Source organism: Cryptomeria japonica, chromosome 3 (genome assembly GCF_030272615.1).
Source record: "Cryptomeria japonica chromosome 3, Sugi_1.0, whole genome shotgun sequence".
NCBI classification, from domain to species: Eukaryota; Viridiplantae; Streptophyta; class Pinopsida; order Cupressales; family Cupressaceae; genus Cryptomeria; species Cryptomeria japonica.
Window position 1 is genome coordinate 277,126,041 of NC_081407.1, and position 72,089 is coordinate 277,198,129.

A 72,089-nucleotide genomic window follows, 5' to 3' on the forward strand; every position below is an offset into this window, starting at 1 on the left:
GATCTAATCTTTCATATTGAAAAATGTACTTTAATTAAGGATTCTTTGAAAAAGTTTCAAGACTTGTATGGTCAAGTTGATGAGATTAGGGGATATTAAATTGATAGTAATCTCACCATGTTAGATCCCAAGAACTTTGATACTATAAAGTGGAAAATTGGATCCTAGTGGTTCACCACCTAGGAGACAAAAAGAAAACCACTGGGATGATTTTCACTTGGGAGATACTTTACATTCAAAAGAGGGGCTTGAATCCACTACATCCAAATCCAAGAGGAACAAGGATATGAATTCCAAGCGGATTGTAAGGGCTAGATTTGACTTGTTGACTATGTAGAAAAAAGAGATAAAATGAATGAAATGAGGAGATACTGATTTGGGATTGCACCTTAATTTTGGATATGAGATATTTAGAGTGATATGGATCTCCCTAGCAAATTTGGAGAAAACTCATTGGGACCGTGTTGAAAGTGCACATGGTCCTCCAAAAATTTTACATGCCAAAAAGAGTTTTTCTGTCCAAACCTAAAATTATAGTTGCAAACCTACAACCTACATACATAAAACAAGGGAAGAAGGGTTTTTGATAGGGGTTTTCCTCAGTCAAACCTCGGTGGAGGAATAAACCTTGAAAGAAAGTAATTGAAAATACTTAAATGTAAATAATGGAAATGTATACGTTGTAGATCTGCAATTTGATGATGATGATTTCTTTGCTTCTTGAATGTAATTGCAAATGTTGTATGAAATAGCATGTAACATGACAAAACCCTAACACATACACATCCTTGAAAATGAATGTTGTAATGTTGCTTCGATGGATGGATGAAAAAGACACATGAAGAAGAAGACTTGAATGCTTGATGAGACCTTTTGCTTGAATTTTGGCTATCGCGTATTTCATCTATTTTGTATATTTCACCCTTAATAAGACAATCAAATCTCCTTTTATACATGCCCAAGAGAATTAATTTTCATCCATCAAAGGCCGACAAAGAGAGATTCAAAACCCTGAAGAGAAAACTGAGCAACAAGGGTTGGATGGACCTATCTTAGGGCCTCCCTAAGAGGGAAGATAGGGGTGCCATGACCCTATCCTAGGGGGGACCAAGGGCACCACACCCCTCTCTTTCCCTATATTGGGGATCAAACAGGTTCTTAAGGCAGCATTGAGGCTAAAATGGGATGAGACTCGGGATGAAGGTATAGAAAGAGGTCTCTATTGAATAGTGAGATGTAGTCGCATAGGTGCGGGCTTAAGATGTGGTCAAAATTGTGGGGGTCACAATTTTAGGATGCTACATTTAGCCCCCACTTTAGCAGGAGTATGATCCTTCCCAATACTATCGATAAAGTAGAAGAAAGAGAGAGATGAAGATGATATATGTGGAGAAATACCACAAGGAGTATAAGATATCACTAATCTTGAGGAACAAATCCCCCAATCTCATGATCTTAACTCACTCAAACCTATGCAAGAGCACACAAAAAAAAAAGAACAAAACAAGTAAAAAAAGACAAGGTACAAAAGACACAAGACAAATAAAAGACACACAAGACCACACACCATGTAACTGAAGAGACCTAGACAAAAACATCTCAAACAACTGTTTGAAACACAAAGACAAATGCCAACACATAAACACCAATAATCAGATGAAAGAGAAAAGATGATATCATCCATAAACCATCAATAGTAAAACTATAGGTTCAAGAGAGGAAGGAGAGAAAGGAAATGAATATATATTTTGGTGATCCATGAGAAGAAAGGGGAACAAGGAGAAACCATGGACATCTCGCCCCTAGAATTAGGCGATCCATGGAGAAAAATCACATGCAAAACTAGCCCTTAGAGTCTGTCTAGGTGATCCATGTAAGGGAGGAAGTTGAGAACATCGTTAGTTCCACTTAACCTCATGCGCGTGTGTGCAAGTAAGGTTTGAAGCATCTCATAGGAGTCTATTCCCGAGTATGCTACAACCTATATAAGATACATACCACAAATGTCAAGAAATACATGACATCTCTCTCTAAGAGACCATGCTCTAGTTCCAAGAATAATCACCCTATATAAAAGAAAAGAGGAAACATCTCACTCTAAGAAGTTGTGCTCTAGTTCCAAGAATGACTCATTGTACAAGGAAAAAGCGGTGACATCTCCCTCTAAGAAGTTGTGCTCTGGTTTTGAGAATGATCCATTGTATAAGAGACATGAAGTGGCAACATCTCACTCTAAGAGGCTATACTCTAGTTCCTAGACTGACCCAATGTACAAGAGATAGGAAGTGGCGACATCTCGCTCTAAGAGGCTATGATTTGGTTTTGAGAATGACCCACTATATAAGGGAAACAATGCACAAGAGAAATATAATACAAAAGGAGTAGTGTGGGTGCTCCCCCTTAAGATGTCAATGTTGTTCAATATTGATATCTTAAGGAAAGTAGAACAAGGATACATTCCTTTGACATAAAGAAGATATCCATTATGCAACAATATCATAAATCTAAGCAAGAGAGAGAATACCCTTCAAGAAAGGATAAGATAGTTTGAAAATAGATATATTTCTATAATTGTAAAGGAGAAACTTAGAAGAGAAGAGATCTTTATTCAAAAGACATCTACCCCCTAAGACGAGTTGTCTTAGATAAATATAATATCTTCTAGAATAAATCAAATTAGAGAGAAAGAATGCAATCCTTCCTCCTATTTTACAGCGATATAACATCTTCTAATGGAGATCATTTTTGAGTGATATGCCTTCCTAATAAAACAAACCCTATCAAGGAAGGCTTATGTACTTCATAGGAGATCATTCCATACTAGTGGTATATCATACTTGTAAGCAAGAGAATAAGCGTATTACTCTTTAAAGATGCTCCTCTTCAACCAAAGAGGAAAAATAAAGAATAATCATATGCTCTCATAAGAATAAATCTATGCAAGGAAGGAGATATAATTATGAATAATGCACTAAGATAAATTAATTAGAAGAAGAAAAAAAAGCTAGCTTCATGTTGCTACCACAAAGTATTTAAAGTTGACACAATATCTCCACAAATGATAAAGATCCCCTAGTTAAGTTGGCTAATTATGTCATATGGTGAAGAGAAACATGAAGAGAAAAGAAGTACTAAGGTACTATGTTCATGTCAAGGAAGATACCTAGATCTATTGTAGGAGAAATCTGTGCATGATCATATTACTTTTCAAGAAAAAATTCTTTAATGAATGAAATTTCCCAAGAGAATGTGAATATGATTCATGAAAAATGCACTATTCCTTACCTTTTATTTGCTTAAGATTCTTGTTTTTTGTATTTGGGAGGAAAACAAATTGTCTTATTATATTTAAATCTCCAACAAAATCTTATAGCTAATGTTTCAGGATGACAAATATTTTTTAAGTCATTTGATTGACATGGAGAAGAAGAATTTGTAGAAGTAGAAGGATTAATATCCATGATTTTAATTTTGCCATTGTCGATGCCATCTTGAATACATTTTTTAAAATCAGTGCAATCATCAACATTATGATCATGGGTTTTATGAAATGAACAAAAAGTACGTTTTGAAGAAGAAGCATTTTTCTGAGCTCTTTTGATTTTTTGTCTTTGAAGATAGTTCTTAAAATTTTCAAGCCTAAGGAGTTCATCCTTAGAGAGATGAGTCTTGTTTCATAAGCCTTCTATAGTACCTTGTGTAGCAGGATTTATAGGGACACAAATTCCTTGTTCAAATTTCCAAATTCCATGTCCTCTAAAAACTTGGTTTTTAATTATACTAAAGCCACGACTATAAGAATGTTCCAAATGGGAAGTTGGAAGAATAGGATAATGATTTTCTTTGAAATGTGATGTGTAAGGGGGAATAAAAGGATTTGTAGATGAAGAGGGAATATCATGTGAAATGATAATCGTATTTCCTTTGTCATTCTTGTCTTGTTTGGGAGATTGGGAATGAACATATTTATCATATAGAGGTTAATCTTTACTCAATTCTATGTTAGGGGAAAGATCATGAATAAAATGCATAACATAATCCTATCTAAATATGTTTTGATATATAAGATAGGTTCTAGAAAAACAAATAGGGTGTAAAGAAGTAAGAATATTAATATTTTGATGTTGCCCCTCTTTCTCAATAGTATGTGTATGCGAAGAAGATGGATCTATATTATTGTCCAATGCTTTCTGTTTTCTAGAGACATTATTGATTATAATATTATCTCTCATCTTATTGGCACAAGATACACTAGCAGAGGTATGTGGATTAAGATCTCTAGGATTGGGATCTACAAAATCCTTAAGGTGATTAACATATGAAATGCATTTTGTTAATATCATCAACATAATGCAACAAAGATGATAGATGAAAGATTTAAGATCAATTTGGAAAGGAAATGACTTTTAAACCCTAGCAACACAATATGACCAAGTGCTATGAATGATAATAAGAAAAATTAAATGAAGTAAGTCATTATCTGACACATGATTGTAATAAATGTATATTAAAAACAATGTAATCATATGTGAAATAGAAAATAAATCCAATCCATTGATTGCCATTGAAAGTCACTTAATTAAAATCTTAATTTATTTGAAAAGAAGATCTAAAATTACGACCTTTTTATGAAAATTAATTTAAAAGTTAAAAGTGTGGAAATTTGTATTTGTGGTCAATTTTAAGGGGTGGAAAATTTGATAAAGTCCACCAAATTTCTGAATTTAAACAAAAAAATATTGTTACTTCCTGCTCCCGAAATTTTGAGAAAAACACTAGCGACCAAGTGCAAAGTGTACTCAGTCTAACCAACTTTTTAAAAAAATTTCAGGGATTATAGAAATTATGATTTTATTATAGAATCCAAAATAAAAACCGATTTAGAGATTAATAGATTGGTCAAATTGGCAATCAAAGGTCAAAATAGGAAATTCTTAAAAATTAGGGTTTTTCTTTTTAACTACTTAATTTTCAGAATAAAAAGAGATTTAAATTCCAATCTTGAAATAGAAATCAGATCTCAAACAAGCAATTAAAATGCTACAATTTTTGGCCATTTGGAGGAATTGATAATATATTGTATTGATGTTTTGTCATTGATGTCAACCCTCGCTACTTTGGCTTCTTTATCGGTATCCTTCTAGTCCTGATAGGTTGTTTAGTTTATGGTTGGTTAGATCATGATGATCTAGAATTGGCTTAGATTTGCTATTAGTGCTACTCAAATTCATGTTCGACTTGGTTTTGATTTGGTGATCAGATGCTATCTTGTATGTTGGTAAACTTGGTTTGTTGATCTCGTGAGGGTTTCACTGGTAGAGCTTTGTTCATGATCTTTTGATATTATGCATAAGTGGTGTTGGTACGGTTTCTAGTCAAGATTCAGGATGCTGATGGTGATTGTGTTCAATACTTGGCTTATTGGGATCATTGATTTAGCACGCGTGGACCTAAATTGGGTCCGATACTATCTAGGTTATGGGTCGACTTAATGTAATGTTTTGTTCATTCTTCTCGATGTGTTTCTGGGATGTTTTATGGGTTGGATATTATTTTTTTGGTCTCAGGTTGACATATTTTGTAATTATGTAATTGCTTCATTGTTTGGTGCCCGACCTTATTACTTGTGGTTAAGGGTATATATATATATAATGTAAGGATATATGGGAATGGGATGCAAGTGAATAATGTAATAATCATTCATGTGAAGGATTTGGTCAATCATTGGTAATCGAGTTGGGTTTATGTAATATGATTAAGTCTTCCAGTATTGAGCTTAACCAAAATTGTACTCAAGTATAGGAGATGTTATCATTGTAGTTCATTCCTCCTTCCAGATTGTAGTTTGGATTTTTATGTAGTCAGTGAGACTCTTTCTATAATGAGCAGTATGCTCTAGGTTGTTGGCCTTCCTGCAAGTGCAGGTCTCCCAATTTGTAATCCACTAGTAGAAATATGGCCAATAAATGACTACGCAACCAAAATTTTTAGTCACGAGACCAAATTTTAGTAATTTTTTACAAAAAAGAAATGAATGACTAAATAAATTACTAATTTGATACATCATGGACAAATTATAAATAAATGACTAAATAAATGACTATATAATTGTTTGGCTCTTATCTTAAATAAATTAGGTACTTGTGGAAATAATATATAAAATTGATCCTAATATTTTTGTTTGCAAATTATTTATTTTTTAAATATTATTTTTAATTATAAAAAATAAATTATTTTATTAGAAGATGTATTATATTATATTTTTTATTTATATTAAAAATATAATAATAATTATAGCATTTTCACTTGGATTTAAAACAATTTTTCAAGTTAAAATTAATTTTTAAATTATTCATTATATAGGGGAGAGGACCCAGTAGTTGTTCACCCTAACTTCATATTTCTCAAAATCCTACATGGAAATTTCAAATCACTGCCATTTTTTTATAGTAGCTTACTTGGTAAGTACCTTCTTATAACTAAGGTTTCAGGGCCACATCATCAAGTACAGTGCCACATCAGCATTCTTTTAGCCAAGGTGTCCAAACCAACCCAAAGAAAAAGTGAGACCAATAGGCATGCAAAAGAGGCCCCAATACTTGTGCAGCTGATGTGGCATCACGTGATTGGTTACTTTTCACAACTAATGGTACATTTCCTAACAATAAGAACTTTAAAGTTACAACTATTGGTGCATAAACACACAAAAATTAATACTTTATGTTTCAAACAATAGTTTTTATTTGTATTATTATTGGAGAAAAAAGTATCAACAACCCTCACAACAATTCATACTTGCTCAACTACTGGTGCTATTCCCTTGTATTATCTGAAATGAAAAATAAAAAATGTTCTAATCACCTTAAACAAAACATAAATACAAAAATACATTTTAGAAATATTTTTTAAGGCTAAGATGAATGGCGATAAATGAAAAAATTTCTTTGAGAGAAATTTCATGTTGGGCTCCATTTTTGGTCGGCACTCTACTGGCGGCATACATTAACCCAAGTGGCATTTTCACCATGTTTTGGTTCTGCAAAAACTGTACGTAGCCATATTACAAAAAATTTGCATGCAAACCTTTCTATAGTACAATTTTATCATCAGAAGCTTGTTAAAGAATAGCGATTTGTGGTGTGCAAGGCTTCATGCATAGAGGAAACTAAACAAAACTCCTAAAAGGGCACTTAAGAGTCTCTCAAAGTTCTATTTCAATAGTTTGATTCACACAAAAGTTGAGGTTTTAAGCATTTTAAAACGTTATTTCTTCATAGGAAAATATTTTATGGTGTTTTACCATGTAATAGTGAATATTTAAGATTTAGAGTTTTTGATATCATTGAAAGCTCTAACTTCAAGCTATTTAGAAATATGGAGGAGATTTTATTCTTGTTCTTTTTTAAAGATTTTCTCCCTAAAGCTTGTGCATTAAGATAGAAATGGGGGTTATTAGAATCTTAATGAAAAGTTCCCCCTAAGGCATAAAGCCCCAGTTACCAGATGAAGATCCTGCATCGCATTTCTAGGGTGTAGATCCATTTTCTTCTTTAGATTCATCTTTTCTAACCCACATCTTCTTGTTCTTTTCTCTGGTCTCTTCTACATTCACTTTTCCCTTCTCATCTAATTTTCTCTTATCTACAAAAACATTATTCTTACTTCTACAGTACTTTGCAATGTGATTGGTTTTATTACATGCACGACAAACAACATTATTTTGTATAGGTCTGAAGTTCATCTGAATTGGTCTCATCTTGCACTAGTTATAGATATCTCCAAACATCCCACATGCATAGCATCTCTTGTTTTGGAAGTTATTCACTACTGCTCTACACATGTTTGACTTGTGTTCATGTTGTTTATTCCATTATTCATCCTACTTCTGCATTGATTTTCCATATGACTAAACTTATTGCAAGTAAAGAATCTACCATTGAACTTATCAGCATTAGGTTGTTTTACCAGAGGATTATTTCCCCTTTTCTAATCAGGTTTTGCATTGCCTTGTCCATATCCAGAGGATTCACATTTCACAAATCCAAGTCCTCGCATATCCTTTCCATGTTCCTGACTTTCCAGCATCTCATCAAGCCTTGTTGAGCTAGCTTTGAATTTATATTTATATTGATTAACAGTAGCAAGTTCATCCCTTAAGGTAGCAATTTGTCTTTCAGTTTCTTAACCATTATTCCTTGAGTGTATCAATTCAAGCTTCAATTGATCATTATCATAGGTAATTCTGAAGCATTCATCAACTCTTTCCTTCAATGATTGTACCAGATTCTCTTCATTCCTCTTTTGGTCCTCAATATCCTTAGTCAACTTCATCACAATAGATTGTATCTCATTCTTCAAAGAAACATTTCCTCTTTCAAGCTTGTTAACTTCATCGGCTTTACCCGAATATTCCATGGTCTGATCTTCTTTCTCCTTCAACTTGTCCATGAATTCTTTCCTCTGTCTCTAGAAGTTTTTGCTTGATCCTTCAAGTCATTAATGAAATCATCACTAGCATTCAGGTTCTTCTTCAAGGTTCAGATCTCATTTCAAGTTGCATCAAGATCCTCAAGTCCCATACTGATTTGTCTTTGAAAACTGGAATCCATTGAATCAATCTCCTAGACCTTCCTTAAGTGGTTAAGCTTCTTGAGAGGAAATAGGATTTGATACCAATTGTTGGAATCAGGGATCACTAAGAGGGGGGTGAATCAATGATGTACCGGTTAGCAAATTTTCAAGCTTAACTTTACACAACCAGAAGAAAATACTTGAAACTGAAATGCAAAAACAGAGAACAAAGAACCACAAGATCATAATATCGGTATTTTTACATAGAGACCCAAATGGGAAAAACCACAGTAAGATTTGAATGGAGAATATTATTCCACTATGGCTAGTAGCAAAACAATATCACAAAATGAGATTGCATGGGCATTCAGGCACACTGCCTAGAGCTCAATGCTTAATTACAATAACCTAGATGGCTACAACCCTTAGAGAAGTCTCAGTGACTTATAAGATAGTTATAGTGATGAATTACAATTATTAAGCTCTGAAATAAAATCTACAATTCTTGGATTAGCTCTGGTTGAGTGTCAAATATACTAACTAATTCCTTTCTATTGATATTCTTTGTGTTGCCATATTCTTTGTCTCAATCAGCTACTGGATCAAGAATTTGCATGTGAAACTATGCCAAAATGGATTCTCGATCACCTCTTTCTCATATACAATCGCACCATTCACCAAAAAGATCATCCACACTAAACTTATATACCAACAACCACAAAATAGGTCATACATCATGTTGTCTTGCAAGTGTAATGTGTACTCACATGTCGACTTGACCGGATCACTAAAGATAAATGTGGATCACAAAATGATGTATCTAAGTCGGCCCAATCATCCCAAACATGATTCAATGCACCACAATCACCAGAAATCTTCTAGACCCAAAAATGCTCTGTTCTTCTTCAAATACTGGTTAATTAGCTACTGGTTCACACTCACACCCATTTCTAGATAAGCAGAATTATGATCATTGGATCAAATATCCATAAATATTTTCCATCAATGACAACCCTAAATGAATATTCAGCCATTAAAAACAACCATAAAACACCGGATGAGTGTCAATTGCCAACAACAGACACCATGTTCATAGCAAAAATCCATGAATATAACACCAATTTATATAATTCATCAAACTTTACTACAAGGTCGGCCAAACTCTCAACCCTTAATTATAAAATTACATCACATGATACATAGATCAACCACCAAACCAATACAAAGCCATAGACAACATATCATAGACCTAAATCAACTTTTCAAACATGCAACACCACTAGAAATCTTGGGAAGATCAACCGCAAAATACCGCACCACCAAAAATACCACATAGCATGAAGAATATAACCACACCCAAAATATCTTCAAGATCATGCAAAAGGATCAATGTTAACCACTAAAAGAAATAGGAAATGATGACGAAAATTTTGGCATTGAGTTGTCATTGATGTCAACTAGTATTGAAGACTCGGTAAAAAGAAGATTGAACCGATATAAGGAAGATTAACATGAAGGCTTGTCAACCAAATGGTGGAAGAAAAGTAGGTATTGATACTATTAGTAACTTCATCAGTATGATGTGAGATGCATGTGTGTGTTAGCATGTTAAGTGATAACCGATAGAGCATAAACTCATTTGGAGGTTGGATGACTATTTATGTTGAAGAGGCAGAATGTTAAAATGATCACAAACCACGAAAGGTGAAGATGTGCTACAGGTATAGTGTGCATTGTTGGTTAGTGGGAGAAGAAAGTTTCACTGGTAAGGGTTTGTGCCAGTATGCGTTTATTGAATGATCAAGTGTAAACTAACCTTGTATCAGTGAGATGAGTGTATGAGCGTTGTGATGCCATGTGGAGCTGAGGTGGCAAGCATGCAGGGGTCGATGAAGTTTCCATCGACATGGTTGTTGGAATAGTTAGTTGACATTCATGAAACAACCACAAATCATGGGATGATAATAGAATGATGCGGCTCGAGGGAGAATGAATGACAAAGAAAGATCAGGTACTTGTTGGTGCCTGGATCGAAGCAAATAAATCAAACTGCAAGAGGACCTCAAGAAGGAAACAGTTGGGTCATAAATGAGTGATAGATTTCAAGGCCAAAATCATGGAAATCAGACTGCAAGAGGACCTTGAGAAGGAAATAGTTGGGTCATAGATAAGGCGATAGATTTCAAGGCCAAAAATCATGGTCGGGATTTCTATCATTAGCAAATATGTATTTGATATTGGAAAACAAGTACAAAGGCATTCCTCCAATACAAGTGATCAATCCAAGATGGATTGGCTCAGATCTAAGGAATGTTTTATCATTTAAGGAAACCCTAAAACACCTTTAGTTTAAATTAATTCTTGGTTGGAAAACTCAACATAAAATATGATGACTTGAGAATGATATTGTTGTTGTTGTAGAAAAATGGCAAGAGTGAAATTCCTGTCTGGGAGAAGAAGAGATAAATAATTGAATTTTTTATGATTCAAGATGGTACCAGTAAGGAGAAGCAAGACAAACTAGTGTAAGGACCAAACATGTGGAGTGAGCATAGAACACAAAGGTCACAAACTAGCAAAAACTGTACTTGATAAAGAGTGATCAAGTTTGAGTTGAAGAGTGAAGACATTGTGAGAGGGGACTTAGAAAAGTTATCAGCAAAGAAAATTTGCAAATTGGGTGTAGAGAACACAAATCGGTAAGGTTGACACTGGCAGAACAAAATATTGTAAGGTTGCAAAAATTCTATTGCAACAGAGATCTCATTTTGTTTTAAAATATTTATATTGTTTTCCACTAAGTTGGAGCTTAGTGCAGGGGTTGTAGATCCTTTAAGTTGTAGGCTATAAATTATGCAGGGTTTGGTGCTTCTTTGATTTGGTGCTCATAAATCAGGAGTGGGTTCTCCTTGGGTTGGTGCCCTAAAATTATAATCAAATATTTTACATTGTGAGGCTAGATTGGAGCAGAAGATCTCCAACACCTAATCTCACTGAGGTTTCTCCCATATTGGGTTTTCCTTGTATATCTGGTGTTGTGTGATTCATTCTTGTGTATGTGTTATGTTAATGATTTAGCAAATCCTTTCTCACACCTAGTTTGCACTGTTTGAGCTACCGATTAGCACTTAGTTTGTCTTATATATTACTGATATCTCCCTTTTGAAGTAAAAGTGTTTGGATCACTGATTCACCCCACTCTCAGTGATCCATTATGTCCAACAATTGGTATCAGAGCCTAGGTACCCTGTTTTGTCAAAGTGTTCTCTAGCTTGAGTAGATGCTGTCAAGTGTTCAGAATGGCAAGAAATGAATCTGTCTTGTTGAAAGATCCTATGTTTGATGGTGTCAACTATGTATTTTGGAGTAGAAGAATGGAAACCTATTTGTCCTCTCTAGGTTGTGATATATGGATGTGGTGGTGAATGGTTATACAATCCCTAATAACCCCGCTACTGATCTAGATGCTAAGAAGGAATATGAGAACAATGATAAAGCTAAAAATTCCATTCGTAGTGGGTTATTTTGATAATGAGTTTGTTAAAGTCATGCACTGCTCCTCTGCCAAATAAACTTGGGATAAGTTGCAAAAGATATTTGAAGGGGATGCTAAAGTCAAGTAAGCCAAGTTAAAGACATTGAGAGCATAGCTTGAGGGTTTGAATATGAGAGATGAAGAGAGGATTACTGACTATCTCCAAAGGATTGATGAAACAACAAACACCATTAGAGGGCTTGCAGAAGAAATAAAAGATGAGGTGGTAGGGAAGAAAGTACTTAGATCTCTTACATCTAAGTATGATACAAAGGTCTCAGCAATAGAAGAAGCAAAATATCTTAAAATTATTTACAATGGATGAGCTGTATGGCTCCCTAACTACTTATGAGATGAGGATTATCGATACTGAGGTTGTAAAGAAAGAAGTTGCATTCAAAACATCAAGAAAAGGAAAAGAAGAGTCTGCTCATGATGTAACCAGTGAAGACTCTAATGACATGATCGCAAACTTTGTTACAGGAGTCAAGACGAGTTTAGGAAAATACAAAGGCAAGCTACCTTTGAAATGTTTCAACTATGGAAAGATTGGATATTTTGCTGCTAAATATCCCTATGGTGATAAGAATGAAGATGATCAATCAAGTGGTAGCAGATCATACGGTAAGGACAAGAAGAAAAATGTCTACCGGCATGGTAAAAGAGGCTATCGAAAGCAGAGGAGTCTTATACACATTAAAATGATACCATGGACAAGGAAAGTGCCTCAGATGACTGTTGCAGTGAAGATGAAGTAAGAGAAAACCTTTTTACTGCTGAAGAGGTTTCGGTACCTGAAGAAGGAGAAGAGGAAGAGAAAGAAGAAGAAGTGGATCTTGAAGTAGCTTTCATTAGTGCCTTGGATGAGCTAAAAGAAACAAGGAAAGATTTGCAGAAGGTAAAAAGGGTTGCAGTTGAAGAAAAAGAGTTGGTGGAGAAATCTCTTAAAGAGTCCAAGAAAACTATTGCAGATCTAAAACTTCAACTAGAAGAAGCCAAAAGGATCTGTGAAGCAACTAGCACTATTTTGAGTGAAAAGGAGAAGGAGCATGAGAATCTGGAAGAAAAAATAGTGAAGCTCCAAAACAAATTAGAGAAAAGTTAGGAAGAGATAAAATTGAGAAGCGAATATGAAGGCAGCACTGAAGCATTGGATAAGATGCTAAGTAAACAGAAGAAATCTAAAGATACCAGTGGCTTAGGCTTTCAAGAAGGAAAAAGTTCAAAAAATAAAGACACATCTGATAAGGAGATACAATTCATCTCTTTAAATTACGAGGAAGAGAGGAAGACATTCACAGTGAGGAAGGATATCAGCAAGAAGACATATGCAGATGCTGCTAGAAACTGCTACATAAACTGGTATACTCAATGAATGAACTAAAGACCATACTCAATGTATCGACATGTGAATCCAAGGAGAAATGCAAGTGTTGATCATGAAGGATTCACAAGAGTTAGCAACATGAAAGGAAGACCACCAGTGAGGGAGCCATTTGCAGGTTCAAGACAACCTAATTGGTATGTTCCAAATTTTTATGGCTATTGTCACTGATATAATAAGTTCAGTCATAGAATGACAAATTATAGGAAAATAAATGTTAACCCTAATTTTAAGAATATAAACTCATTTGTTGCATTACAAAGTACAAATGTAACATGTTATAATTGCAATGAGTTTGGTCACAAGAGTTATCAAAACAGAATTAATATGCAAATATCCTACAAAAATACCTTGAGTATATCTTACAGTGCTAATGTGAAATATTATAAGTGTCAAAATTTTAGTCACATAGCAAGGTATTGTCAGCTGAGAATTGGCAAGAAAAAGAAAATAGTATCAGATGAGAAATTAGAAACAAAACTGGAACACAAAGTGACAGAAGAGGAAAAGAAAGAAGAGAAACTGCATTGGGTAGAGAAGGAGAAAAAAAAGACACAGTTCAACTTGATTATGTAGACTGCTCTACATGTTGAAAAGAGGAGTCTATGGGTAGTTGATAGTGGTTGCTCAAATAACATGACCAAAGATAAGGAAAATTTCATCAAGCTTGATGATTGTAATGGTGGTTCAATCTGGTTTGGTTTTAACTCCTCCATCAAGATCAAAGGCTAGAGTACACTGAATATTGATGGTAAGCTCAAGGCTCATGATGTGTACTATGTGGAAGGGCTGAAGCATAACCGGTAGAGTGTAAGTCATATGTGTGACAAAGGGTGCAAGTTTTCATTTGACTCTACTAGTTGTCAGATAAGAAAGAAGAGTATCGGTTAGTTGGTACAAGAAGGAAAGAGAACAAAGGGAAATGTCTACAATCTAAAGGAATTCTATGAGTCCCAATGCATGATGGGATAGGCTGATGAAATTTGGTTATGGCACCAAAGATTAGGCCATGTAAATTTTCATAATCTAGTTAAGGTAATAAAGAACCATTGTGTGAGAAACATACCTCAGAACATAAAACTGACAAGCACATTCTGTGATGAATGTGTTAGAGGTAAGAAAGCAAAGGTCATCATTAAAACAAAGGAATATAACACCTCAAGACCTTTGGAGTTGATACATACAGACTTATGTGGGCCAACAAGGACAAGAGCATTGGTCGATGAAAGGTATTTCATGTTGTTTATAGATGATTACTCAAGAATGACTTGTGTATCCTTCTTGCATGATAAGTCACAAGCATTTGAGAGATTCAAGATTTTTTAGGAAGATGGCAGAAAATGAAAATGGATACCAGGTAAAATGCTTAAGATTAGATCAGGGTGGAGAACTTTCTTCCAATAAGTTTGTTGACTATTGTGAGAGACATGGAATCCAAAGATAGTTTTCAGTTGCAAGGACACCTCAAAGAAATGGGATGGTAGAAAGGAAAAATAGGATAGTGAAGGAGATGGCTAGGACAATATTGATGAGGCCAACATATCAGATATATATTGGAAGGAAGCAGTTGATATTACAGTATACACATTAAACTGGGTATAGTTAAGAGTGAAGAGTGGAATGACTCCTTATGACTTATGGAATGAAAGGAAACCATCACTCAAGCACTTTAGAGTGTTTGGAAGTAATTGTTTCATCAAGAGAGATGCTAATGGATTAGGAATTTTTGATTCTTGGAGTGATGAAGGAATCTTATTAGGATACTCAAGCAATAGAAAATCCTACAAATGCTACAATAAGAGATTAAGAAAGGTGGTTGAGCATGTAAATGTGAGAATAGATGAAGACTCCCATAGAGGAAAATTTGCACCAGGACCTTACATTGATGATTCAAATGTTGAATATGAAGAACAATATAACAATGGACTGGTAGAAGATGCACCAAACAAAATACCCAACTGGTATGTGCAGAGGAATCATCTGGAAGAACAAATCATAGGAGATAGGAATGAAGGTGTCCAGACTAGAAGGAGACTAGCCCAGGAAAGTGAGCAGGTAAATTTATGCCTCGTGACAGAAGTAGAGCCAAAATGTTTTGATGATGCTAGCAAAAGTGAGAAGTGGGTAGATGCCATGGATGAAGAATTGAGGCAAATTGAGAAAAATTAGACTTGGGAACTTTTTACTAGACCACCAGACAAGAATGTCATAGGTGCCAAATGGGTCTACCAGAAGAAGATGAATGAAGAAGGTAAGATAGTCTGGCATAAAACAAGGTTTGTTTGTAAAGGGTATGGTCAAGTGGAAGGTATTGATTTTGAAGAAACCTTTTCACCAGTTGCTAGGTTAGAGGCAATAAAAATGTTTTTAGCCTTCTCAACTTATAAGGGATATAAAGTGTATTAGATGGATGTAAAATCTCTCAATGGTAATCTTGAAGAAGAGGTGTATATAGAACAACTGGAAGGGTAATTGCTACATGAAGATGAGAGTTTTGTATGGTAGTTAAAGAAAGCCTTGTATGGTTTGAAGCAAGCTCCTAGAGCTTAGTATTCCCAGTTAGACAAATACTTGAAGGAGGAAGAATTCCAAAAAGGGAATGCAGACAACAACTTGTATGTCAAGCTAAATGGAGATCACATGATTATAGTTGTTGTATATGTGGATGATATTATCTTTGGTGGAGACAATGACATCATGTGCAAAGAATTTAGTAGATTAGATGAAGACAAAATTTTAGATGTTTATGTTATGTGAGTTGTCCTAGTTTCTTGGGTCATAGATCTCACAATAGCAAAAAGGAATTTTCAGCTCCCAAACCAAGTATGCGAAAGACATGTTGAAGAAATTTCAAATGGAGGACAACAAACCAGTAAGTATTCCCATGGTTACCGGTAGTAAGTTGAGAAAACATTGTATAGGTATATGATTAGTAGTTTGTTATATTTAACAACATCTAGATCAGATATTGTACAAGATGTTTTCATGGTAGCAAGATTCCAAGCTACTCCCAAATAGTCTCACCTAAGCATAGTCAGAAGAATCTTTAGGTGTCTACAAGGAACTATCAACTATGGCCTATGGTATCCAAAGAAAGGAGACTTCTCATTGCAGACTTATACTAATGTAGATTTGGTAGGAAGTATTGATGACCAAAAAAGTACAAGTGGAGGTGATTTCTACTTAGGAGACCGGTTAGTATCATGGCTCAACAAGAAGCAAGATTCGATGTCATTATCTACTACTGAGGTAGAGTATATAGTAGCTGCTACATGTTGTTCAAAGGTTTTATGGATGAAGCAGACATTGAAAGACATAAATGTGGAGATACCAGAACCTATTCCAATCTGGTGTGATAACTCAAGTGCAATCAACATCTCCAAGAATCCACTACTGCACTTAAGAACAAAACACATAGCAATCATGTATCACTTCTTGAGGGAAAAGGTAGCAAAAAAGAAGGTCATAGTAGAATATGCTCCAACTAGTGAGCAGATTGCCGACATATTTACCAAGCTACTTCCTTTGGGCCCATTTGAATACTTGAGACAAAATATGGGAGTTGTACCACCATCTGGCAACACTTAAGTGCATAGGAGAATGCATGATTGAGGGGGATTTAACCATAGTTACTATCTTATGACTCTTGAATCAATAGGCATGGAAATAGGGGGAGAGTATGTCTCAACTAGATGTAGTCAAGGGAGGGACTATTGGTGTCAGACTAAGGTTTCATTTTCCATTTCTGTCAAAGGGGGAGAGAACCCAAAAAAGACAATGTTGACATCAATGCCAAAGGGGGAGATTGTTGGCATTGAGTTGTAATTGATGTCAACTGGTACTACAAACTTGGTATAAAGAATATTGAACTAGTATAAGGAAGATTAACATGAAGGCTTGTCAATTGGTATGCTGGAAGACAAGTAGGTATTGAGACTATCAATAACTTCATCGGTATGACATCAGATGCATGTGTGTTTTAGCATGTTGAGTGATAACCGGTAGACCATAAACCGGTTTAGAGGTTGGCTGCCTATTTATGATGAAGAGGAAGAATGTTAAAATGATCACAAACCACTGGAGGTGAAGATGTTCTACCGATGTAGTGTGCACTACCAGTTAGCAGGAGGAGAAAGTCCCATTGGTAATGGCTTGTGTCGGTAATATTTTATTGAATAATTTAGTGTAAACCAACCTTATGCTGGTGAGATGAGTGTATGTTATAATGCCATGTGGAGCTGAGGTGGCAAGCATGCAAGGGCTAGTGAAGTTTCCATCGACATGGTTGTTGGAACAGTTAGTTGACATTAATGAAACAACAACAAATCACAGGATGATAACAGATTGATGTGGCTAGAGGAAGAATGAATGGGAAAGAAATATTAGGGAGTTCTTGGCACCTAGATCGAAGCAAAGAAATCAGATTGTAAGAGGACCTCGAAGGAAACAACTGGGTCATAAGTGAGTTGACATATTTCAAGGTCAAAAAACATGGAAATCAGACTACAAGAGGACCTCAAGAAGGAAACAACTAGGTCATAAATGAGTCGATAGATATAAATGCCAAAAATCATGGTCAAGATTGTTATCTTTAGCAAATATGCATTGGATATTAGAAAATTCATACAGATGCATTCCTCCAATGCAAGTGATTGATCCAAGATAGATCGGATCAGATTTGAGGAAGATTTGATCGTTGAAGGAAACCCTAAACCGCCCTTAGTTTGAATTAATCCTTGGCGGGAAAGTTCAAGATGAAATATAATGACTTGAGAATGCTATTTTTGTTGTTGTATAAAAAAGACAAGTGGGAAATTCCTATCTAAGAGAAAAAGAGATAAAGACTTCAAGTGTTTATGAGTGAAGATGGTACCGGTAAGGAGAAGCAGGGCAACCAGTGTAAGGAACAAATGGTGGAGTGAGCATAGAACACAAAGGTGACAAACCAGCAAAGGTTGTGCCTGATAAAGAGTGATTAAGTGTGAGTAGAAGAGTCAAGAAATTGTGAGAGGGGACTTAACAAAGTTATCAGCAAAAAAAGGTTGTAGATTGGGTGGAAAGAACACAAACCAGTAAGGTTGAAACCGACAAAACATAATATTGTAAGGTTGCAAATCTTCTTTTGCAAGAGGGATCTTATTTTGTGTTTAAAATATTTATATTGTTTTCCACTAATTTGGAGCTTAGTGCAAGTGTTGTATCTCCTTTAGGTTGTAGCTTATAAATTGTGCAGGGGTTGGTGCTCATAAATTAGAGGTTGGTGCTCCTTGGGTTGGTGCCCTAAAATTGTAATTATATATTTTACATTGTGAGGCTGGAGTGGAGTAGAAGATCTCCAGCAACTATTCTCATCGAGTTTTTTATCACATTAGGATTTCCTCATATATATGGTGTTGTGTGATGTTTTCTTGTGCATGTGTTGTGCTAATGATTTAGCAAATCCTTTCTCACACCTAGTTTGCATTGTTTGAGCTACTAGATAGCACTTAGTTTGTGTTATATATTATGGGTAGCTCCCTTTTGAAGTAAAAGTGTTTTGATCACTTATTCACCCACCTCTCAGTGATCCATTATGTCCAACAGAAACACCAACAAGCATATTAGAACCATCCACAATAGATGCACCAACACTAGTTAATCAAATCTTCATCGATCAACATGCTAACACTCAAGAGCACTTCTTAGCAGCAATCTTAAATAAAGATACATATCAACATCCCAAACTATTTCCCAAATCTGCAACCCAAGATATAGTCATACCAGAGCACAACGGATCAAATACCAAACTCTACTAACCACAGAATAGAAGAATGGTCTTCATACGGAAATCCATAAATCAACTAAATCACCACATAGAGTCATGAAATCAATAAATAATGTGGTATCTCTAGTTGATTCACTATTCCCAATAGATAAACCAACTAGATCAACTCATTGCAAACACCGGAACACCGAACAACTCTCTGCAATACCAGAAGACAGGAGTATGTTGACATCAATGACAACAACATATCCCAGAAATAACAATATACAACTCATGGGACCAATACATTTCATTTACGACATACAATAGACCCAAATAAAATTCTCGAGCACATAATGCCACAAGAAATCTCACCAAGATCATTCTTCATACGTTACACCATCGAAAATACCACATAACATAAAGAACATCACTGGACCCATAAGATCCTTAATAACATGGATAATGATCAATACATAATATAAAAATAAATAGGACACAATTAGGAAACACCTGCAAGCATGTTAGAATGATCCACAATAGCTGCACCAACACCACTTAATCAAATATCCATCAATCAACACACTAATACTCAAGAACACTTAACAACAACAACTAGGACTAGAAAGATAACTTGTAGAGCACCATATTATGAACCATCTGAATTAAAAATACACATAAACATGCTAAACATTCTCCCAAATCCACAACCAAAGATATAACAATTCCAGAGCATAAGAGATCAAATACTAGAACACTCCAACACTAAACACTAAAAAACCAATCCTCATATTGGAATCCATTATTCGATCAGATCACCACTTACCATCATGGAACCAACATCTACTTCATTTAGTGTATCAAAAAAAACCAAATCAACTTACTGCAATCATCAAAAGACCAAAACATAGGAATATGTTGACATTATTTACAACAACATATCCTAGCAGCAATAATATCCAACAAAGGGAAACATGGAAAATTTGATTCCCTCTTGATTGGCACATTTGTCATTACAAGTAAAGGTGGAGAATATTCATATTTCTTACAAAAAATGTTAGGAGAAACTTAGGAACTACCAATGCATGGATAGTTTTTGAAGTACTTCTTTTCTAAAAGAAGATCTTTTTTTCATGCACAATATATTAGGATCTCCCCTATTTTCCTTTTCCTCTTTTCCTTTCCTTTTGGTCTACATCCCAAACATTAATTTTTTAGATTCTTACAACGTCTGACAAATATTCATCCCCAATTGAAGCCACTATTGGAGTATAGAATGCATCAATTAAAGTAACAAACTTTTTTATTCAAAAGTTATCAAGTTAGTACAAATCCCATGTCATTATGTCCATATAATTTTCCCATTACTATCCATACTATTGGCCAGCATAATAGATTAAATTCTTTGTTCATTCATTACCAAAAAACATAATTTAAAAAGGAAACATTCCCTTTCTATCTTGGTATAGTCTAGTCTATTGCCCAAATCATGTTGCTCAAGGCTCAATCAAGATAACTACAAATATCACATAGATCAGCATTGCAATAATAAATATTCAAAAATAGGAGGGAATGATCATGGCATATTTAACTAAAAGATGGTCAATATCGAACATGCCTTTTTTATGTCTCTTCGATCTCAAAAGACAAAGCAATTACTTTTTCTATAATAACTTCCATTAAAGAGACATTCAATTGAAGAGAAATTTGATTCTCCTCAACTAGAAAGCTCCTCAATAGAATACACCGGTTAAAGAGAAAATCAAGAGTTTCTTTGATAGAACTTCCTAGTGAAAGGATGTCTCATTTATAAGAAATTAGAGTACAAAGAGACATTTCATGAGTCTCTTTGATTATGTATTGACCAAAAGGTGTACAAAAAGGATAATTCATCAAGGCAAGATATTTTAACTCTTTCCGACAAGGAAAATCATAAAGAAACACCATTCATCATTTGTTATGAGAGAAACTTTATTTGAGTCTTTTTGATTGTATATAGGAAACTCAAGAATATTCTCGAATGGACATAAAGAGAAAATTTTATTGAAGAGACATCGATAGATTAGATGGAGGATTAATATGTTATTTCAAGATAAAATGAAATCCTAGGGTTTGTACTATGGAGTAGATACACAAATGAAAGCAGTATATATCAAAGGGAAATTTATTGTCTCTCTGATGAAGTGATAGACAAATTCAATAAAGATAAGAATCACTTCGAACATACTTCCCATCATCCAGTAGACAATAAAATTATCTCTACAAAAATAGAATGCAACGTCAACACATGAAAGGAAGCTAGCGAAGAGACATGACATATCGAGGAGTGTTTTTTTATGTCTCCTCTATTGCACTAAATATATACATATATATATATATATATATATATATATATATATATATATATATATACATACATATATATATATATATATACACATATATATATATACATATATGTATATATACATATATATATACACATATATATATATACATATATATATATATATATACATATATACATATATATACATATATACATATATATATATATACATATATACATATATATATATATATACATATATATATATGTATATATATGTATATATATATATGTATATATATATATATATATAACATCTCATCAAAGAAAGTTTCAAAATTGATAAGACTTTTTATGGGTCTTGTAGATCAATCAGAGAGTGGGTTAAAAGGAAGATTATAAAAAATGTTAGGGGAGACATTGGTTTATCAAGGAGACTCTCACAAGATCTTACAAATGGAAATCAACTAGCTGGAATTATACCAAACAAATATTGATGGGTCTCACCAACTAGTCATAAGGATAGCAAGAAACTTCATCAAGGCTCGACATTTGATATTGAGGTGATAATTTTATTGTCTTCCTAATCGGATATAAGAATAAAAGAGATGACACGAAATAGACACAATGTGATTGAAGAGTAGATATTTTCATCTAACCCATAAGGATTAGCACATCAGAGGCAATATTAAAAAATTCGAATGCATTAATGGTTATTCTGCTAACAGTAATGGTCACATGAGTGGAAATTTACACACAAACCTGGGTAGAAATTATAGACATAATTTAAAGGGCACAAAATGATACACGATTTGTAGAGAGATAAATTGGAGGAACCAAGTCAAGGGCCAAGAGAAACCATTTCAGTTTAAAATTACAAGGGATGTAATAGCTAGTGATCAATATGACCAAATTTCAAGGTCAGAGATTGGAGAGTATCATACTCCACCAAATAGGATGGTGGTAATAGAGAAATCATCAAATTAATAAACTTATGAGTGTAAGCAACTGACATGTAGTGAATTTGTTTTTGATAAGGATTTTGTACATACATCAGAATCCAAAGCATATTTGTACAAGTACAAAAGGAAGAAAATTACAAAAGGACTTGGTGATATAACACCTACCAATAAGTCTCAATTACTACAAGAATTGCAAAAGAATATTGATTCCAAAATAAGTTAAATGACTGAAAAGAGGGTAAGATAATTATTGCAAGAAGCCTATGTTATGATTTTCCTAGGGTGGAATATAATTTCTACTCTTGTTTTCTATAGCTTTGTAAGCAGCCAAGACACAAAGAAGAAATTGAACTAGGAAAAGAATTTGAACTTGAAATTTGTAGACAAAATATACATCAAATTTTGATTCTACCCATATTCAAATAGTTTGCTTACATGGGCACTATATCTCCCACATAAAAGGCCAAAAATAATTGATATTGGTAAAGTCTTTGGACATCCGATGATACAATGAGTAGGGGAATTTGATCTAGTGGAAACCACTTATTTGAATATAAATGTGGCAAGCTTTAATAAAGATCAAATTGAACAATTATTCAAAGAGAAAAACATGTAGAAATCAAGGAGTAAGATGATGGAACAAGAAAATGTGAAACTTAAATATAAGTTATAAAATTCACATTTCCCTTTGAAAATAAGTTTTCAATCTAATAAAACCCTTTTAGAGGCACAAGGTGATGTATCTTATCAGAGAGTCAAAGCATAAAAGTTATAGAGGAAGCTAGAATAAAGAGATAAATAAACAAAGATTGATGTTTTTGGTGTTGTTTTAGAATTGGATAAATGCAAGTATCAAAAGATGATAGTGTTTGCTAACTAGTTTTGAAGTGTATATGTTAGAACTACTAAAGTGTTTTATGAGCATACCAACCTTGATGATAGGTTAAAATCCAAAATAGAGGAAACCAAGTAAAGGATCCTCTCAATGCAGAGCTAATCACAAAGGCAAATAAATTACAAAGGAATCGTCAAAAGTTTAATGAATAAGTAATCATAAAATTGAATTACTACAATGAAAAGAGAGATGTGGAGCTCCCACCCTTTATGGATGATGTGGGCACAATGATTTCACAAAAAAAATAGAAGAAAAATATAGTAGCTTTGTTTCTTGAAGCCTTGTAGAACATAAATGATGACGATAATGTGGTATGAAATACATAAACTGAGATGAATAATATGTACTCATTGAAGTATACCATGTGGCACTTGATCCTAAATATTAACACTTACAAAACCCTAGATTACATAGATCAACTTGTAGCTATAAATAATTCCAGTATAAGACAATCATGATGATACCATCAAGGATCAAGTGACATCCAAGTAACAAAGTGAATACCTTTCCAGGCCAACCATGGCCATGGGCATTCATCAAGGGATCAAAGACTATGGATGTGCACTTATATATTTTTTACTTTATGCCTTATAATTTCTTTTATATTACTGTCTTAAAGAAATTTTTTATTTTATTGATATTAAGTGATGTGACTTTGGAGGTGGTAGTTACAAGCTTGTTTTCTCTCTATAAGGAGAATCACAAATGCTACTAAAGAAGATATGGAAAAGCATTACTACACTTTTAAATATTTCAAAACACTTGTTACTTTTCTTCCTAAAGTTATCCATGAATACAATGGAGTTCTTTTAAATTTGGTTTCATCTTTTATATTGGTTGAAGTAGCCAAGGTTGTTTGACGGTTCCTATATTCAGAGTTTTCTTATTATAATAATTTAGATATCAAGTATATTTCAGATTATCGAAAGAAGTTTTAGTATCTTTGTATAATCTGTCTACTTGGTCCTCTCAAGAAGAGGTTAAATTCATTTTAATAGGTTATAGTAATTAGGATAAATCACTGCATTTGGAGAAATAAAATAATTGATAGATTCATACAAGGTGTGAATATAAAATTTGTCTAACGAAGTAATATAAAACCATTAAAGAAGCAAGAAATTGTCTCCATTTCCTAGTGGTAGGAAGGCACAAATCACATAAATTCAAACTACACAATTACATTTCTAAAATACTTCCTTTTATTTTCTTATCATACAAGTAGAAATCAACTTGTATATTAGTATATCATGAGCCAAAAAGATTCTCTAGATAATTATAAATTATTATAACTATCCCTAAGGTATACGTACCTAGGTAAAGCAAATCCTGAATAGTAGGGAAATTTAACTATTCTACTTAATCTTGTTTGTTGGAAAAATTTAATCGTCAAACTTGACCGTAGAGCCTAGCATACTCTTCGAGTTTGAAAAACTTGCAATTTTGGAAACTAAAAAATCTTTGATTTTCTATTGAGTAGTTTGTATTAATTTATTTTAACTTCTATTACATGTAGATTGTATTAATTCATTTAAATTTCTATAAGGTTTTGATTGCAAGTTTTCTTTAAGTGCATTCCTTATTCAACTTATCATTCAATTTGTGTTTGGCTTCTTTTACTAAATTATCATTAGTAAGTGTTCTTAAGCTTTTTATCTATTTCTAAACATTATGGAATTCAAGTATAAACCTTAATTGAACTTTCATCAATCTATAGTAGTCCCGATTGCAAATCATTGCATAGTTTTTTGATAGGAAATAGAATACTTCGTTTAGTATCTTAAATTTAGAAGTGTGAATAGTTGCATTGCATCCCCTTTTATGTTACTACTCTCATCCCCTTGATAGATAGCCCTCATACCTTTGTAAAGGTTAAAAAGTCCCAAATTGACACTTAGGAACTAACTAAGGTAGGCAATAAAGGATCTTTTGGAGAATCGATTAAGTCAATTGACTAGTCCTTCAATAATAATTTAGTTTCAATTCACAGTTTTGTCCATCACAAACCATCATATATTCTTTGTTGCTACTACCTTCAAATTTCTTATCATTGTCAGTCTTCATCTTCCCTCAATAGGATGTTGTGTTTTCACTGTCAATGTTCATCACTCAATTATAAGTATTAACATATGAGGAGGGAGGTGCTAGTCTCATCTTTCAATGTAGGGAGGGAATCGGTCCCTTGAAGAACATCCTCTTCTTTAACATGTTCGCTTGTTAGTTCTCCATCTTACCCAATAACTCCTTGAGCTTATGATTATATCACCACATGATCTCATGCTTTATTTGTTTGGTATTGTAGATTTCAGAAATAATTTCATGTCATCTCTTAAGAGTTTTAATTCCTCCTAGAATGCCTTCTTCAATCTATCCCATGATTTCATGTTTTTCTCCTCTAGTTTTACAAAACAAATGATGGTTGTTACCCATAATATTAAAGTAATTTTCATAAACTAGTACTGTTTATCTAACTAAACACTTACTAACTAAATTGTTTTGCACCTTACAGTGCCTCATAGTATCCTCTGACCAGTTCCCCATGAACTTCTATAGTTTTTACCAATCCAAATTTTGACTTGCTAAAGGAGTGACCATTTTTCATGCCAGCCTACTCCCTTTTGTGTTAGACCTGGGTGGACTGTTCCTACTTCTACATTTTAGTTTTTTCCTTATACTCTTAGCCACATGCACATTCTCTACACATCTACCTCTAGCATCCCCAATAGTCTATGTGCTTCCAAGATCTAACTGATTAGTATGCTCCTTTGTCTAGGGGTTTGTGGTTTGGTTCCTTAAATTCTTGGTTTCCCTAAGATGGATAATTGATAAAATATGTCTACAAGTTTAGGACTACCCTCTTCATACTCCTCATCTAACATTGACATTATGGATAGAATTTTGATCATCCTAATTTATTTTCCTCAAATATTTCTCTTAATATTCCTATTCATTCTCATTATTCTACAAACCTTAAAGATCACCTAATCACCTTGTCTTGACCACTTTGTCGCCTCTTGTTTATTTATTAGGATCTAAGGGCATGAATCACTCAATCTTACTCAATTTCATTAAGGAAATGATGCAAAATGTTTACTGCTATATGTAATAAAGTAAATGGATGAAATAATAATATAGATAACATTACATACCATATACAAGAGTAAATTATATCTTTATTTGTACATTAAATTATTATAGATAAGAAGACTAGAGATGGTCAACCAAGAATTATATTTGATCCAATTCTATCCTACTACCTTCTTTGGTGGTACACAACATATTTAAAGAGTCTGATGGTATCCAAGAGGAAAAAAAACATCAACCAACCAGCACATATAACTACCCAGGAGTGACAAACCACTTAAAAACAATTATTTAAAAAATTAGTAGATAGCAAATATTATTGAACATAACAAAAGGGACTGTGTCCTCATTATAACAGGTCCAAAAGAGAAATTTACACCGTGGTTTTAATAAATTCTAATAGAAGGGGATTCTAAGTTAATCATAGACACCATAAATTTGAGATCTAATCCTTTATGGAAGGACAATAACTATACGATAGAAAGAAAGGATATGATTGGTCTATATTCCAACTGGGTAGCCACTCACATCTTTAGAGAGTGAAATAAAATGGTTGACCCCTTAGCCAATGAAGGACTCAAATTCAAGGAGTTAAAGTACTAGAATAGAGAATTTGAGGTCTTGAGCCATGATAAAACATTTTATTCAATGATAGAAATGATAGGTTTGCTAATAATGAAGAGTAAGATAATGCTTGGTATATTATTTGTTGTGGCTCTAATGTAGACTGCGACTTGACACTATGTGCTCAGGTGCTTGATGATGGCTAACATGATGTTGACATGTCATGATGATTTCAAAAGCTATACTGGTTGGAAAAGAAATAGTAAAAAATATTACATCTCCATCTAGTCTTGGGATTTGGTGTTAGAGCATATTTTCATCCAATCAAGAAAGATATATGATTACAGGTCCGGAGAGGGATTGGTTGTAATTATTACTATTATCAAAAGGTAAATTTTGTAAAATAAAATTAAATAAAATGAGACCTTTCTCACAGAGTTCTTTGAGTGAAGATTTGTTGGTGGCTCTTAATATTTATCTTATCAGTTATAAAAAAAAATCATCACTAGATCCTCTACTTTGGTTTTGGGTCCCACAAATACTATTTTGAAATTTAGGGAAGGAAGAACTACTACCATGCACGGTTGAAGGCTAAGGGTTGAACCTACCTCATTTGATTCACTTAAAATAAATGCCCATCTCTGAGATTATTGATAGAGGAGGAATTACCCTTTTTTATAAGGCCATGACATGGAGTGATAATAATTTATCATCATAATTCATGAATAGCTCGAAGGGTGGGAGGGTTGAGGTTGGCAGTGTCAAGATGAAAGAGCTAGAGGAGCTCATTGTGAAATCTATAAGCCTAAATTTGAGGGGGCAAGAGTTCCTAAGTTGAGAAAAAAGTTGTATGAAGATTACATGTCACCTTTTCTGGGGGATGGGGAGAGCTTGAAACAAATTTAGAATATGTTTAGTTAGGAAGATCCACCACATTACTGGGGTGTTGTGAGCTACCACCTTATTTAGTATTTTCATTGCAAGAAAGGTTCACCACTATTCATGACTTCCATTTTCCCCTCTTATATCACCATTTTCATCATAAACCTATAAGTTTCCCCTCCTTTCTCTTTTGGTCTATGGATAAATGTATATCTAAAGGGGTTTACCATCCATTACATCAAGGTCTTATTTATGATCGATATAATTTTATTTGGAGACAAACCATGTTGTCAATTTGAACCCCTTCATAGTACCCCTGGAAATTAGAACCAAAACCCTTCTTCACCTTGTAATTCTAGAAGAGAATCATTTTAAAAGATGATTTTCCGTCATCTTTATAGACCACCTCCCTTTGAAAATTTCTTCTTATATCTCCTAATAATCATAAACCTAACCTTTAATGTGATACTCCCCCTTTAATTATTGATATTAGATCAAAGGCCAACCTAGGTTAAAGCCAAGCAAATTCAAAAAAACCCTAGTTGTCATCATACTAAGTATGTTAATGGTAGGGGAAAAATAGTCTACATGTCTTTTGATAACAACCTTTCTATTACCCTTGCCCCCCAGCCCCCCTTCCAGCTCCCTTCTATTTACCTATCTAATAGTGATCCTGCCAAAAATAGTATCACAAAATCCTCTAGTTAGCATAGGTTAGCTAGGCTAGGCAAATTATCCATGGCACCCAAAATCGTTGATGCCATTGAGAATGCTTCCTCAAAAGACAAGATTGATGATAATATAAGAGTTATACATTCAATGAAATGTGTGCTACAAGTATCAAGGAATCTCAAGAAGACCCCCCAAATTTGGTTTTGGATGACACTTTGTGTCATTCACCCCCAATGCAAAAACTGTAAAATTAAGCTTTGGAAGAGATGAATACTGTTAAGGAATTTGGGGAAGGTGAGGATTTGGATATTGAAATAAAACTTGTGGAATGCTATGATTGGCAGAGGATTACTGTAGAGATTGAGGACCATAGTGCAAGAGTGGAGAACCAAGAGACACCCCAAAACTAATTGGGATGTGAAAGAAACATAGATTGGAAAAAGAAACTAGAATCTAGTATCGAAGGCCTAATAAAGATTAACCACTAGATGATGCAAGAATAAATTATGAAGGTTGTAACAGTTTCTGAAAAGTTCGCGAGAAACTAGAAGATGAAGGCCTACTATGATGGAGAGTGAAAGGACAAAGGCAAAGAACAATAACCCTCTTCTATGGGAGGAAGAATTAAAAGATATGATGAATAGTTGGGGCTATTTAGTTTAGTGGCCTTGTAGTTCCTTTAGTTGTTGTTTAGTCCTAGGTTCTCTAATAATTCTTTTAGTGCTACTCTTGATTCTTTGAGCTGTTACATTTATATTTTGTTGTTTCATTTTGGTTAAACTATTTGGTTGGTGGGCTTTCTCTCCAAGACCAGTTTTTTCATCTAGATATTTTAAGTGTGTATGGGATGGGGCCCTTCCTCACTTATAATAATCAAAAACATTAAATTACTGTGGTTAGTGCTATGTTGTGTAAGATTGTAAGAGCATGTTCTTTTCTATCATACTCTTAGGGCTACTTATGACTATCCATAATTAGGCCACAATTTTTATTTTTTAATATTTAATGTGGGTAGAATGGATTATCCTACCAACATCACTCCTTCACTTAACTAATTTACTATCCTCGATATATGATAGCCTTGTCTTGCCAACACCACTAAAATTAATTATTATAATCCAAAGTTGTGAATGGGAGATCTACGAATCAGGATGAATGGTTATAAAAAATATTCTAGGATGAGCCTGTCAACTAAGTTTATTGAAAAAACATGGCCATTACAATTGTATGATTGCATAACCAACAATTTTGATGAAACAACACTTAAACAAAAGAAAAAAAGACATGTACACACAAATGTGCGTGCACACACTCACAAACATGCATTATAATAACACTGAGAGGTGTACCTACAATTGAGCAAATGTGTGAATAGTAATTGTGTGAATATTTTAACAAAAAATATTAAATAGACAAATACAAAAATAATAAGAACAAGAATTGACTAAACTTTATTTATAGAAAATAACTAAAACTATTAAACACTTGTTAAAAAAATAAAATGAAATGAAAAAAAATCTTGAATAGAATCTAAATATAACCTCCATCTAGATGTGACAAATATAAGAGAATTACAAGTAAATTCTTAAATAAGTTTTGTTTTATTTACCACTTTATACCTCAAAAAAAATTCTTATGATTTACTATAAATTATTTTAAAAATAAAGTAACTATTTACTACAATTTTAAATTAAAAAAACTAAAATAAATAATATATACAAATATTACTTGAAATTTATAATTATTTACTATTTAAAAAATATATCTATATTTAAAAAAATCTATATTTAAAAAATATAGGTAAATTATGCCAAGAGATATCTTATATAGAAAGAAATGGAATTTAGAATCATTAGATACTCACAATGCTAGGACATTTTGATGTCATTGTAGATACCTCTTGACATAATTACTATTTTATTTATCATTATATAGAAAACTTTGAAACTTTTAATATAAAAATGTTTCCTAAGACAAATATGCCAATTGAAATTTTTTATTTTTTAAAATTTACAATTAAAAACAATGACATAATCCAAAAAACATCATTACAAAACCTTTAACATGAAGCTGTCATTCATTATTTTATTAATTTGGCATTTACATGAAAAACAAAACCTAAGGTAAAAATAAAAAATAGTAGTTTATATGTGACAAGAGCCCGCGGTCCCGCACAAGTTCTGGATGATGAACACCGATCCTTTGTACCATCTGCTGCCTGCCGTCCATCAAAGCCACACTGTAATTATCCTTAGATGGTAATGTGCCAATCTTGACCATTAGATTGGAAATGAAAGGAATGGTAACAGAACACCAAGGAAAGATAAATGCAAGCATGCCCGGTTAAGCTGAAGCATCCGCCGGCGGAGAGTAAAGTATAAAAGTAAATAAAACGGGGCATATCAAACCAAAGAAGAGAATTTTCTAATCTGGAAAACCTATATTAAAATGGCGAAGTTGCCATCTTAACTGGAATCCTCTCGGTGGAAGTGAATCTGAAAGTTAGGAATCTATGGTTTCATTATTCTTCTCGGGCACTAGAAGTTAACATTCTACAGTACACGTTGAAGCCCAGAGAAAGGAGGACTTATCATTCAAACAGCACCAGTGGTGGTGGCAGCTATAAATAGAAATGAAAATACAATGAAGATGTATCATTCAAACAGCGGACATCTTCATCTATCAAAGAGGAGGAAAAATTGCAGAGCATACGTTTTGCAAGCTTAGAAGTAAGGTGAAGTGAACTTAGAATTAGATTGTCAGAGAGAATTTAAACAGAAATGTCAGCTGATATGTTTATGTTGGATTTTGCAGGAAAGATGAGGATGATGTTCATGATAGCGTTTGGATTGCTACTGAGCATGTCCATAGCGGAATGCAGTAGGCCTGTCGATGATGCAAGAATCCTTGCATCATGTAATCCAGACGGATTTTTGAGTGGCATATCCAACAACTGCAATCGTGACCACGGCGCAGAATGCTGCGAGACAGGGCAGCGATACCCACAATTCATATGCTCACCCCCAGTCACAGGCAGTACTAAGGCCACACTCACTCTCAATGGATTTGGTAAGGGCGATGATGGAGGAGGGGCTTCGGAGTGTGACGGGGACTTTCACAGTGACGACGAAAAAGTTGTTGCTCTTTCTACTGGCTGGTACGCCGGTGGCAGCCGCTGCAATGACTTCATACTAATCACCAATCCAGATAATGGACGATCCGTGAGGGCCAAGGTGGTGGACGAGTGTGACTCAGTCGCTGGCTGTGATGATGAGCATGCCTTTCAGCCCCCATGCAAAAACAATATTGTCGATGATTTTGTTGGGAATGTGAAGCCCAACGGTCACATGACTCTTCGCGTTCTTTCAACTGTTCAATTCGTATCTGATATGTTTATATAATGGTTGTGTGCAGCCCATGTATTTTAGAGATTGATCAATAGAAGTTATTCCCTGCTTTGAGTGTGGATGTAGGCAAATTTGCCGAACCACGATAAATCATGTGTTGTCCTTTTCTTAATGCTTTATTTTATTTCTGTTCTCATTTTCTCTACTCATTCTAATCCTTTACAATTGGTATCAGAGCCATGTTTGGCTTGAACAGAGAGTAATGTTGTGCAAATGGAAGCTGAAATGAAATGCCATGGCTGGAAAGATGAGGAGGATTCTGCTGAAGAAGAGGACGTTGAGGCGAGTGAAGATGAACCTGAAGAAGATGATACATATGATTTCGAAAAATATCAAGAAGAGAAAATTATGTGGTTAAAGGAGGAAAATTTCTTACTAACGGATCAGTTGTATTTTATAGAGGATACCTTGGCAAGAATTTTGGAGGTTGAGACTTCAAGACATTTAAGAGAAAAAGAACTGATGGAAATCTTCAATGGAGCAAAAGTAAATAAAGGCAACCTTGATGATATACAGGTTGATAGGCATCTTGCGCTGGAGAATCTCGTAATAGCTCTAGAAGATCATCATAGCAATACACAAGCCAAGTTATTTTCTCTTCAAGAAGATTTGCAAAATGCTTCTTTGAGAGAAGCTAAGCTTCAGGCCAAGCTAAAGGATGTTGAGGAAAATTTGTTGAATGCCTAAGTAGAGGTTGTGGCTGAAGAGGGAGAAGACCTTTGCATAGACAATTTGATAGAAGATTATGAGCCTATGGAATTGGATAATGAAGTGCAAGATGTTGTGCTTGATGCAATGGGAGGTGCTTCTGTAAGCAGAAAGCTCCCTAGAATTCTACGTTCTCTAGATGTAGATGATGTTGATTCCAGGCCATGGCAAAGACGACGTGTTGAGCCTCCAATCTCTGACCAAATTAAGGATAATGAGCCACGTGATGTCGTAGGAGAGTTTCCCCAGACCAAGTTTGGTTTAGGCCTTGTTTTGGATTGTCCTCAGGCTGTGGTGGAGATGGAAGTTGACCCCAGCGGAGAAGGCTTCACCAAGGAGGCAGATCAAACTTAAGAGCATCTTACTCTACATGAAGTAGAAATGGGCGCAGAGGAGACGTATGCTCGTGCAGGAAAAGTTCCAATTTCCGGCTATTTATCTATGGCTCCAATAAACGGTTATGAGCCAAATAATGATTCCTCACTGCAAGATGTTGGCCAATGCCCCCAGGGTATGGAGTTAGAGTATGACGATGTCATGGTAATTAAGTCTGTTGAGAAGCCAAAAGAAGATGGAGAGACAACGCTTTACCTGGAGGCTCTGTATAAGGAACATGTTAAGAAGAAAGTTTTTGGTGAAGTTGGGAATAAGGATTTCTCTGAGAAGAGCATCGGTGATGGTGCCAGAGAAAAAGATCTTGAACCTGAAACCATGGACAACATCGAAACAGAGCTCTATGGTGAGATCTTTCAGCCAGATATTAATGCTGCCGATTTGATCAGTCCCAGATGACATTCTATCGATTTGGAGAATCTCAAAGAGTTGGTTAGTGATGTCCATTCTGATAGGAATGATAGTATTGATACAAAGACTGACAAGTGGGCAGTTACGGTGTCGCAAATGGTCAGGCACAAGGGCATCCCTTCATTCTGGACTGGATCGGATTTGACAGTGCAGAGGGCTATGACTCTTACGGCCTCACAGGAGAGCATTCTTTCACATTATTTAATGCTGGACGAACTTGATACTCATTTGACTACAAGTTGCTATGTCAAACTTGTGCATGTGGCTAATAAGCCGCCTGGGGTTATGCGAAGCTGCATGAAGACACAATTGGAATCAAAGGTTGCCAGTAATGCTGAGAAGGAGATCTCTCCTGCTCTTGAAGTGCCCATGGCAGCTTTGAAAACTGAAGAACTAAAGCTGGTCATCACGGACCTTCAAAACAGGCGATGGGGCGCGACCTCGACTCCAACTCGCAGTGAAGTGCGAGGGGGAGAAAGAAAACCCTACATATAGAAGGACAACAAAAAAGCTCATCTTGGATTGCAAACGACTCCTCTACGGTCTGGTGGGGGTGTCATTTTTGGCACCAACACCATAGATTGGAGCTGCTATGTCCATTGCCATCAAACTAGTCAAATTCACGAAATCCTAGACAAGGACGACAACGGGGCCGCTGTTGTAGCTAAGGGATTAAATTTAAATTCCAAAAATATTGTGGTGGAGTTTTTCAACTAGGATGATAAGACACACCATTTCATCGACGCTGTTAGGGGTATTTTTGGCTACAGATCTCCTGACTATGTGGTTTATGACAAGCCCACGATAGATGTCAATGCGGACAGCCTTGGAGTGGTTGCATTGCAGGTGGTTTGCGGTAGAATGCTAATGATTTTGTATGTACCAAATTTTTGCTGTTTCGGTACCCCAATTATTTTGCCTAATGATGATGATAAGGATGTAATGGTTCCTTGCAGCACAATTGTAACAGATTTTATTGTAACGGATCTATCAAAGCAAATGGATTTCAAAATTTTAACTGTTTTGCATAAGGAGAGTGTTGAGAGTGGTAGGCCTTGTGCGTGCAGGATGCATGATTCATTGAAGGCGTTACTTAATCAATACAATGATTTGGTGGAGTTGGTGCCTCTAGGGAATTATGCTGGATTTTTCGATGATGACAGGTTTTATGATGTTCTGTCACGGAGGAGCACAGATGATCATAGCATGTTTGTGCTTCATGATTCATTTCAGGATGGAGGGTTCATTTTCGAACATGTTAATGATCTTTCTAATGCTCTGTTTAGTGTGAAGGGGAGCATAAGAGAAGATGTTTTTGATTGGGATCTGGTTTGGAGACCACTTATTCGTAGTGTCCGTGAACAGAGTTTTGTGAAGCTCAAATCTTCGATGGGTCTGGTTCGAATGTAAGATCAAACGTGGAAGCAGGGATGCCTGTACATGGCTGTACCGGTTGGCCTCCATGGGGGAGATTGTTGGGAATGTGAAGCCCAATGGTCACATGAGCCTTCGCATTCTTCCAACTATTCAATTCATATCTGATATGTTTATATAATGGTTGTGTGCAGCCCATGTATTTTAGAGATTGATCAATAGAAGTTATTCCCGGCTTTGAGTGTGGATGTAGGCAAATTTGCCGAACCATGATAAATCATGTGTTATCCTTTTCTTAATGCTTTATTTTATTTATGTTCTCATTTTCTCTGCTCATTCTAATCCTTTACGGCCTCTCCTGCCATATGGAAAGCCTTGGGAGTCGACAATTTTGAGGTGTTGGTGTGATGAGTATCACATGGTCTGAAACTTAAAAACTTCTGGGTCTTCCTTTTCTTCATTTTGTTCGCCAAAATAAACTCTGCTAGCCATTGCTCTTGCAGTCTTGTTTCCTGCTCCATAATAATATACTCTTTTGCATCATATGTTTTAGATTACATAAGGTGGGAAAAGGGTTCCAGCTCTAGAGTTACAGCATTAAGACAGATTAAAAATTAAGACAGTATATTGTAATTGTTTATCAGAAGTAATGGTAATGTGAACTCATCTTAAAGTTGACTTAACTAGATATTGAATCCTATTTTGAGGTGTTGGCAATTGGCTTGATTATGTTGACTAGGCCACGAGGATGACTTAAAGCATTATGAGATAATTTCATTGAGACAGTACTCTCTAGCGATCATGAGAATTTTGTGTAGTCTAGTCCTTAAGTTAACTACAAGTTCTTTTGGATGAGAACTCGTATCACTCTTTGATGGTCAAAGAGTACTCCAATAGATCTATGGTAAGGTATTGTTTTTATAGATAAAATCGGAATTAAGAAATTAACTTATAATTTTTTTTGAATTCAAAACAAATTTGAATTCAAGGTAGTACTTAAGAACGAATAAAGTATTCAAATTGTTTATGTAGGAAACAAGATAAATAGTATTTGTTGTTTCACTAATTAGATAAATTATAACATAGAATAATAATATAGTGAATAAGTAAAGGTGTTGCTTATCTTTCTCTTGATATATTGATTCACTATATTTACAAGAGTTGTTCTTTTTTTCTTTTTTTTAATATTCTTTGCCATTGTCAAAACCTACTTCACATGCTTTTGTTATGTGTTTTGTAGTTCGGAAGGTGTGATTGTGGAAGTTGCTTAAGTGCAGCTCATGTTGGATGTTCAGGTTTAGCATATTTTCTATTTTGTAAATAGAATATTTCCCAGAGTTGTGAGGTTAACACCAAGAGAAGTTTTATGTGTAAGATAGTTTAAGTTATGTGAGACAAGTTTCCTTTCTCTTGCATCATGTAAGGAATGTTTTTAGTTTGCATCATATCAAGAAAGTTTCTTTCCTGAGTTATGAAAGGAATTTTCTCTTAGGTTATGTTGTGTGAGGAAAGTTTCACTTCTCTTGCATAATTGACTTTTCATCAAGAAGGCTATATATTAAAATTGATGTAGCAACTAGGATTGTATTCGAAAGGAAAGTTTTCTCTTGAATCTAAATAGAAGATTTAACATTTGCAGGTTTTCTCCCGCATTGCGGTTTCCTGGGTATATCGATGTTAACTATGTTTGTGTGATTGGTTTCATGTGGATTTGCTTCTACTATTCATTTGTTAATAAAGTCAATGTATTAATTGTTACAAATCAGATAGTTTCCTTTCTATGATATTTGTTGAGCAATTAATCTATTGCTGGGTTATACAAATTAACATGGTGTCAGAGCACTAAACTCTGAATACAAAGCCAAGTTTTATATCACATATTTATTCAGATTTCAGTTTCAATTTCTTTGAGGGTCTAATTTCGCAATGGCAACCAGTGTTCAGTATGAGGACAACTTGAGGGTGCATCTAACTTTTTGCAATGAAAGGTTTGGGTTACATCTATTCTCAAGGAGAATAGGTTATAGAATTATGCTATTACAAAAGTGACTCCACCAATAAATGATCCTATTGTCCTAGATTCATATGAAATCAAGGAGGCCAAATCTCAAATGATTATCCTTGATGGGGTAAGAGATCATTTGATTCCTCATCTATTCAAGAAAGACACTGCAAAGGAAATGTGGGTTATGCTCACAAAACTCTATCAGAGTGACTATTAGATGGTCAAGGACAAATTTCATAACACCAAGATGTCCAAGGGTGACAGAATGACCTCTTACTTGTCTAGATTGACATAGGTCAGGGATGAGTTGGTTGTTGTTGAGGAGACGATTGCTAATGATAAGCTCGTGCAGATAGCCCTAAATGGGTTTTTGAAGTAGTGGGAAGTGTTTGTCAAGTGTGTTGTCGACAAAGATTTCCTACCTGACTGGATGAGGCTTTGGGATGATTTTGACCAGGAAGAGATTCATTAAAATTCTCATCGGGCAGGTCACACAAAGAAGGTTGATGATGAAGAAAATCTTTCTTTGGCAAGCAAGTGCAAGAAGAAATTCAACAAAGGGAAGAAGAAACATTTGAGTAAGATAAAGTGTTTTTGCTGCAATCAGATGGGTCACTATGCCAGTCAATGCTCGAATAAGAAAAAAAAGGGTAAGCCAAAGAAGTAAGTTGCGGTTACCGCAGAGGTGGACGAGTTTGGAATGCAGTTTGAGAATGATTTTTTGCTCACTGTCTCTCTCTCAAGTTCAATTGCCAAAAGTGTATGGTATATTGATAGTGGACCTTCTTGCTACATGATGGGATTCAAATAATATTTCAACAAATTGGAGGAGAATAATTTGGATTTCTGTATTGAGCTTGGAGATAATGCCAAGTACCATGCAACCAGTGTAGGCATGATAAAGTTTTAGAGGGTCTAGAAAATCTCTATTGGTGGAGGATGTGTTATATGTCCTTTGAATGAAAAAAGAATTTAATCTTTGTTTCTAGTTTGGAGGACAAGGGTTACATTGTGACCTTTGAAGAGGGATAAGTCTATATTCATCCAAAGAAATTCAAGGTAGTAAATGTGACTAGAGTTATGCATGGCAGCTTGTTTCAGTTACAGTTTGAGCCAACATCTGCATTGGTGAGTAGCTATAGAGGGCTTGTTGAATTGTGGCATAGCAGGATGGCTCATCTTCACCATGGATCACTTAATGTGCTCAAGGAAATAGTGATAGGGCTTCCTCAGATGCAGGTCGAAAAGCATGATGTGTGCAAGGGTTACAATCTTGGGAAATATGCCAAGAATAATTTTACAAGAAGTGACTCTAGATCTAAAGGGATTTTGGATCTCATATACTTAGATGTATGTGGGCCCATGTCAACAACATCCTTAAAGAATTATGAGTATTATGTTACCTTCATTAATGATTTCTCCATGAAGACGTGGATATATTTTATGAAGAATAAAGATAAATTCTTTAGTAGGTTCAAAGAGTTTAAGCCTCTCGTGGAGAACCAAACATGGAACAAGATCAAGATACTAAGATCTGATAATGGAGGCAAGTATACCTCTAATATCCTCAAAGATTGATGTGCTTAGTAATTTTTCAAGAAAGAGTTGACAGTTTCATACAACCCTCAACAGAATGGTGTTTTGAATGGAAAAATAGGGCTATAGTTGGAGCAGCCAAGGCCATGCTTCATGAACACGATTTGCCTTTGCTTTTATGGGTAGAATCTTGCAATACAGTCATGTATCTATAAAATAGAAGCCCACACAAAGTGTTGGGAAAATTGACTCCAATCGAGGTGTTCATTGAGAAGAAACAAAATTTGGGTCACATTCACATCTTTGGATGCTTTGTGTATTGTCATATTCTCGTGGAAAAGAGAACCAAGTTGGAACCAACTATAAAGAAGGATATCCTTATTGGGTACAATAAAATTTTTGAGGCCTATCATGTTTACATTCCTTCACTCAAAAAAATAGCTATTCATAGGGTTGTGAAGTTCAAGGAGGAAAGTGCTCTTCAGAAGTCTAGAAGCTTGATAGAGGTTTAGGAAGAGGAGAAAACACCCAAGGTTGAGGCTACATAGATTCCTCAAACTTTAGTCATGCAAGTTGGAGAGTAAAGTAAGAAAGTTGAGTAAGTTAATCAAGGGGAGGAACAGAGGATTCCTCAGCCTCAAACTCCTATCATAGGGAGGAGAAGAAACAAGGAAATTGAGTAGACACTAAGAGAGGCCCAGGAGTATGTTGGTGATTCTCAAAATTTGGTTACACAAAGAAAGGCTCCCAAGTGTTTTTCTAATTATATGGCACTCATCAGTGAACTGATTGAGGTGGAGCCTTACAACTTTCAGAAGGTGTCCAAGCACCAGGTTTGAAGGGATGCCATGGTGAAAGAGTGTTCTTCCATCATGAAGAATAGCATGTGGGAGGTTTTGCAACGACCCAAAAACAAGTGAGTAGTGGGGTCGAGATGGTTGTATTGTTGGACATTGGTTGATGTGTTGTCATTGATGTCAACATATTCTTTTGTGTATTTCAGTGTTGCAGTTTCATTGAGTGAGTTGGCTTAGCTTGTGTGTTGCAGATGACCTGATGCAGACTAAAGGGTTTTTAGTATGTTGTCTGTAGATGGTTCATTACCATCTCAGAGGTCTGCATGTTGATGTGATCAAGTTATGAGATCTAGTATTGACGATCTTATTTAGTTGTTCGTGTTATTCATTATTTTGGTTTATTCTCCATATTTCTCCGAAACTATAATATCTTTAGTTTTGGATGTGTTGGATGTATTCTAGATGTTGATGTGTGTCCCCAGTTTGATTGGTTCATGATCTGTAAGTCCAAAAGAGAATCTTTCAATTGATAGGGTTAGCCCAATATAGAAAGCTAATGTACTGAGAGGGGAGGGGTGAATCAGTACTCCAAAACTTTTCCCTGATAATAACCTTACTATTATGCATAAATAGAATAGTGCAGTAACATAAAATAAAACTATAATCAACAGATAACAATCATACATGATTCATTCCATAACACATATATTTTGGTCACGCAGAAACTCTTGGTTAGAGAGAAAAACTGTGGTGGGGATGACACCCACAACTTCACTACTACAACAATAAAGAATGCTCGGTTAGAGCTACATTTAGCTATTTCTGATAGCTTACCCTGTTAGGAGTATTAAGATCAGTTAGATCTACTTTACTAAAGGATTTTTACAACACTATATAAGTGTAGCACTTGGTTAAAGGATTTACAATTTATAGACTTGGTTAGAGTCTTTTACCCTGTTAAAGGTTTCTCTTACAACTTCAAAATATTACAATATAATCATTACAAATATCTGCAACTCTACATCTGAAATGCTAAAGCATATTCTATGTGCTCTAAATAAGATTACCTAGCTTGTAGCATACCTCGGTAACCCATAATAAAACTCGGTAAACCCTTTTGTTTACTCTATTCTTTGACTATTCACTGATAACCTTCTCGGTGACCTCTCTGTGTCTCTGTAACAGTCTTCCTTCATGCATACACACTGCTATCTCATTACATCTCATATCATATCATATCTAACCCTAGAATCATGATGTATATATAGATCTCTTACAAAAAGATTCTTTGAATGAATAACTAAACAAAATATCTGATAGGTTAGATTGGCCTTGTAATCATACACAATCTCCTAATGTAATTCCCAATGCAAAAATGGTTAGATGTGCCTCGATCTTGTAACACACTTTCATGTGCATGTCCAAGTTCAATGTATCTAGTAAAACGTTTCACTTAGTGAATATCAACTCGATGAGTTAACTTTACCACTTGGTAGTTGTGAAACTTTACTCGGTAAACAGCTTGGTGAATATTGTGTTCTGTGACTGCTTTCTTCAGTAACCAACTAGACTGTTCATATCGACTTCTCTGTGTGTACCGACTACATGATTCAGTAATACTAACTGACTAGAATATAGTATGACTTTGGATATGAAACTAATGGCAATTTGATAAGTAGTAACAATCTCCCCTTTTGACATTAGTTGAGATGTTTGACAAAAACTACTTACAAAGTCATAACTCAAAAAACTATATACTTGACAAAATGACTATACTTGACAATATGTACAATAGTCAATAGTATATGTAGATATACTCCCCTTATCATTATCCTGTACATAACTTTGAATTTTGCATGTTTGGTTCTATTTTGTACTTGTGTTCTCTGAATGCTTTGTAGATTCTGCTTGGTATACTCCCCTTGTATACAATACTAAAAATTGTGTTCTCGAAACTGTACTACACTCCAAGTGTAGAATTACTCCCCCTTTGTTGGGATTTCCTCTATGTAGTAACATAATATTACTCCCCCCTTTTGACAAACATTAAAAACTTAATTTGCATCTGGAGGCGGTAATTGATCAAACATAGTCTTATACTTGGTCCGGGCGTCAGTGAGGGTGACTGAGAGTGAGTCCTTGAGACTTTCCATTAATGAGTTCTATGCTTGAATATCAGATAAGAGTGATATCAAGCCATCAAGAGTGCTTCCCTCTTGTGTAGTTGATAAGCTTGTAGCTCGGTTGAGCTGCTCTTGGACTGATGAGAGATGAGGAAGGAATAATGTTTGAAGGGTCATTATATCCATCCTAATTTTATGCTCTTCATTCCTCAGTTCTAATTGTTGAGCCATGAGCGGTTGTAGCTTTTTGTAAAAATTCTGAACTGAATTAGGCTCAGTGGTCAACTTGGATGAGAGATCGGTGATCTCTTTCTCAATTACATCAGTTTTATTTCTGATGTCTTTAATAAATAAAGAAAATGTACACAATTTCTGGAATAAATAAAGAATGTGCTTGAGTTGAGGGGACAACTCAGCAATGAATTTGACAAGTTTTACCTTGCCAACAACAATTGATTTTTGGACTTCCTCTATCATTTTTGTTGTGAGTTCTTTAGCGTTGAGCTTGCTTAGGTATTTAGATGCATCAACTCTAGATGTTTCGATCTAATTAAGGAGTTCATCCAACTGAATATGGATGGCTGGATCGGTTGACACTGTTGTTGATGGTAGCATTTCTGTGAGCAGTGTCCTAACCTTTTGAAGTACCTTGTTCTTTTTCTGTATGGCCAGTTGCTTCTCCTGTTCAGCCTTTTCTTTGCATATTTCACTGAATTCAGTGAGTGCTTGCCCTTTTAATTTGGACATGTTGATATTGGGCAACACGATCGGTTTAGATATGTCAAATTTAAAACCATGCTTTCTCACCTTCTTCTCTTTTCCTTTGGTCTGTGGCACTAAGACAACTGCTTGTGAGGCTTGCTATCCCTCGGTAGGTTGCTCGGTAGATGCAACACTTTGGATTGTTCCTGTAGCAGTTGCAATGTCTTTGGATGGCTTGGTGCTAGGGGTCTTAGCTATAATATTTGTTGTGCTTGTCTGTGCTTGAGACATTTTATCTTTGGTTGTGTCTGTTGCAGCTTCAGATTTGTTACTTGTATCTTTTGTAGCTTCAGATTTTTACCTTCGATAACTTGTTCAGTGTCCTTGGGAGCTTCGGTTGGGACTGGTGGCTTCACTGGTGGATAAGGCTGAACTTGTTCTAAGACCGATTCACTAGACACAAGTTTTGCATAAGTGGTGCCTTCAATCATTTCCTTCTTCGGTGCAACTTCATCCATTACATCTCCATCAATTTGTATAGTGTCAATCGGGTCAGGACCTTGCTTGGTGACATCTGGATCTTGCTTGGTGACATCAACAAGTTCAATTTGAGATTATTCACCAACATCCTCTTGTTTAAAGATCTCCTGCCACTTGGCCTTAGTCTCATTCTCCACATCAATATATAGCCCACTCATCAATTTTAAGGCTCTTTGTTTCACAAGAAATTTTGAATTGTATGTGATCAGATGCTCCTTAATTTCAGCTATGGACATGTCAAGAAATAAATGGACAAGACTTATTTCTCTTATTTGTCTCTCTGAATCCATTGCATATTTCCACCTGTTATCAATATGTGAGTAGAGTTCACTCGGAAGTGACTTTGCTAGTTCTAATGGTGCTAACCGAAAGTTCAAAAGTGTACATATGATAGCTTCTTCAATCTATCATTTCTCATCATTATTCCTAGTCTCATACTTAACATATCTAAATCATGCAAATCCTCCGTATTCTTTAAGATTGGCACAAAAGTTTTCAACACTGTGAATGTTTACCTTTTTGCTCTTCACAATCTGGAATTTGTTTGCATCATCAAACTCTGTATCACTCGACTCTTTTGCTAAAATGAGTCTCCAAGTAGATTTCTTGTGAGTCTTAGTTACCTTAGGAGCGGCAACAGTCTTTTGCTTCTTGCTCGGTGATGTAGCCGATGCTCTGGTGTTGGGTCTCTTTGTTGGTGGAGTCGGCAGGGCCTTTGTGATGTCTTGTTTCTTTCTTTTTAGAACTTTTCCCTTTGGCAACTCTGTGCTCAATGTTATTGTAGCCTCCTGTGCTTCTGATTCTTCCTCAGTAATGGCAAGATTGCCTTTGACAAGTGTAGATGAGGATTCTTCTCTGAATTTCTCAGATAAAGATTTTATCATCTTTGTAGCTTTTCTTGTAGCCTTAGGAACTACAACGCTCATTTTTACTTTCTCCTTCACCTCTTCATAGGTTCCATACCTTAGTTTAGTTGCATGCCTTGGCAATGATAGATAGGCATCAATTTGTTGCTGTGTGATATCATAATCAATTTCATAACCCATTGGTTGCAACGATTGAATCCTCGGTTCAACAACTTTTACATAGCAATAATCAGTGTCGACTTCAAAACATATATTGTCCTTGTATTTTTCGACCAGCTGTGGTGGGGTCCTGTACCTGTTGTACATTTTCTCTTGGAATTTGCTAAAATAATCATCCATGATATCATTAAAGTTATCTCCTAACTTCTTGATGTAATCATTGATCTGATGGGTGATAGGTCGGTGTAGCTCCCATACTACTTTACCGACTGAGGGAAAGAACTTCTCAAAATTGAAAAACATACATACAAGTAGTGAACCGAACTTTAGTGTGTTTGCCGAGTTGTTCTTCTTCAGCTTCCTTATTATGTTCAGGTTCTCAAATAAGTTCTTTAGTAGCACTTCACATAAGTCTACTTTCATTCCCTTCTTTACTATTTTGTAGGCCAGGTCCACTACAGCATATGGTACACTATTTTTTCTTCTAGATTGGAAGAAATAGTAACCAATAACTCTGATTGCAAATTTTAGTTTAGCATCAGTGACATTATTTAATTTCAGTCCTTGGTAATCGAATTCTACTCCGATTAGATTGATTAGCTCCTTTTGTGATATCATTTTCTGTGCACGAGCATGATCATAGATGGGATATCTAGTGATCAGGTCAATGACTTCCTTCGTGATCTTGAACGGTTGCTCTTGTAGCCACATGAAATCATCATGTACTCTGCTCAATACAAACTTAACCCATTGGGGTTTGAACACACGAGGATAGACTAGGGCTTTAGTTAATCCCTTGATTCTGATATGTTCAAATTTACTATCATCATAACTGTCACTAATCTCTACATGACCGAGTTCCTCAACATGGCACTTAGTAAAGAATCTCACATCTTCTATCAATAAGACTCGATCCGGGATGAGTGAAAATGCAGTTTTATCATCCAGTTCTAAGGCGACTTTAGGAGTTAGGGAATACTTCAGAGATGGCTTCTCCACCTTTTGGACAACTACAGGGTCTTGGATCTTGGGTGCCATGGTAGATCTCGAGTAAAATTCAACAGGTTATCCTTAGGGTTTATAAGTGACTTACTCTTCACACTTGGTAGACACTAGAAATTTGACTGGATCGGAAACCAGCTAAACAGTGTGAATAGATTGATGTAAATACCTTGAAATTCGCTCTGAATGAAGTTTGATCGCTTTGATTCACTCTGCTCTACTTCATGAAAAATTGGGTGAATGAAAATGACCGCAAAAACACTTTTAAGTACTCAAAAATACCTTATCGGGCTCCGTGCAAGTTAGGTCAAGATATTAAATGCACTTGGTTCACCTTTTATCGATTTACTCCATTTTCTGTTTTCACTGAGTACCCAACTTTTCTTTATTAACCGACTTGACAGGTTTCCTGTATAGTATGCAAACTGACTAATTGCATCTTAACTATGCAGATTTTGAATTCTGTTCATAATAAAATAGGAACTGTTATGATTTAACTTTTAAAGAATGCAATTCCTTCATACCTTTTCTTGACTAATTTGAAATAGGTGCACCTAATTCGGTAGGTAAGGTACTTTCTTCATCAGACATAATTTCTTTCTTTTTCCAAATCATCTTGAATTTTTCTTTTATCTCATTAGTGTCTCTTCTTGGTTGATCTTTGCAATCTCCAGCTAAATGTCCAGCTTTGTGACAATGAAAACATGTCATACCGGGATTTCTCCATGATCTCCGGTTGTTCATTCCAAACCTTATAAAATAGTTGGCACTTATATGTCCATATCTTCCACAACATTCGCACCATATCCTTGTATTGTAATCCCATGGTACTGCTGCATATTGTCGGTAAGGATCTGTGTGAGTTCGGTAACCTCCAGTGTTTGCTCGGTGTGGATACTTCATGTAGTTCTTTTGCTTAAACCAGCACTTCTCGGTACTATGTCCATATTTATTACAGTTTTTACAAAACCTTTTGAATTTTGCCTTCTGATGGTTGTTAACAGACTTTGTCCTACATTGATTAGGTATGTGACCATATTTATTGCAATTATAACAATATCCATTGGACTTAGAGATATTCGGTTGCTTACCTTTTGTGATCTGGCATATGTTGGTAGTATGACCTTGATTTCCACAGTAGTAGCAAATAGGCTTCTTCCTTTTGATGTTATTCCTTTTTCCAGCTTTTTTTGATGATTCTCGTCTCTCAGTAGTATGAATTCCTTTCTCGGTAGAGTCTTTTCCTTTGTAACCGAGTCCTCCATCTTTGTAGAGTCTTCTTGTATTCAGTTGCTCATCCAACATCTTTGATGCTTCATAACTTTTCTCCAATGATTCATTGGATTTCTTTTCTGTTTCAAGTTCACCAGTCAACCTTGATACTTCAAGTTTCAATGATTGATTTTCATCATTGTTCAGAATTGCTTCATGATGTGCATAACCTAGTTGATCTGTCATATTTTGTTGAATACTAGTTAACCTTATGATTTCATCATCCTTATCAGATACTAGAGCTTCAAGTTGTTGTTTCTCTCTTTGTAGATCTCTTGCTTTATCCTTAGCTATCCTTAATTCATCTAGATTTTCAGTCATTTGTGTACTGAAATGTTCATGTTCTCTTTTCATTGCTTTTAGTTGATCAGCCAATGCTTTGTTCTTTTCTTTCAACATTCCAATCATTTCTTCAGTCTCTTCAGATATACTATTCTCAGATGATGTCTTTATTTGTTCTGCTAGCTCTTGAGAATCCTGCAAGTCATCAGATAATCTTCTCCTTACTTTCAGAGATTTTTGCATTTGCCTCTGCATGTCTGCAGTCACTTGATTTGCATTATCCAGCTCTTCTTGAAGATGCACAATCCTCCAAGATTGTTTGTAGCCTTCCATTGCTAAGATCTTTCTCTTTAGGTAGTTAAAACCTTTTCCAAGATTTAAGCTCTTATACCAATTGTTAGGCCCAATATAGAAAACTGATGTACTGAGAGGGGACAGGTCAATTAGTACTCCAAAACTTTTCCCTGATAATAACCTTACTGTTATGCATAAACAGAATAGTGCAGTAACATAAAATAAAACTATAATCAATACATAACAATCATACATGATTGACTCCATAACACATATATTTTGGTCATGCAGAAACTCTTGGTTAGAGAGAAAAACTATAGTGGGGATGGCACCGACAACTTCACTACTGGAATAATAAAGAATGCTCGGTTAGAGCTACATTTAGCTATTTCTGATAGCTTACCCTGTTAGGAGTATTAAGGTCAGTTAGATCTACCTTACTAAAGGATTTTTACAACACTACATAAGTGTAGCACCTGGTTAAAGGATTTACAATTTATAGACTTGGTTAGAGTCTTTTACCCTATTAAAGGTTTCTCTTACAACTTTAAAATATTACAATATAATCATTACAAATATCTGCAACTTTACATTTGAAATGCTAAAGCAGATTCTATGTGCTCTGAATAAGATTACCTAGCTTGTAGCATACCTCGATAACCCATAATGAAACTCGGTAAACCCTTCTGTTTACTCTATTCTTTGACTGTTCACTGATAACCTTCTTGGTGACCTCTCTGTGTCTCTGTAACAGTCTTCCTTCATGCATACACACTGCTATCTCATTGCATCTCATATCATATCATGTCTAACCCTAGAATCATGTTGTATATATAGATCTCTTACAACGGTGATCTGATTCATTTCTTCGATTTTACAAAAAGATTCTTCGAATGAATAACTAAACAAAATATCTCATAGGTTAGATTGGCCTTGTAATCATACACAATATCCTAATGCAATTCCCAATGCAAAAATGGTTAGATGTGCCTCGATCTTGTAACACATTTTCATGTGCATGTCTAGGTTCAATGTATCTAGTAAAACATTTCACTCGGTGAAAATCAACTCGGTGAGTTAACTTTACCACTCGGTAGCCATGAAACTTTACTCAGTAAACAACTCGGTGAATACTGTGTTCTATGACTGCTTTCTTCAGTAACCAACTAGACTGTTCATACCGACTTCTCTGTGTGTACCGACTGCATGTTTTGGTAATACTAACCGACTAGAATATAGTATGACTTTGGATATGAAACTAGTGGCAATTTGATAAGTAGTAACAGATAGTCAGTTATGCTAGTGTTCTTGAGATTCGGTAGAGAGATGATGATGATTCTAGTGATCTGAGTTGTTGCGGTTTTTGTGGTGCAATTCACATTTCTTGTGAATATCTCTAGAGTGTGCTCTATGCATATTGTTGGTTCGCATTGATTATTGTGCATGTTATTGAAGATTTTATTTGTCCAATGATGTTCTTCATGTTATGCAACATTCTTGGTTGTTGTAGTGTGTTGTGGATGATGAAGGCATAATTGTTGGAGGTGTTGCATGTTTGTGGCATTGATTTGGGTCCAGACTATGTCTTAGCTGACACTGTTTTTGTTCTCATGCATTGCTATAGCATGTGAGGTCATTATTTTTTAATTTGTATTAAGCATTTCGCTGACCTTGAAATACAGGTTGATGACTTGTATAAATGAATCTAATAATCATTGGAAGATATGATGCTATGTGCGAATATTGTATCAATGATTCAGTAGTAGGGAAGTTGTGTGAAGTATGTGAAGAAGTGTGTTGCAAAGAAGATTTGATAGTGAGCTTAACCAGAGTTGTACTCAGGCATATGGAGATGCTATTTTCATAGTTAATGTAATTTAGATTGTTGTCTGAATGATTTTGTAAGTCAGTGAGACTTCTTGTAAGGTAGTGAGCATTCCCTAAAGGTTGTAGCCTATCTTGGTTTATTATTTGAGAAGTGAGCTCTAGGAAGTGTGCCTGAATGTATGTGCATTCCCTATTGTAATATTTCACTTGCTCCTAACAGGGTATTATGTCATTGTGGGTAGGTTCCCACTGTAGTTTTTCCCTTAACCAAGTTTCCCGAGTCAAAAATCGTGGTGTTATGTGCGTTATTGATGTGATGTTATTTCATGCTTTAATTATTAATTATTGGATTTGATTTGTGGTTTAGGTTGCAGTAAGTTCTTGTGAAAACTAATTCAACCCCCCATCACAATTTTGTGCATTTTTGCCAACATGTATAAGATCAAGCATGTTATAGGTGGTAGTGTGAAAAAATTCAAAGCAACACATTAAATTCTCAACAAATATTAGAGAAAAGAAACTATTTGATTTGTAACAATTAATACACAGAGTTAATTAACAAATGAACAAAAAAAGAAAATTCACACAAAACCAATCGCATGAACATAGTTAACACTGATATTCCCAGAAAACCCGAATGAGGGATAAAACCTACAAATGTTGAATCTTTTATTCAGCTTCAAGAGCACACTTTCCTTTCAAATACAATCCTAGTTTGTATAGAAATTTAACATATATAGCTTTCTTGGTGAAACATCAATTATGTAAGAGAAGTGAAACTTTCCTCAAACAAGACAACCTAAGAGAAACTTCCTTACATAACTCAAGAAATAAACTTTTCTCATATGATGCAAACTAGAACTTTCCTTACACAGCATACAAGAAAGGGAAATTATCTCACGAACCTCAAACTATCTTACACAAAACTTCTCTTGGTGTTAACCTCACAACTCTAGGAAATATTCCATTTACATAATAGAAAATATACTAAAGTTGAACATCCAACATGAGCTGCACTTAAGCAACTTCCAGAATCACACCTTCCAATCTACAAAAAACTTAACAACTTCTGGATCAAGCCTTCATTAATTGTTGTACCTACACTTCATATATATTAAATTTTATACTAATTGTTATACTAGAAATTTGGGATTGAGTGAGATAGTAGTAGGAGAGAGATGACTAAACCAGGGTTAACAAACCACTATGAGATAGGATCCTAACATCAACTAATGAGAATTTTATCTTTTGATTTTGATTCTTTCTCTCCAAGGCTCGATGCTTGAGAAACTAATTCTACTTCCATTACAAGGTCATATAGATTTGGGACTTGATACATCCATTGATATAGTTGGGTTTCTCCTTTCACACAATCAACTAAGTCTAGGATTGATGCTTTATCTACTTCTTATCAAATTTAATGAATTGGTATTATTATTTTTAGGTCAATATAGTAGTTGCTATATATGGTGGTCCTTATATAGGATAATCCCTATACAAAGATAAAATTGTTACAATAGCCAAGCACCATGATGGGATACTTTTTGTAATATAAATACATGTTTTTATAGTTAAATTACTATAACCAAAATAATAACTAGGATATTTGGGTTCCCCCACACCCATCCCCAGGGTTTTATCTTGTTCACCACCATAAAATAGTAGGGGTAGAGTATCTAAAGCCCCGCCCAATTCTATGGGGTAAAGAATAGGTAGTCCCGCTACTAGGTATGGCCCACCACCACCATAGAATAGTAGGGCTGCAATAGCAGACTAGTACATAGCAGTTTAGCATACTAGTAAGCTGGCAATGAAACACATTACGTCGGAGCGAGAATAGTTACCTTCGAACGAACCAAGCACCCTTTCGGAGACACCTGGTCAGCACGCATAGGAAGATAAATATGTTTCCATTTTCTCAAAAATATGGTGGGTGTTCCAAGGTTTAAGTCTGTGTCATTTATACCTATTCATCTGCCCCGTTCAAGTGTTATGATTAGCCCAGTTGATTCTAGATATTGGGACCCTACTATTCTAAAGGGTCGGCTTGCTCGGTCAGCATGGTGTGCTATAGCATGCCTAGCTTGGTTCCGTAGCATGGAAAGAAAGGCGGGGTTGTCAAGCTTGGTCGGAGAGAGCATGCGGGCTGTAGCCTTAGGCGGTTCGCATGGGCTAAAGAGAGTATAAGTAGGGGTGAAGAAACTTCTTCATTTATGAATTCACATCATATAGGGGAAACATTGATAGTGAAAAAACTACTCAAATGCCTTCTACATTATTACAAATTACTCCACTATCCTTATCTTTATGCGCACAAGAAAATAGAATTGAGAGTTTCAAAACACTTTTTTATTCTATTGGTTTGAACACTATTGTCTATTCCATTGTCAAGTAAATGATTATTCAAATTTTTTTTATTCTCATAAAGTTTGGATCTAGTTTTATACAAATAACCTTGGGGTCCCCTATATATCCCATGAAAAACAATAAAAATCATTATTGAGAGAAAAATAAAAAATAGCAAGGTCACTAGTTTTAATATTAAAGTTATCATGTTTAATTATCACAATGAAACCATACTATCTCTATTATCAATTAAATCTATCTAAGGACAAAATAGATTAGAGATTCCCTATTTTCCTATCATTTGAGTACTTAATCTTCATGACACATGATATATAATACAACTCTTAAGGAAAAATATATTTTATGTATTTATAACCTTAGGATATCTAAAGGTTGAGTGAAATACTAGTACTATTTCTATTTACATTGCAATATTCTAGCAAAACAATGTACAATAGGTCATCATTGTGCATATCATCTAAAGTTTCATTAAATATATATTAAGGTTGAGGGAATATTGAATTTGCATCTCGTCATAGAACATATAAGTTCGCTGTCAAAGAACTATTTATGTAATCATTATAAATACTTTAATTGTCATAAGTAACTAAAAAGTCCTCTAATATAATTTTTTTTAATTATATAACATGTCCCGCACAACCCAGGATAATCATATAATAACTAAATCATAGAAATAGATTCTATCTATAAACAAAGGTACACTTACAACCATTCTAAACTTATAAATCCTGAACACACTTGGTTTACAATGGTCATCTGAAAGTGGGAGACATAAGGGGTGCTCTTAAATAGAGGTATCCACACCATTTGTCTACCCTATAGATAATAGCATGACATATGAATCAGTAGTGGATCCATAAAGGAAAAGATATGGGATTAAAATCTCTAATGTGATGATGAGGGAAACACTCTAATAGAGGCATCTACACCTTACCCTAAGATAGGTTATGTCACAAGGGAGGCCTTCCCTCCCCACTCAACCCAACCTAAAAGGTTCTATAAATTAGTTTGGGAGATCTAACACTTACAAACTCTTGCCTAGCTCCCATACAATACATTTAAATTAACAAATCATTTAACAAGAAATTCCTAACTATGGTATACCTCATAAATTAACAATAAAAAAATTTCATAGCAACATATAATTGTCACAAAGGGTGTACATAAGTGGATAATGAATAACATCCATAATCATTTCCCTTGTGTTGGATACTCTATATCGAAACTAGATGATTAAATAGAGAAATTCACTAATATCTTCATAAAACATAAATAAGGTAGATAAATATCATTGTAAATTTAATCCATATAAAATAAGAGACCCATAAGATTCTAGAATAGAAAACCTATACTCTAATACCTAACATCAAGATCCAAATAATCTATTAAGAAAAAAACATAAAAAACTAATATCAACCATAATTACAATAATAAATTATCAAAAAATAATTATAAAGAACTTATTTCATGTTAGATAATATCAATATATATATATATATATATATATATATATATATATATATATATATATATATATATATATATATATATATATATATATATATAAATATATAATCATTAATTCATCACATTAAAATTTAGCTAGATAAAATAATTATTTTGATACATCATAACTAACTTTCAAACATAAGAATAGGCATAATGGAGAGCATACATCATTCAAATAGAATAATTAAATTAACCACACATCTCACAACACAAACACGATCATGAGTCTTATCAAGTAAAATTCACTCTAACAAGAGAAATTGGAATAATTTTGAAACCATTTTTTATGTAAAATGTGAAATACAATAACTCATCACATCAGATTTATTTAAAATAACATAATATATCATTTTTTATTACATTGAGTACTCCTATAAGTTAAACTCTTTTTTACGCCGAAGGCGTGCTTTATATGAGATGGACGGACTCTTTTTAGGCATCGATGGTGGAAACGGTTGGAAATGGGATGCAAGACGATGCAAAGCATCGCAGCCATTGATATTCGTTGTTTTTCATTTGTTGAGGTTGATGGATGGGACCTTTGGAAGCAGTTGCAGGGAATGCACCGCCGCCGGGTAGGAATTCTGAGCATCTTTCGCTCTCCACCCTCAAAGAAAGCAATGTATGCAGTTCCTCTGTAGGCAATTTTTTGAAATCACCACAGTAATTAAATCACTAGGTAGTTTTTTGAAATCACCACAGTAATGAAATTTACGATCGATAGTGTAGGCAGTTCCTCTGTATCTCTTAGAGATGGCACCAAAGCAAACGAGAGGAGCACTAAACTCAGGGTTCCAACTGTTTGTTGCCATTGGTGGCCAGTCTGAGAGTCTCACAAACTATGGAACTGCTAAAATCCACAATTGGGGATGGCGTCTCTCCCTTTCGCTAGCGGCTATCCATGCCATAATACTGAGCTCAGGAATTTTATGGCTTCCAAAAACACCCAACAATTTGATGGAAAGAGAAGCTCGTGAAAATGCTAGAGCTATGTTTTAGAGGATTCACGACACTCTTGATGTTGACGAGGAGCTGTGTGACATGATGGAAGCAAAGAAAATCTCAAAAAAGGTGAAGCATCCCTTGTAAAATATGATGCAGAGAAAATACAGGCCACAGCCTGTGATGGCACTGGCGATTCCCCTGTTCCTTTTGGTTGTTGCTCCAGCTTATTCCCAATTAGATAAAAACTCCTATGGGTGCTACAACATATGTAAACCCATTCAAAGCTGTAAATGATTCTAATTACCAAATCTTCTACCATGAACTACAGACAAGAGGATTCGATTCGACAATCTCCATAATAGTGTATATTTTCTTTGGTTTCTCAGCAACAACAAGCCATGCAATGTTTGCCTTGTTGCAAATAGTGTTTTCAATTCATCGTGGCACTAATTGAAAAGGGCACTTTTCTATCATTGTTGGATAGCTCTATCATTTCTTGAGGATAAAAAAAGACGTCGTTTGTATGGTTCATCATATGGCATATGGCTTTTTAAATTTCTCATTTAATTATTTTTGGATTTGATTCATCAATGTTTCGGATTACATTTTTTAATCCATCATCAGAATATTAAAAAGTGATGGGAGAGAAGAAAGAAGCAGAGTGATGGGAATAAAGATGGAAGAACCAGGTAGAAAGAGGATAATGATGCACCAACAAAATACAATGCTTAGAAAAAAGAGAGAGACAACTTAAATTTACCTCATGTACTACACAAATGTGTGCAAACAAATATACCAAAATTTTCCCTAATTAACCTTCAAGACTTTTTTGGTTGTACACATTGCACACTAAGATGCAATTGCTAGTAAAATTTCATTAGTAAATTTTATTAATCATATATTGTAAATTAGATATGTATTGTTTTTTTATTATTTGCAACCATTTTTTGATTTTCAAGTTAGTTAATCACACATTAAGTTTAGCTATTGAAATTTAAATCTTACTTTATTATAAATAAAAAAATTTAATTAAAAGAATACACCAAGTTTGCCTATTAATTTATCATTTCCCATGTAATCACTAAAAAACCTATACAAAACTACAATAATGAATAACATTTCAAATTTAAATTAAATATAATGAAACTTAAAGATTAAATATAATAAAACTCAATATTTAATTTTATAGGAATCCCTTTTATTTATCTTTTATGGGTAAAGGGTTTGAAATAAAATTAATTTATCTTTGTATTATAGGATGAATCCCTTTATCTAGCTTAATAAGTAAGGAGCTCTTTAGTTGTCTAAAAATTGTATAATTACAACTTTAATGAATTCCAACACTTTTACCATGTGAGAAGGGTGATGTGGAAAGATTGTACATGGAGGAACTTTCGTAGCAGATTTTGTAAGAAGATAAAAAATTATATTTCCATCGGATTCGATCCTGTGTCAATAAATATAGGTTTTTACGGTGACGTGTGATCTTTTATTTTTGTTTGTTTGTGCCTATAGTTGTAAGCACATTTAATACTATTAATATAGAATTTAAAATAAAAATGTACTTTTTTTGGAACGACGTGATGGTGTCGAGCTTAATTGTTAGACACAATGCACCATCCAGAGGGGGTGAATCAGTGGTTCTCAAAATTTTTCATTTAACTACCTGTGTGAGCTTATTGATTATTAGGGAGATCAACTCAAATGCAGACACTCACAAAAGGGACAACACATAACACCAGTATGTACGAGGAAAACCCAATATGGGAAAAACCTTAGCAAGCAATGTTGTTGGAGTCTACTGCTCCAATCCAGCCTCACAAGAAAATCTTTGTTACAATGTTTAGGGCTACAACCCCTAATTTAGGGCACCAACCCAAGGAGCACCAACCCCTCACTAATTTATGGGCTACAACCCAAAGGAGCTACAACTCCTGCACCGAGCTACAACTCAGTGATCACAAAGATAACTTCAAATACAAAATTAATACTACTGTTACAAGTGAATCTTGTAACCATCTCATATACCTCTCTCTATTGGTGAGACACCTAGTCAGCTATACCAACTCATTCTTCTGTTGCTCTCATCTGTTGCTTCCTTTCCGGTAAACTCAATTTGTTCATCTCTCCTTTGTTCTACTCTACTGGATCTCCTCCTCACTACTTTTCTCTTTACCGGTACTATACTCTGTTAATTATATGTCTGACTTCTTTGTAGCTTCCTTCACTTCTTCTCTGCCAGTATAAACACTACCGGTTTTGCATTGCTACCGGTTGAACACTTCAACCTAGTTCTCCCTCACACTTAGTCTCTTCTCAGATATTCATTGAGAACTTGATTGATTTTCACTTACATGCAGAAGTAACACTTAATCACTTCGCAGTAGCACACACTTCTTCTATTCAGCTACCCTACTCTCTCATCAAGTGGCAACCATCTCTTATTTTGGCTTGTAGATTTAGAGACTAGTTTTTTCACCAAAAACCAATTCAAACTTTGGGCGGTTAGGGTTCCCTCACTTACCGCAAGGGAAACCAAATCCAATCAGATCTTGTCTGATCTATTCACCCAGATAGATGTTTCCTCATCACCGCCATTGTCTTGCTTTCTTGATCACTCCTTCTATCTTTTGCAATCTTCTTTTTACCCTGTCAGTTGATTTCTTGGTCAAACACCAAGATTGATCTTTCTGTTTCCTTCATCTGCCTCAATCTCCTCACTCACTCTAACCTATCTCTTAGTTGTCCTCTAGATTATGATCCACAAACCTCTGCAATGGCCTACAACACATCCCATGATTTACGAGATCTACCATTAATCTTGACCAACTCTGCAACTACTTCATCGGTGTACATTCCATCTACCACTACATTCGAGTCTGCCACCTTGACTCCACATGGCATCCAAGTCGACCACATGCTAGCTTGGATCTTCATGTTGGTCCAAATAGGATAACCAACTAAAAATTCTACCGGTTCCTCTTTTATGCCAATTTACTAACCCTGTCGGTATCTCACACTATAGTGGTTAACTCCTCATGTTTGTACTATGTTGAACTATCGGTGGAACTCTTTAACCAGTCATTAGACATGTCTATCCAAAACATGCTCATCTTCATTCGGTAGGGAGTATTCTTCATTTTTACCTTTTTCATATTATCGGTGACCATTCAGACTAGTAAAACCTCTTGATGACACCATGTCATCAACCTTCCATATACTCCATCTTTAATCAAGCCAATCTTCCTCTATCTGCATCTACTTAGCCATGCCTTCTCATTGATCAACTCTAACCATGTCTCTACCAGTTTGTCAAAGTGACAAACTAATTACTCTTCATTTGTACCGGCATCTCAACATTCCTTCTCTTTTGGTTCAGTGCATAACCTTGATTTTTTGCACACTAGGCATTCCTTTATTTCACCGTCAGATTCAATGTGAGCCTTTGCTATCAGTCATTGCTTCTCATGATGACTACATCTTTATCCATTGGGAGTCCAGCTGTTCTACAACCACACAACATATTGGTGAACTGTTCATCCTTCTCCTCTACTGTTGATGTGATGTAAGTAACATTTTGCCTCTTCATCACAAACAACAGCTCAAGCACCTTGCTCATCCTTCTTGACAACTAGTCATGAGCTTTGTTGGTTGGGAGCTACTCACTTGGTTGAATTGTCTTCCCCATGTCACCACATCACTTATTAGTTGACATCCTTCCTTTTCTCATGATACACTATATCGGTAATCTATCCATCTCATCCACACAAGTTAGGAAATAACTTGTGTACTAGTAACACTATTGGTCATCCATCTAAATGACTGAAGAGGGGAAAATAGATTTGAAGGTCAAATGATCAAAACATAATGATATAAACATGCAGAATGCTAAAATATCATTAAAAGACCATTTCACCTTCTATTTACCTTCTCCTTCGGATTGAGCTTGATGAAATGAAGGTGCCCCTTGATAATGCTCCACTTGATGTGTTCCTTTGATTGCTAGATGTGGATGGCTCTCCAATGTTGTGCACAAATAGAATGGATTTGAAAAATGATAAGAATGAGATGATCAAGTTGCCAAGATGATTTCTTGGGTTCAAAAGGGCAGCATAAACTTACTGGATTTGAAGATGTTCAGAATGAAGGGATGGAGACCTATTTTATAGGAAGAGGAGAGGAAAATAGATGGCTAGGATGAATTCAAGATGAAGGGCTAAGATTTACTTGTGAGCTCGCACAAGGTCCAAGAGAGGGTGTGGAGTCCAATAAATATGCCTTAAAGGCATTTCGTATCCCCACACTCCACAAGATGCATTGGAGGAATTAAAAATTCTCCAAAAAAAGATATCATGGGGATTGGAGGAATAAAAAGGAATTAAAAATTCCTTGGGAGAGGGGATGCCTAGAGGAATGTGTGATTTCGAAAATCTTACATTCACCTAGGAAAAAAGCATTTAAAGCTAGTGGCTAGATGAAAAGGACAAAGAGTTGACTTTGTGACTAATCATGATGATTAACCATTAACGACTCATTAGGAGGGGGATTAGAGGAAATTTTAGGTGGGATTAATATTTGTAGGAGAATTTGACTAGGAGAGAGAATGAGTGGAGGGAATAAAAAATTAGAAGAATAATGTTAAGTGAGTTTAGGGAGTTTCTAGAAGAATGAATTAAGAAGATGTTTTGTAGGAATCATGTAGGTTAACTAATTAATTGAAATTAATTAGCTAAGAGGAAGATTTGTGAGGATTTGATTTTTTTATAAGAATAAAGAAAGGGATTGATTTATTAACTAAATCACATGCTATAGTGACAATATTAATTATATTTAATTAATATTGAGAGAATTTGAATTAACATAATTAATTAATTAATTATGCGAGGAATTAAAAATAATTAAAATAATTATTTTTAAGTGTTTACATTTTGCCCCTCTTTGAAGCGAGGTGTGATGACACATTGATTCAAAGAATAATCTTATTTCGATGCTGATATTGGTTTGATAGGATGCCCCAGCTCTTGATTGATAGATTATGGTATGGTGATGCCCCCTCGGGAGATCAATTGAGGTATTTGATCTTTGGAATTTTGCGAAATTGATATCCCGATAGATTTGATTTGATTCGATTGATAAGATCTAGATTCAATCTAGTTTCAAGAAGAATTCATCCTGTATAAGACAAAGATGATCAAAGTGTCTGGTTTCAAGAAGGATTCATCCTGTATAAGACATGATTGATCACAATATCTAGTTTCAGGAAGGATACATCCTGTATAAGACATGATTGATCACAATGTCTAGTTTCAGGAAGGATTCACCTTGTATAAGACATGATCAGAGTGTTTGGTTTCAGGAAGGATACATCCTATATAGGACATGACTGATCACAACATCTGGTTTCAGGAAGGATTCATCCTGTATAAGACATGATCAGATCACAACGTCTTGTTTCAAGAAGGATTCATCCTGTATAAGACATGATTGATCACAACGTTTGGTTTCAGGAAGGATTCATCCTATATAAGACATGATCGGAGTGTCAAGTTTTAGGAAGGATACATCCTGTATAAGACATGACTGATCACAATGTCTGGTTTTAGGAAGGATCCATCTTGTATAAGACATGATCAGATCACAATGTCTGGTTTTAGGAAGGATTCATCCTGTATAAGACATGATTGATCAGAACATCTGGTTTCCGGAAGGATTCTGATAACTCAATGATGAACCACTAGTACCAAACCAATACTGAGAGGGGGGAGGGTGAATCAGTACTAGCACAAATACAGTCAAAAATTGGTTTGATAGTAAATACTCCAAAAGACTGACAAACAGGAATATCGGTAAAATAGAGTGCAACCGGTAACATCCAGTATAGCTCAATCAGTCATGAACCGGTCACTCAATAAGCTTTCCTCTTAGCTCAATACTACAGCATCATTATATTCTCATGCATAAACAAGTAAACTTAACCATCAGATCTTCACAACAGTGAGTTCAATATGTTTTATAGACAGGCATAAAACATAGAATCTTCATGTGCTTAACAGATAAGACAAAGCATCACAAGACAAAAGCATTTCACATGACACACATAATTTTTCACGTGGAAACCCAACTGGGAAAAACCACGGTGGGGATGAATACCCACAAGCTTCTTTTGAACTTTTTGGAAGTCCGCTCTATTAGGAGCCTTGTCCGGTTAAGGACATTACAATTAGTTCTGGTAGGAACTGATCCTGTTAGGGATCACCCAGTTAAGGGATACCCGGTTAAGGGTTAAACCTGGTAGGGTCACCTTGTTAGAGGATTTCAAGAACTCAATAGCTGAAAGGATCTCCTAAGCTTCTCAAGCTTCTTAGAACTCATTAGCCTTGAGTTACTCGGTTAAGGGATTTAAAACAAGCCGGTTAAGACCACCCGATTTAAGGGATTTTGAATCAAGCCAGTTAAGGCTACCCTGTTAGAGATCAACAGGTATTACAATGATCTATTAACAGCACCCAATGCTAATGCAGATCCATTTTTGGCTCCTCTTCACCTTCTACACATTCACTTTGTAGATATCTCTTCTCTCCTTTGGTCTGGCAAGAAACATGTATCACTTCCCTTGGATACACACTCACAACTTTTGCCAACAACTTCAGAAAGAAACACAACATTGACCTTAAAGGAAACATACAGGTCAGTAGCAAAATCCCTAAACCCTAAACCTGTTAGGTTAAGCAATTCAAACGGTTCAATTCTGACCATTAAATCATACTACATTAAATGCATCTATCTTGAATCAATTTCAAGACATTCTCCATCATCCATTATCCACTGTTTTCATGGCGACGGATAACCCATCATGCATTATCACTGTTTGACAGACTTTGCACATTCCAGAGGTAGATAGGAATAGTCTTCTTCATGCAATATCCTTCATGTGCACAAAGCTTACATGGCAACACGATATGTCCTCCATCATACTGTTAACTCATCACACAAAGATCACCGATTTAGTCACACAAACTGGAAACCCCGAAGTGGAAGCTGCCTACCAACCGGTAGTCATACAATGCTTCCATGTGTCGGTTCTCATAACTACATGCTGGTTCACCTTGAACAAATATGCCACTTCACTTTGGCATATAAACCAGTTCATATATATGCCAGTTCCTCTCTCTTCACCTATCACATGTTCTAGTTCTCACCATGTCTCATATTGACATCAATGACAACATACAATATCATTTTGTCATCATGCCAGTTCACATAATGCCAACAATCTCCCCCTTTGGCATTGATGGCAATATACAAAAGATATCTTCTCTGCTTCACATCTTCTCCCCATTTGCTGCAGATATCTTTTTGCTTCACTCCTTCTCCCCCTTTGACAACAATGCCAAAGTGGAGGTACAAACATTTATATTTCATCATGCTACTCCCCCTGAGGAGTAGCATCCTTCAACACACCAATCAACCAAAACTTTGTCTTTCCAGTACCTGATTGATGTGGAACAATCACTTTTAATTCACCTCGTGAAGGGGCAATACCCCTAATTCACCTCTCAAATGCACAAATGTTGTTTTTGGGAGAGGCTTGGTGAATATGTCTACTAACTGCTCCTTACTGGACACATGCTCCAGTGCAATCTCTTTATTCTGAACCTTTTCCCTCAAGAAATGATACTTAAGCTCAAAATGCTTGGTTCTAGAATGTAAAACCGGATTCTTTGATATATTGATAGCACTTGTGTTATCATAGAATATACTTACCAGTTTAGATACAGGGATCTTGAAGCCTTCCAGTACATGCTTCATCTAGATTGTCTGAGTGTAGTTCATGAAAGTTGCAACATACTCTGCTTCTGCTGTAGACTGAGAGATGCAACTCTATTTTTTACTCATCCATGAGACCAGTCTACCACTGAGAAAGAATGCACCACCAGTTGTGCTCTTCTGGTCATCCACATTACTGGCCCAATCAACATCTGTGAATACTTTCAGATTGAAATTATTGTTGTATGGGTACCACAATCCATAGTCAACTGTTCCCTTTAGATACCTAAGAATCCGCTTGACTGCACTTAAGTGAGATTCTCTTGGACTCTTCTGGAACCTTGCAGTGATGCCAACTGCATGTGTGATATCCGGTCTACTATGCACTACATAATGCAACTTACCAATCATTGATCGGTATTCCTTCTCATCAACCAGTGTGGAATCATCTTCTTTTATCAATTTGCAACCAGTCACCATCGGTGTACCAACCAGTTTGCTATCTTCCATGCCAAAAGTCTTCAACACCTCTTTGACATATTTGGACTGAGTGATGAAGATTCCATCTTCCATCTTCTGGATCTGCAGTCCATTGAAGAACTTAATCTCCCCTATGAGTGACATCTCAAACTCTTTCTTCATCTCATCAGCAAACTCCTGACTCATCTTATCATCTCCACCAAAGATGATGTCATCAACAAAAACTTCATAGATCAGGATCTAATCTCCTTCAGATTTCAAGTAGATATTGCTGTCTTCACTTGTTCTCTCAAATCCAATCTTCACAAGATGGGAATGTAGGCACTCATAGCATGCCCTAGGTGCTTGCTTTAGGCCATATAATGCTTTATGTAGCCTACATACCATGTCACTATCTTTGGATAGGGCAAACCCATCTGGTTGCTCAATATACACCTCCTCTTCAAGTACACCATTTAAAAATGCATATTTTACATCCATTTGATATACCTTGAATCTCTTAAGAGCTACATTGCAAGAAGCATACGAACTCCTTCTAGTCTGGCTACAACAGCAAAGGTTTCCCCATAGTCTTCACCTTTTTCTTGAGCATATCCTTTGCATACCAGTCTGGCTTTATTCCTAATCACTATGCCATCCTCATTCAGCTTATTTCTGAACACCCATTTGGTGCCAATGACATTTTTATGCTCTGGTCTAGGTACCAAGGACCATGTACCATTTTTCTCTATCTGGTCAAGTTCTTCTTCCATTGCCTTGATCTAGTCTTCATCTTTATAAGCCTTTTTGAATGACTTAGGCTCAAATTTAGAGATCATACATGAGTTTTCTCTAATCTTTCTTCTTGTAAGGATTCTTGCATCCTTATCACCTATGATCTACTTGGGATCATGATTCAACTTGACATACCGAGGAATGGTCTTAACTAGTTCTTTTTTCTTTTCTTCTTCATCCTCATCTTCATTAGTATCAACATTCATCAGTTCAGGAACACTGTTACTGGTACTTGGCTGACTAACAACCGGTTTCCATAAGGTTGCAACCGGTTCATTTACTACTTGCTCACTATCAGTTTCCTCAGTCTTCTTAGAAGATTCATCAACTTTTACATTGATGCTTTCCATAATTCTTTGAGTCCTATTGTTGTAGCACTTGTAAGCTTTATTCTTGGTGGAATATCCTAGAAATATTCCCTCATCACATTTAGCTTCAAATTTACCCTGATGTTCACTCCTCTTGATGTAACATTTGCTACCAAATACCTTAAAGTAGTTAACCACAGGTGTCTTACCAGTCCAATACTCATGAGGAGTTTTGTCCTTACCCTTTTTGATGAGTACCCAGTTCATAGTGTAGACTGCAGTGCTCACTGCTTCTCTCTAGAAGGTGTGAGCAACCTTTCCTTGGATCAACATGGTTCTAGCTACTTCAACCATAGTCTGGTTATTCCTCTCTGCTAGGCCATTCTGCTGTGGAGTCTGGGGGGCAGACAACTATCTCTTGATGCCAAATTCTTCACAATACTTGTTGAATTCACTGGAAGTGAATTCCCCTCCTTGATCAGTTCTGAGACATTTTATCCTTTTACCGCTTTCCTTCTCCACTAATGCTCTGAATTCTTTGAATTTCCCAAAAGCTTCAGACTTGTCTTTCAAGAATGTGACCCACATCATTCTTGAGCAGTCATCAGTGAGAATCATGAAGTACCTATCACCCTGCACACTTCTCATTTTCATAGGACCACATAAATCAGTATGCACAAGATCAAGCAAGTTGTCAGCAGTGAAAGATTTACCTTTAAAGGTTGAGGAAGACATTTTCCCCAATTGACATTCTCTACACAAGGTATTATCCGGTTTGCTCATCACCGGCAACCCTCTAACTGCCTTGATCTTACTAGCCTTCACAATGTTATCAAAGTTCACATGACAGAATCTCCTATGCCATATCCAGCTATCATCAAGCTAGCCATAAGACATGTACTTATATTTGCATTTAGATGAAATAGGTTACCTTTAGTCTGCATGCCGGTGGCTACCAATTTTCCATCTTTACCTTTGATTTTACAAACTCCATTCTTGAATTGTAGAGTGAGACCACTGCCATTTAGCTGGGCAACACTTAGAAGGTTGTGTCTAAGACCTTCAACCCAGTACACATTATCAGCACTACTCTTTCCATTCAAAGAGATGGACCCTCTACCTTTTACCATGCATGGTGCATCATTGCCAAAGTGAACCACACCACCATCATACTCCTCTAAGGATAAAAACTTGCTCCGATCACCAGTCATATGGTGAGAACAGCCACTGTCAATGATCCATTCATTTGAATTTTCAAACTGGGAGACAAGAGCCTTCTTGTTTGCCATATCTTCCTTTACAGCAACAAACACAATGTCTTCATTCTCTTCATCTTCTAATTCCTCATCTGTGACACCTTCATCAACTACTACAAAACAGTTTCTCCAGTTCCCTCCTTTGAATTCTTGAACCTGTCTGGTTTATCCTTGTTGTCACTATTAGGACAGTTCATAGCAATATGTCCTATCCAGTTACAGGAAAAACATTTCAAAGGAAGCTTACCTTTGTATTTACCAGTCCCTTTTGGAAATCTCCTGGCTAGAAGAGCTTCAAATTCCATCAGAAACTCTTCATCCTTCATTTTTCTGTTCTGACTAGGTTCCCCACTAGTGCTAGCCTCTTTTCCTTTTCTGGATGGTATAGCAGAAGCTTTAAAAGCTGATTCTATCTTTTGAACACTGCCATCAAAACTATTCAGTTCATAGGCTGTCAACTTGGCTATGATGGAATCTAAGGATGCCTTAGACTTGTCTATTGATCTCAGCTCCTGAATAGCAGCAACTCTTATAGCATAGACCGACAACAGGGATCTCAGGACTTTACTTACCAGAGTGGAATCTTCTATTTTTCCACCTGCACTCTTTATTTCTCCAACAATTGCTTTGATTCTTATTCCATACTGCTAAATGGTCTCTCCTTCAACCATCCGCATGTCTTCAAATTTCCCTCTTAGGCTTTCTTCCTTAGCCTATTTTACATGCTCATCTCCACCATAGATATTTTCAAGAGCATCCCATACATCTTTGGGGTTTGCCTTGTCCTGAACATCAATAAACTCAATGTCAGATAAACTACTGATGAGGGCTTCCATGACTTGCCCATTTTCTTGTATCTCTCTCTTTTGGTCATCGGTGAGAGTACCGGTAGGAACAACATATACATTTTCAACATAACTCCAGTGTTGAACACACATGTTCTTGATGAATATCTTCATCCTGTCTTTCCATATACCAAAATTTTCCCTGTTAAACTTTGGACCTTCCCTCTTCATCATTTGTCTAGGATCTTTTCCTCAAGAGGTTAGGCTTACAACATAGAGGTCTTGGAGGTGCTCTGATACCAATTGATAACTCAATGATGAACCACTAGTACAAAACTAGTACTAAGAGGGGGGGGTGAATCAGTACCAACACAAATACAGTCAAAAATCAGTTTGACAATAAATACTCCAAAAGACTGACAAACAGGAATATCGGTAAAATAGAGTGCAACCGGTAACATCCAGTATAGCTCAATCAATCATGAACCTATCACTCAATAAGCTTTCCTCTTAGCTCAATACTACAGTATCATTATATTCTCATGCATAAACAAGTAAACTTAACCATCAGATCTTCACAACAGTGAGTTCCATATGTTTTATAGACAGGCATAAAACATAGAATCTTCATGTGCTTAACAGATAAGACAAAGCATCACAAGAAAAAAGAATTTCACATGACACACATATTTTTTCACGTGGAAACCCAACTGGGAAAAACTACGGTGGGGATGAATACCCACAAGCTACTTTTTGAACTTTTTGGAAGTCTACTCTGTTAGGAGCCTTGTCTGGTTAAGGATGTTACAATTGGTTCTGGTAAGAACTGATATTGTTAGGGATCACCCGGTTAAGGGATACCTGGTTAAGGGTTAAACCTGGTAGGGTCACCTTGTTAGAGGATTTCAAGAACTCAATAGCTAAAAGGATCTCCTAAGCTTCTCAAGCTTATCAGAAATCATTTGCCTCGAGTTACCCGATTAAGGGATTTAAAACAAGTCGGTTAAGACCACTTGATTTAAGGGATTTTGAATCAAGCCAGTTAAGGCTACCCTATTCGGGGATTTTACCACTATTGAAATGGCTAGAGATCAACAGGTATTACAATGATTTGTTAACAACACCCAATGCTAATGTAGATCCATTTTTGGCTCCTCTTCACCTTTTGCACATTCACTTTGCAGATATCTCTTCTCTCCTTTGGTTTGGCAAGAAACACGTATCACTTCCCTTGGATACACACAACTTTTTCCAACAACTTCAGAAAGAAACACAACATCGACCTTATAGGAAACATACAGGTCGGTAGCAAAAACCCTAAACCCTAAACTTTCTAGGTTAAGAAATTCAAATGGTTCGATTCTGACTGTTGAATCATACTGCATTAAATGCAACAATCTTGAATCGATCTCAAGACATTCTCCATCGTCCATTATCCACCATTTTCATGGCGACGGATATCCCATCACGCATTATCACCATTTGACAGACTTCGCACATTCCCGAGGTAGATAGGAATAGTCTTCTTCATGCAAGATCCTTCACGCACACAGAGCTTACGTGGCAACATGATCTGTCCTCCATCATACTATTAACTCATCACACAAAGATCTCCGATTGAGTCACACAGATCGAAAACCCTGAAGTGGAAGCTGCCTACCAACCGGTAGTCATACAATGCTTCCATGTGTCGGTTCTCATAACTACATGCCGGTTCACCTTGGACAAATATGCTGCTTCACTTTGGCATATAAACCGGTTCATATATATGTCGGTTCCTCTCTCTTCACCTATCACATGTGCCAGTTCTCACCATGTCTCATATTGACATCAATGACAACATACAATATCATTTTGTCATCATGCTGGTTGACATAATGCCAACAGATTCATCCTATATAAGACATGATCGAAGTTTCAAGTTTCAAGAAGGATACATCCTGTATAAGACATGACTGATCACAACGTTTGGTTTCAGGAAGGATTCATCCTATATAAGACATGATCAGATCACAATGTCTGGTTTCAAGAAGGATTCATCCTGTATAAGACATGATTAGAGCATCTAGTTTTAGGAAGGATACATCTTGTATAAGACATGAATTAGAATCAGAATTGATTATGAGAGGAAAAAAAAATAGAGGAAGAAAAATTAAGGTGGAAGGGATAGATGAGGAACAAATATGAAGCAGTCGTGAGGTATTTGGAAAGAAGAATACAAGATGCAAGACTGCGGAGGAAAATGGGGGCAATTGAGAACTCCATGGGATTATTGAGTTTAGGATTTGATGGAATGATGGTGAGATTTTGTGCACAACAAATGTGGAGAGCCAACCTAGTTTGATGTTGCCCTGAGTGACTTGCACCATTGATTATAGAAATCAGGATGCCATGAGAAACACAGGGCGTGGACTAACTCTGTAGACAAATGAGAATTTCTTGCACACAACAATATGAGTGTTAAGAAACACTAATACAAAGTTGAGGGTTCATGCAAGGAAACCCTCAAACACACTGATACCTCTTGTACACGAGAAGGTAAGTGTTGATCAAAACTAGTACTAGGTCGCTGATTTATACAAGAAGGATCCAAAACATGCCATACTATGAAATATGCCCCAATATGCACCTATCATAACATACCTAGATATGGAAGAACCCAGGCAGTCATAAATAGTGGCAGTCGTAGGGCAAAAGATGCAAGCCTATTTAAAAAAATCTAACAAAATCTAACAAGTCTCTTCCTTGCGACCACATGATACCTCTTGCCAAGAGTAGAACTAGGATGGACTTGGGATTGTTTCTCAATACTTCTTGAAGCTTACACACAGAGGCATAAAAGCTCAGTTTCAATGGGACATTCCTTGTTCATGAGTCAGGCGAAGACTTCATCATCATATGCATGTTTTATTGGGAGGCGGAAAAGAAGGAATGTTGTGCATGGGTGGGCTGGATGGCAAATGATTTGTAGTATCAACATGATAGACAGTGGATCTGGTTATTTATCTTGGCGTCTACATAGAGGTTTTCACCAAGGTACTTGTCCATAACGCCACCAAGTGGTTTTCACTAATGGACGAATTGTTTTTTCTTTCTTTTTTCTAACTTTTTAATTTTTTTGTGTCATAAGGTGCCTGTTTGCTAGGTTTTCACCAAAGTGACAATTTTTTCAGGATCTTTTTCTCTTTTTTTTTTAAATTTTTCTTGATTTTTTTTTTTTTGACAATTTAAGACTTTCTAAGGACTAAGCATAAAATCTTTTGAGGTGCATGTTATTCATTGGATCATCCAAAGGATTGCCTTCAGGAGTAGCCAACTGATAAGCTCCTGATCCATATTTCATTGTGATTACATATGGTCCAAGCCAATTAGGCTTGAACTTGCCTTTCTTTTCTCTTTCTTGTAGATTTTTCTGATTTTCTATGAGGACAAGATCACCAACTTGGAATTCTTGGGTTCTGACTTTTTTATGATAACTCATGCGTAGATGGTTTTGATATACCCAAAGATGATTCAAAGCCTTGAGGTGCCTTTCATCTAACAATTCTAGCTCTTGCAAGTGGGCAATTCTATATTCTTCCTCTAGTAGGATGTTTTGTAGTGATACCCTTAGAGAGGGGATCTCGATCTCAAGGGGAAGGGGGTCCAGATGGAGGTGCGGTAGGCCCACAATGCAAGATGGATTTGGAGGTGCCAATCATGGCCCGCTTCATTGATTGTCTTTTTGAGGATTTTTATTAGGGTTTTATTAGAAACCTCAGCTTGGCCATTGCCTTGGGGGTAATATGGAGTGGAGAAGCGGTGTTGGATGTTGAATTTTTGGCAGAGTTCTTTGACATCCTAGTTTTTAAATTGTTTACCATTATCTGTGATGATAACTTTTGGGATGCCATATCAGCAGATTAGGTAGTTCAGGATGAATTTGGATATTTGTTTGCCAGTGATGAGAGTAAGAGGGATAGCCTCTACCCACTTGGTGAAGTATTCAGTGGTAGTGATAATAAATTTATGTCCGTTGGAAGATGAAGGGTGGATTTTCCGAATGAGATCGAGCCCCCATTGCGAGAAGGGCCATGGTGTAATGAATGGCTGCAATTCTTATGATGGTGCATGAATCTTGTCGCGATGCTGCTAGCAAGGGATGCATTTCTTGACATAATTGTATGCATCTTCTTCCATTTTAGGCCAATAGTATCCTGTTCTCAAAAGTTTTTTAGCCAATGGGAGTCCACTTGAGTGTGCCCCATAGATACCCTCGTGTACTTTGCATAATGCCCATTCGGCTTCTTGTTTATCTAAACACCTTAGGAGGGAACCATCAAAATGCATTCTGAACAAGGTGTCTGCAAGGATGGTGTAATGGGCACATCGGCGGATGAAGGTTTGTTGTTGGGTTTTGGTGAGGTGTGGGGGAATGGTGTTGTCTTTGAGGAAAGCGAAGGTTTCTTGGTACCAAGGGGACTCAGGATCAATGAGAACACACACCATTTCAGACTCTGGTAGGTCATATGCTAGTATAAACAATTGCTCGACCAAGAACTCACACTTCTGACTGTATGCTAGTATTTGAAGGAGGGAGCCAATGGTGGCCATTGCATCTACAACCCTGTTGTTTGCTCACAGGATTTGGTCAAATTGATTGCCATGAAATGTTGCTTAAGATCTTCAACCATGGTATGGTAGGGATGGAGTTTATCATCTTTTGTCTAGTATTCATCATTGACTTGTTTTATGATGAGTTGGGAATCACCATAGACTTGTAATTCCTTTATTTTCTAGTGGATAGCCAAGCGTAAACCTGTGATGAGGGCCTCGTATTCTGCTATGTTATTGGTACATGCAAAGGCTATCTTGTATGATTTGGGGATGCCATCTCCTTGAGGTGTGACCAATAATATTCCTGCCCCCAATCCATTTTGAGTGTAGGAGCCATCAAAATACAATTTCCATGTGGAGGATGTGGTAACAGTCATAATGAACTCATCTGGTAATTCTATGAGAAGAGGATGGTCTCCTGGAAGTGGAACTTCAGCCAATTGATCTGCAATGACTTGTCCCTTGATTGCCTTTCTGTCCACATATTCAATGTCAAACTCGCTTAAGAGCATGACCCATTTGGCGGTTCTGCCAATGAGAGTAGCTCTGGACAAGAGATATTTAAGTGGATCAATTTTAGCAATTAATTTTGTCTTATTATTTAGCATATAGTGTCGTAGTTTCTGTGTGCTGAACACTAATGCCAAACATGCTCTTTCAATGGGGGTGTAATTGAGTTTATATCCTACCAACGTCCGACTGATGTAGTAAATGGTGTGTTCCTTCCCTTGATCATCTGTTTGCACCAATAATGCCCCCAATGCCACTGCAATAGCACATATATATAAAATAAGGTGTTTTCCAAGAGTAGGAGGCATCAATATGGGAGGTGATGCTAGATATTCTTTTAATTTCTCAAACACCTTTTGACATAGGCAATCCCATTTAAATTTTGTGTCTTTACACAATAGGTGTGCAAATGGATGGCACTTGTCTGCTAGCTATGAAATGAAATGCCTAACAGACTAGAGTTTTCCCTAGAGACTGCACAATTGTTTGAGAGTTTTTGGCAAAGGCATTTCCATAATAGCTTTTACCTTTGTGGGATCAACCTCAATTCCTCTGCGGGAAACAATGAATCCCAGTAGTTTTCTTGATGTGATGCCAAACACACACTTTTTGGGATTTAGGCGCAGCTTGTATTTTTCCATTTTTCAAAGATCTGTATTAGAATGGGGATGTGTTCTTATCTTGTCTTGGATTTTCCTAGCAGATCATCCACGTAGTCCTCCATAATTTTGTGCAAGAGGTCATGAAAAATTGTTGTCATTGCACGTTGATATGTAGCTCCAGCATTTTTGAGACCAAAAGGTATGACCCGGTAAAAAAAGGTAGCCCATGGTGTTGTGAATGTAGTTTTATGCTAATCCTCATCTGCTATCCTGATTTGGTTGTATCCAGAAAACCCATCCATTAGCGATAACATTTCATGTCTTGCTGTAAGGTCCATAATCATGTCTATGTTGGGGAGAGGGAAATCATCTTTAGGACAAGCTATATTTAGATCTTGGAAATCTGTGTAGATGCGGATGCCCCCAGCAGGTTTGCCAATAGGTACAATGTTGGAGACCCATTCAACTTAATCTATTGGTTTGATAGATTCTGCATCTAACAACTTTTGGAGTTCCGCCTTGACCAGGAGTGCAATATGTGGGTGCATTTTGTGCAATTTTTGTTTTACAGGTTTTGCATCTGGGCGGATGATGAGATTGTGAACCACCAAGGCAGGGTCCAACCCTAGCATATCGGAATAGGACCATGCAAAATTGATTTTTACCTCTGTAAGGAAGTTGATGCTGTCTATTTCTTCTATCAACAAATTTGATTTGTCCTATGGAAGGTAACCAATGGTAGGGAGGTCAAATTCCTCATCGTCAAGTGCCTTTTCCAGGTTTTCACTTTCAGATACGCCCTTTGTTTTTATTTCTTGTTCATCCAAAGGCACCTGAAGGAGGTTTTCACCTACGGAATCATATCTTTTTCTTTTATTATCTTTTTTGTGGCTAAGGGAATTGACCTAACTACCAAATTATCCCTTTTTGTGTAGTTGAATACCCTCAATTCTACTACAATCTTCCATATTTTGCACTGTTAGGAGAGCAATGAGAGCATTATCATTAGTGCAGATATCTAAAGTGGGTTTGTCACATTGGCCCCAGTCAATGAGTTCAAGATGGACAAGATGTAGCTCATTTGAAGTGGGAGGGGTTACAGGGGTGATGGTATTGATGTAAGCATCCAAGAAGATATCTTTCTCATATTCATAAGACATTTCATCCAATTTCTCTTCATCAGCACTTTCAATATCTGAAGAAGGACTAGAAGGGGCACCAATGATAGTAATTTTAGGCACCAGGGTGTACCCTAACCCTCTGTTGTATCTGTAGGAGATAGGATTTATAGGTGTTTTTTTTCCTTTCTCCTCTGGTCTCAGGCCATGTCCTTTGTAACCCATTTTTTCAACTATGGTAGATGCTTTTGGGTACATTTCTTTGGATATTCCTGTTGGATCTTCATCTTCTTCCCGGTACAGCCATGAAGAGATGTCTATTTTTATGCTCTCGTTATCAAGTGGGCCCATTGCTGGAAGGTGGTGTTTTGGCATTGCATGACTAGTTTTGGGTCCTTTTTTATCTCTTTTGGTTTGTCAAATGACTTAGGAGAGAGAGGGAGGTTGCCTATTAATAACACGTCCTCCAATTTGTATTCTCCACAGCCATTGTCCAAGATCTTGATTTGATTATCTAGTTGGGATGATGTGGAGGCAACATTTGATGTGTCAGATGGAGGCATTGGTGAGGGTCTATTTAGTGGGAAATGATACAGATGCTTCCCCTCTAATAGTTTGCAATATTGAAAAGGTTGGGGATCACCTTTGATAGTGATCTCTCTTCCATTATAGGGGAATTTGATGCATTGGTGATTGGTGGAGGGTATGGCCTGCAAGGAATGAATCCATGGCCTCCCGAAGAGAATGTTGTAGGGG

The 72,089-nt window shown here is 35.8% G+C and overlaps 1 pseudogene; it reads left to right on the top strand.

The window, feature by feature from the left end:
• Positions 1-12,815: 12,815 nt before the first annotated feature.
• LOC131063882 (kiwellin-1-like) lies at positions 12,816-35,345 on the top strand (annotated as a pseudogene).
• Positions 35,346-72,089: the final 36,744 nt, after the last annotated feature.